The following is a 56,277-nucleotide window of genomic DNA, read 5'->3' as shown; positions in this document are numbered from 1 at the left end:
CAACACTGTCTGCAGAAGCTCTTGCCTTCTTGCTTAAACCACCTTTCTGATGCCTAACATAGATCCTCCCCCATCTGAAGTGCTGTGCCAGCCTCTGGCTCCAGGCTGGGACTTGCTGGATGGCACCTAAAAAAATATTGTTAAGATTGTTGAAAAATTGTTGATTAAGATATAAATCAAAGCATTACAAAATAAGTTGGTAAGTCAATCAGGTGTACAAACAAAAATGATAATTACCTTATGAAGGCACCCTTGCCACCATCACCATTAATGTTAATTCTTGATTTGTGACTTTATTTGTGAGGGTTTCATTTTCTGTCAATAGAAAATAAGATTTAACAAAATTATGATTATGCTCAGTTTGGCAAATGTTCAACACGTTATTTACATTACCACCAACAGAATGGTAAACATGGCTAAACTTCAAAATTCATACTATTAGGCATATTCGATCTACGTAATAATCAGATAATAACGTTTGCGGCGGCCATTTTGTTGATATAGAAAATGCATAGGTGGGTCTATTTAATGCAGCTGTCAATTGACACAATGGCGACAGCGCCAATTATGATCGCTGTAGGCTATTTATTTATTTGTACAAAATTTAATGTGATGGTAGGCCTAGGCTACAGGCCGTTCTAACAACAGCAATACAGGCCGTTCTAACAACAGCAGAGCCCTAGAGTCACCCAGTGTCAGAAACATACCTGTCAACTTTTTTCCAGCTGTCTTCCTGTTTTAATATTTTCCCGTAAAAAATCCCATATTTTTTTACTTTCATAACATTAGCCCCATCGGACTTGGCCGTCTCTGTACTGTTGTCCTGTACCCCCTGCCCTTCCAGCGAAAATATGTTTTTAAAGCATCGTTTTGCTTGCCTGAAGGCGACCTTAGATTGATCAGAACAGTGTGGGGAGAGCACAATTTGGCGTAATCTTTCAAGCAAAGTCTCATTAGACCTAGCTTCACACCTCCCTTAAAAACGAATGTTGAAATTTCCCTGTATTTTGGGTGAGTAACCCGGAAAATCTCCCTTATTTTTGTTGCTCAATGTTGACAGCTGTCAGAAAACGAGAAGAGAATGAGACTGAGAAGTAGTCAGCGCTGGAGAGACTTGTGGCTACATAGGATAAATAGCCTAGGCTAAACTTACAGCCAACTCCTCACATCCATCGCCATTATTATATTTGTATTAATACTATATTATATTGTCCTCTGTGGGCTTAAGTTAAATAAGTTTTAGACAGTGCAGACAGCTGCCCCTATGCAATGCGGAGACATCAGCAGTAGCCTGATGTAGTCGCCTAACGTAGATTACCTTTGGACATATGAAACAATATGGCCGCGGCGGTGTTTGCGAATAAGCCCTATTATAAAAAGCTACAATAATGATGATTAGTTTCTGTATTAATGCATTACATTGCACATTTGTCAAACAAATTAGAGTGTGCACAGTGACATACCCCATAGCCCTCATTGAAAACACACAAACACTTACAGCATGTTGAGGGCAGCAGCCATGGCTTCCAGACATAGTCAAGTAGCATGTTGTAGTAGCGGGAAAGACTGACTTTGCCCTGGTCTGTTGATGAAGCCCACTACAGTCATAACAACAAACAGACACATGAAAAAAGGGGATAAACTAAACACAGTAACAGACACAAATACATGCACACATATTATACTGTTATTTGCTATTCTACGTGTGTGTGTCTGTCTGTCTGTCTCTACCTGGTGAGTGAACTGTCTTGCGGGATTGGAACTTCTTTTGTATGGAAGTGGCACACATTTGGAATATTCCAGAATGCACTCAGTGTTCTCAGGGAAGCAGTCTTCACAACGCACTGCCTGCAAACAGGGAACAGAGGGAAATTAAGATTAATAAATTGCAAAATACACATAACATGAAAAGACCATCACTGAAGCACTACTGCCCTCACATGCATCTTAAATGAACGCATGCCTTGGCACAAGTCAGGTACAACCAAATAAGGGCTATGAAATGAAGAACATTTTGCCTAATGCTACCCATACATCAGAATACTTTGACAAGATTTGAGAAAGATTGGCATTTTTTAACTAATGCCCCCCATTCAAGCTTTACTCAAAAGACTACAATCTTTCAATAATCTTACCCAAATCTGGTTAAGTCTTCTGGTGTAAGGATGGCTTAATATAACACTATAGATTACCCTTCACAAACTAAAGATCCCTTGACTTGTCGGCATCATATTGAGGTAGGTCAACCTGTTCACGTTAGCCTACATTTATAGTGGCTGCTAATGACCATGCAGGCTAGGTTATAGCTAGCTGCTAGGGTTAGCTAACATACTCGTGCCTTGGTCATTTCATTCAAACAAAAACTTTACATTCATAACGAAATCTCAGACAGACTTATTGTTGGATATGATATTACTACCATTCCAGATATTCCACACAATGGTAAAGATAGTTATTGGAAAAGTTAACATTAACAGCTAACGTTAGCGATGTTAGCTCGCTAGCTAGCAAACGTTAGCTAATTCTAACATGACGGTTAACAAACGGTTTTGGTTAACATTAATGCTACAATATAAAAACAGTATTTTCCTAATTAATTCCAGTTTTGGCATACAAAAGTACTGTAGTTCTTACCTTGGATATGATGACGGCAGAGTTTGTACAGCTTGCAGTCAGATGCATGACAGAAAAGTGACGGTTGAAGTCACCACCAGTGGCAGGAGTTGGTTGAAAAAAAAAGAAAGGTCACTCTCACGAAAAACTTCGAGGCGCGGTTAGGTGTCTGCGCATGCGCCATTTACGTGACGCAGCGTGAAACGGAGGTGAACCAAAGATTGTTAAGGCGGAGCAAGATGTTTCATCAGGAGCCACTTCCGGGAACCCGGATCGCACGAGGGGGGGTCAAAATCCCCCTTTATGCAGAGCAGAGGCAGCGACTGCTCCATTGAAGTCTATGGGCATAGCTCAGAATTTCACATTTCACCACATATGCTAAGGTCTTGGTTCTATAGAGTTAGGAATGTGAATTTCGGGCACGTTTTCATGATCCTCAAACCCTTCTGAACATTTCAGGTACATTTTTAGCATTTTTGAGCATTCCAGTCTGGAGAAAATCAACCTTATATCAGGTGTGCGCCCGTTTTTTTATGCAGCTGCTGTTGGCGGTTGCGATGCGCATTCGTCAATCGTCATCGACACGCCTCTTTATGCAGACAGGATTCGATCCCCATTTCGCGCCCATAGACATGAACTACGACGAAGTATCTTGCTCCGCCTTAACAATCTTTGGGTGAACTATGATAACTAGTGGATGTGACAAGAAAAAACAAGTTGTACCAATTGTGTCATTGGTTTTCACCACTAAAACCCAAATATATAAGTTATCTGAACAACAGAGTTAAATTGAAGTCTACTTGGCTAAATATTACAAGTTAACATAACTAAAAGGGAAAATATCTAAGCTAAGCTATCCATAACCTTTTTTGCTTGCCTATTTGACAACAAATATAATGACAAACTGCGAATTTGTAGGCCTCTTGACAAAACTAATTCCAAATCCATATTTCTAGATATTTTGGTAAAAGTAACTTAAAAGTAACACAATAGTAGTGTAGCCTAATGCCTTACGATTCAGAGACAGTAATATTATAATGTAATGAATTACTTTGAAATGACAGTAATAAGTAATACATAATATATTACGATTTTGAAGTAACTTGCCCAACACTGATTAAACCACATGTCACTGCTTGACTAAAGGAAAAATATAGGCTACTGAACATGCATGGAGATCGTCATAGTTGACAGAAATTATGATTTGTGCCAACATGTTGTAGAAACACAACCACAGTTAGGCCTATTTGGTGCAAATCTTCCACATTGGTTATAGTCAGAGATTCACATTAACTGTAGGCTATCACCACAAGTGTATAGGCCTACTAAACGTTTTTGCCCAAGTTTGTGTGCCGTCATCACATTTTGCGAAATTAGGCTACCTTTGTTACTAACCTACCAGTTGATACTTTTTACATGCATCGACTCGCGAATGATTGTGCATCTAATGTAACACTCGGTGGAGAGACTTCCACTTTCCAAGTTCCACTTTCACTGTCGTTCTGAGCTAAAAGTCTACTATATGGGAAATACTTTGAAGTTCATTTTGAGTCCAAACATGATTAGGTTTTCTTTAACCTGTGCTACACTTTTGTGCGAAAATTGTAGGTAGGCCTACCCGGAGTTTTTTTATGTTGACAGACAAACCGCACTACAGTAGCCTACATGGCGCAGTAAATGGAAGCTCTTCGTAGCGCGTGCAACTTACGTCTATAAAAACAATATATTTATGGAATAAAATTAGACACCTCTGATTGCTGTTTACGGTTAAACTGCGATGATGTGAACACCAGCCAGCGGAGGGCACTTATATAGCCTAGGCTACCATGCATGGACTCGTAGGCTATATTTCCCCACAAATCAAGCGGCTGCTTGGACAAATCCACATGAGGGGTGGGGCAGGGGGGCGCGATCGTAACACACACTGAACCTGTCATGAAGAGGCCAAAATGATTGACCTGTCACCCCCAATCCAAATGGATGCAACTGCATTATAGACTAAGCCTAGGTCTACATGAATGGCCGCAAATAGGCTAAATAACTTTAAAAAAAAAAAAATCCCGGAGGTCACCGGCCATTTGCCCGGTTGTACAGATTACCAGTCCGAGCCTGGGTGCAAATAACTGACATGTCCAAATGGGCCTTGATGAAATGCGTCGCTAGACTGTTCATACACATTTTAACGGGCAAAAGTTGAAGAGCTGTTGTCCGTTATTGTTCGTGCAAATATAGGCTCATTCATGTTCCCTTGCATTGTGTAACTGAGGTCCATGGCTAGTCTGGCTTTCACCAGACCAAGCTCAATCTTTTAAGAAATCAAAAAATAAATAGCGGGCAGATCAGGCTGGGTTCACCAAAAATGCATACAAAACTGTAACTAACAAACTTACCTAATAGAAAGCTGTTAGCTTCCCTAAGCTACAGGCTTATACAGGGTTGCCAACTCTCACGCATCTGGCGTGACACTCACGCTTTCAGCACCAATCTCACGCTCTCACGCACACGCAAGAAATGTCACGCCAAATCCATTCTTATGTTTTTGCAATCCGTTCATTTTTTGTTGATTACTAGACTAGACCACAGCATTGTTTCTAAATAACAGGAGACGAGTTTAAGGCATACATACATGTCTTTAGACCAACAGCAGGTAGGTCTAATATCTGCCTACAGCGTTCGCAGCGCAGTTTTCTGTTGATTCGCTGGCTATTTTAATTCCAGTCCGCGACACCTTCACAGAACACGTTGCTATTTAGACCTATGAGGCAAACAGACGCAAAGTGTGGCCGCCCATTCTTCTCTGTTGAGCCTACTCACAAAGTAGGCTAGCCTAGTCATCACATTAAATAACTTTTTCACGTATTTTATACGGTGCTATAGCCGCTATTTTCTGTGAAAAACGGTTCGCGAGAAAATTAACTTTCAAGAAATAATCATATTACTCTACAGCTCTGCGGTCATCTCAATTAATATAGGTGGAATATCTCACAAACTTTTCGTTCAACTACATGACAAACCGTAAACCAGAATAAACAGCAGCGCTTACCGAACACAAAGGTGTGCAATCCCCTGTACAATAAGGCGTTCCAGAGTAATCCGGTTTTGAAATGGTAGCAAATTTCTATATGGTCTCCAACTTTGGGCTTTAAGTGTCTTAAAACTGAGCTGTGCTTAAATACCTGTAAATATTAAAATCAGAGGATGTCCAGCTCATGACTAAGAGTTTGTCTATGTAGCCATCATTTTTATTTTCACAAAATGCTAAGCGTGCATGTATTTAAGTGTCTTAAAAAAGTGTGCTTAAATTGGGCAATGCATGATTTCATAACAGGCCAAATAGAAAATAAATGTTAAATATAGCCTAGATATAATATTAAAATTAGATGATCTAGGCTAGTTTAGAGTTAGGTGAAATTGGATGGCTCCAGAACTCACACCAGTGGATTGTGTCTTTAAGGAGCCACACCACTTTTATGACACTAGCTGTTCTGTTGTCCTTAAGTTTTGTTGCTACTGGGCATGAAGGGCAGGCCAATTATGAGTTCTGTCCAACACTGATGGTATAGGTTTAGAAAAAAAGTCAGCACATTTTCATCATATCGCAATAATACCAATAACCGTGATCATTTTGGTCATGTTTTTTCATCAAATGTTCATGTAATTCTAGTGGCTGGTAAAAAAGTGAGTGGCTGGTAGATTTTGGAATCCACCAGCAACAATGGTAGGTGGAATTTTTTTTTTATTTCCATCCCTGATGCATACGTACACTCATACACACATTCATATTTGTAAGTCTCAATCTGTCCATTTCTTTCCACAAAACTCCCCAGAAGTCATCATTTAAGGGGTTATTTTTATTTTTTTTAAATAAAAATGTAAAAAATTGCTGAGCTACTACCTTTTTCAGGTGGGCAGATGGGCCCTTTTCATGTCTGTGCCCAGGGGCACAGTGGCTCATAATCCTTCCATGCCACGGGGTAAAAACACTGGTCTTGTTTTCAAGTGCAATCAATAAATTAATTGTACATTTTGAAGAAACTTTTCCATTCTATTAGGTTTTTTTACATAGGCCTAAATCAGGGATTATACATAGCAAAAGAGTCAGGGGACAGACATTTTTTTAATTTAGGTTTAGGAAAAAATGTAACGCACACGCACACACTATGACTTCACCAAATCTCACTCCAGCCAAACACCCAAAGTTGGCAACCCTGTAACTTATAAGGTAGGCCTATTTATTAGCTACAACATAAATTGTCAATAGGCTATGCTGGCGACACAAATAAAATCTCCTTTGGAAACCAATGGCTTACACCTTACAGTAGCCTATCAAGCGGACTTAAAGACTACAACTACCAAGCTGGAGTCAAAGCACATCGATTCCCCTCTCACACCCTGCACGCACTTAAAACAAAATAAACAGGCGTCTCAGTCTCACGCATGTATAGGCAAAACTGTATCAGACCGGTGTAACGTTGGTAAATCTTCCATTGCACAGAATGATTTTGTAGCACGTGCAACAAATGACAATCGAAAGATACAATTACAGTGCTGCTATCAATTTGCTTGGTATAACCGCATTTATAGTTTTCTACAAATGCAATCAATCAAATTAGCCTCCATCACTCAACCAACGCTAACGGTAACATTACCTAGGTCCTTATTGATATTATAAGATTAACGTACCTGCAGTAAAAACCAAGCATGTCCGATAAACATCCTCAGATTTATAAGTATATATACTTTTCTGATCCCGTGAGGGAAATTTGGTCTCTGCATTTAACCCAATTGGTGAATTAGTGAAACACAAACAGCACACAGTGAACCCACAGTGAGGTGAAGCACACACTAATCCCGGCGCAGTGAGCTGCCTGCTTCAACAGCGGCGCTCGGGGAGCAGTGAGGGGTTAGGTGCCTTGCTCAAGGGCACTTCAGCCGCGGCCCACTGGTCGGGGCTCGAACCGGCAACCCTCCGGTTACAAGTCCAGAGTGCTAACCAGTGGGCCACAGCTGCCCGTAAGTCGTTATTTCGGCTTCAAGAAGAAATGGGAATTACATTTCATGTGAACATCGTCCTATCCTTATTAGACGTTCTCTGCGGTAAACTACAGTCCTTGTAGGAAGCGTCCATTGTTTTTCCAACCCACTTTTAACTAAAGAAATTACGTCTCACTGCAACGATGCGCCATCTAGTGGACGAACGACTACTTATCGCCAATACTGGAAATGCAGCCATGATGATGATGATGATGAATATTTATTTTGGCTTTCTTTTAATCCTGAATTTGTAATTTGCCGTTCTAATACCGATATGTGGGTGCCTGTGTGTGTGTGCATGTGTATATGTGTGCACCGCCATCTACAGGCCAATGAGTGTACAGTCACTAAATGTACACATAACCTAATTTTTTTTAGACCCCCCCCCCATGGATGAAATTCTACGAAATTTGGCATACCCCCAGAGAATGCCAGGTCAATCATACACATAAAATTTGGTGCAGTTGGGGGCCCAGCAGGGGGTTGTGGCCCCCGGGGCTAAAAAACAAAATTTTTTCCGTAAAGTCTAGTGGGCCTACATACCCACCAAATTTCATTTTCATTTCCGGTGTCCCGGTATCGTTGACCAAAAATTCAGGAAGTAGATGAGGGAAAAAAAAAAAAAAAAACTTTGACAATCCCTATGACCGCTTTGCTAGCTTCGCTAGCGGCGGTCATAATAAATGGAGATGGGCGGCTGTTGGAAACGGGGGAGAACTAACAAGCCATGGTGTAAAGAAATTAAAGTGCCAGGGGTTTGCTTTTGCGCGGTTTGCTGCAAGAAAATTGTTTATGGATGCAATAGGAAAACGTTTTAGCACGCCAACAATCAGAAGACCGCCATAAGGTTAACGTACGTGCACTTCAGGACATCTTCCCTATACCTGGTGCAACTAGCCACCACGACAGAGGTAGGCTACGTTTATTTATGGCTCACCGTTTTTGCGCTCAGAAAGTAGGCTACGCATGTTCTTTCATAGCGCAACACGACCTGTCCTCACCATATCGCAACCTCTTGTCAACCTTATACAATCTGTCAGGGGCGGAGTGGGGCACTAAAATCCACCGGGGACATTCTGACGGCACCGGCCCCCCTCCCAACACCCCCAAACATGCACACACATCAATAGCACAAACAAAATATATAGTGCTAATGCAATACAACAAGCCAATCAACCACAAACCAGGTACTTTCAATAAATGTGTAAGGAACTAGATATGCAACAGTGCAGTATAAAAACAGCTTTGTGGGTGGGTGGAAATTTCAAGCATCATGCAAGGACATATCTGGGTATCATAGCACTCCAATAGTTGCCTGTATAAATTTAAAAAAGGCCTAGCCTACAGACAAAGTCAACCTAATAACACAGGTAATTAAATAATTGAAAAAAAAAAAAAAAAAAAACAGGCACTTTAAATATAGGTTTGCATACGAGAACGATTAAAGTAGGCCTCTATAGGCTTACATATAGACAGTTCCAACGAGTTCCACAAACCATTTAACAGCCTGAGTGGCCCACTAATTAGTCATTAGGCTAGGCCTAGGCTACATATCAACATAATACTAGCTTGTGCTATTTTCAATAACGTCAATGCTTTAGCTCCGCTAACCTATCTCTCTGCCTTCCATCCATATGTAAAACAGCAAGCAACCACGCAAATCCGTCGACTGTCAAAACTGTACTTTTCCTCGAACTTGATCGTTTGTAGGGTCATGCCATTAGCCGAGGGGCCACTCATTTATCCCCCTACATTTCTGTAAATAGACTTGACCTGCAATCAGGTCAATTCCCCCTGGGAATGGGGGATGTGTTTCTGGTTTATGGTTGACCTTGACCATAAACCAGAAACACATCCCCCATTCCCAGGAGGCTTTGCTCCATTCTAGCCTAGGCTTACGTTAATTTAAGTACAAACAAACAAATTAAATTGTCATTTTTTATTTGTGATGAAAGTTCTGTAACGCCTGAATAGGACAAAAAGGAATTAAGATAAAAAATTAAGGCTAGCCTACACAAAAATCAGCATGGGAGAGATGAGTGTGCAGGGTAACCATGAATGACATATAGACAGTGAGCGAGTGGTATAAATATTGGTTTATTGGTTGGACTTCCTAAACAGTAAGGTGTAGATCTCAGAGATTTTCGCGGAAAATTCTTAATACATCTATCAGGTCGAAGGCCGCGTACAACTCACGGCCGCGATTATAGCTCTGGGCCGGCACGCACCGCGCAAACTCATCGGCCGGCCCACCGGAAAAACTCCCGATTGCCACTCCGCCCCTGTAATCTGTTGCTGAAGACAAAAGCGCCCTCTCCAGATTGTCGTTATCATGTGCAGACCTCCTGCATGAGCACACACAGTATTGCTGCTCATTGGAAAACTGAGTTGTCTGTAAAACTCGAAATGGCCATGTTTTCATTAAATGCGGATGAGGCAACAAATAGAAATATGAACAATATTATTATTATTATTCTTTATTTTATTCTTATTTTTTTAACTTTATTTTATAGATTTTACTTGGTGTTGAATTGCATATTAACAAGAAAAAAAATCTCCCCTTTAAACACGTTTGGCCTGAAGTAATTAAATAAGAGTGTAAGTTAAAGCCTTTCTACAATATTTCTGCAGTAGAAAAGAACAACAATGGCTAATCAGCAATGGTCAGGGATGGTACTGAAATATTGTTTTGTTCATCGGGAAAACTCAATCTCAATCAAGAACACTCTCAATTCGCCTTATTCACATGGCCATTGGCGGCTAAAACGAGGCTACAGGGTACACAAACCATAGGATTGTTATGTGCTATGCATTCACCTGTAGGTGGCATTAATTATATAGTAAGTGTACCCTGTAGCCTCGTTTTGGTTTAAACAATGGCCGCCGTGTAAATAAGGCGAATACTCCCTTTACTTTGCTGTTTGCATCTTTTTGTACATTAAAAACCTGCTATCTCTATAGGTAGATATGAACAACGTATGACTTATGGCCTAAAAAAGTTCAGTGGGAGATATAAGAAGGAGACATTTAGGTATTGTTTTCCCGCAGGCCTAGTCCCTATAGAGCATCACAGTCCCGCCCACAGCCGAAATGCGGTTAGGTGCCGGAAATAAGATTCCCATTCATTTGTCCCATTGACGTTTTGGAAAAATCTGTATCTAAAGAGTTTTACAGCATGTCTTAGGCTAACCAGCTACGGCATAACTCATAAGCATACAACATATCATTTCGAGTGAAAAAACAAAGAGAAAATCCCAAAAAAGTACAAGACTGTGTACATATTTTCATTTCCGAGCGAAGGAACTCCTCCCATAAACCACCGCGCCTCACTGAATAACAGAGGTGGAAAAAGTACGAAAATATTGTACTCAAGTAAAAGTACCAATACTTTGCTGAAGTTAAAATACCGATCTGAAAATGTCCTCAAGTAAAAGTAAAAAGTAGTTCATTTAAAATGTTCTTTAAGTAAAAGTTACTTAGTTACTTTTGTTTTGGGGGGGGTACCAAAACATCCAGTTTTACCAGAGACTTTCTAATGAGGAGATACAGCACTCAAAAAATCCTCCATAGTAATGCATGGGGTTAGTTTGTAACGCCAATATGGCAGTTCTCTACACATATCACAACCCTTCCGCGGCAAAACATTGACATGTGAATACATTGAGCCAATCATGTGGTGTGTTGTGAAGACATCGTGCCAATCATCTGTTGTGATCTTGCCGCTGGAGCAAGATTGGTGTCATGAAGCCTTACGCACACGCATTTCTGCAGAAATAGATGCCCGATAAGTGCTCAAAAAGCGTTGCAATATGGCCGCCGAGTGGAGGTACTTGCCTAAAAGGACTTTGGTCCTAGCTCGAGTTGCTGCAGCCAGCAGCTAAGGCAGCCATGTTCATGCTCCCAGTGTGTGTAGCTGTAGCTGCAGCAATTTCGAGCTAGGTAAAACCGATTGTTTCAGTTTTGTTCATACTGACAGTACTCGGTGACGTTGAGAAATGTCAAAAATGTGAAAAATCACCGGAGTTCTCCTTTAAGAAGTTTGAGCAGTAGTTGATTTTCAAAGTTAGTTGCACTCATCCTTGGTCAATTTGCAGTGAACAGTAATCCAGCACAACTGAAAAGCCCCTCACAGGCAGCTGAGGCAGGCCTATGTTGTGTTGCAGAGTTTTTTTATATTTGGAAACAAGCAGAAGGTTCAGCTGATTAAAGGGCGTCAAACTGGGGGGTGAGTATAGGGCCCCAATGGAGGAGAGGGCCCTTGAAAAGTGGAATACGGGGGGCACAACATTTTCACCAGGCATTAGTAATAACACAGGTAATCCACACATAAAAAATCCAAACAACTCCATAAGTAGAGTAATGAAGTGGAATAACACAGGGAAAAAGTATTGAACACACTAAGAAAAAGCACTAAGGCAAGGAAAGGGAAGGAACGAGCTGGAATCTATAAGTAGTTATAGAGTAGTTTTCCTTTCTATCTTTCTGCAAATTAATATAAGCTTGGTTAGTAGCCTACATATTGATGGGCTATAAAAAGATTTTTCATTGTTTATTTAGGTGAGCATCGCTAGTAGGCCTAGTGGACCGCTAATTGAAGTGCTGCTGGTGCAGGGGGGAATGTGAGGGGGAAAAGGGGGGAATGTGAGGAGGGGGAAAAGGGGGGAATGTGAGGGGGAAAAGGGGGGAATGTGAGGGGAAAAGGGGGGGAATGTGAGGGGGGAAAAGGGGGAATGTGAGGAGGGGAAAAAGGGGGAATGTGAGGAGGGGAAAAGGGGGGGAATGTGAGGGGGAAAAGACAAAGAGGGACCTTAACCTTTGATTTGATACTTGTGTTTCTGTATGATGTCACACTTTTGAATGGACTCTCCTGTGTTTAGCCTAGCTTGTGATGTTCCTTATAATTGATCTCTAATGCAGTGTGAATTCACTCTTTCTGTTTGACACTAATCTAGTTCTTAAAGTTCTTATTATTTGACACTTCTGTTTCAATAATTAATGGTCCGATGGCAAATCATGTGTTATATTATATGGGATATAATTATATTATATCCTACTTTTAGGATCCAAGATGGCGGCGCGTACACACGCAGCGACCTCTCTCTGTCCCAACCGTACGGTGTTTTGTTCGTTTAAAAAGTGTTTGTCCGAAAGTTTTACGTGTTCGTCTTGTCTTACTACGTCGTACTACAAGTACAGCAGGCAGTTTTAATCGACATCTGCAAAACAAGTTTTGCAGCGTTCTGGACTTTGCAACAGAGACGCTAAAGGAACTCGGACTACTCCGGCCTGCAACAACACCGGACTCGCCTGCTACTCCTCCCCCGGAAAGAAAGCGTCGGAAGCGGTGTGCGAGGAAGCAGAAGAGGGGCAAGCGCGGAGGCGTCCGGGCCAGGCTAGCGGCCAGCCCAACTCGCCCAGCCATACCATCCATTCTCCTGGCAAATGTACGATCACTGGACAACAAAATGGATCACATACGACTGCTGAGATCAACGAACCGCACAGTAAGTAACTGCTGTGTGCTCGTCTTCACTGAGACTTGGTTAAATGACAACATTCCGGACTCTGCTGTACAACTGGAGCAGCTAGCATGCTATCGAGCAGACAGGGCCATTGTAAAGGGAGGTAAATCACGAGGAGGAGGAATCTGTGTTTACATCCGTGACGAATGGTGCCGGGACACTGTAGTAGTATGCAAACACTGCTCACCACTGGCAGAGTTTATGATCATAAAGTGCCGACCTTTTTACCTGCCAAGGGAAATTACTGCGATTCTGCTAGTCGCAGTATACATCCCGCCTACCAACAACAACAGTGATAAGAACGCGGCTCTTAGTGAACTGTACCAGGCTGTCAGTGAACAACAGACGGCACACCCAGACGGTTTCACCATCTTCACTGGAGATTTTAACCATGCTGATCTAAAACTGTACTTCCAAAGCTACACCAGCATGTTGATTTTCCAACAAGAGGAGATAACATCCTGGACCTGGCCTACACTACACACAAAGGAGCATACAAAGCCACCCCCCTCCCCCACATTGGACTTTCAGACCATATCACTGTTATGCTAATGCCCGCATACAGACAAAGGGTAAAAGCCAACAAAACGGGTTAAGTAAGCAGGTAAAAGTGTGGCCTGAGGGAGCCTCCGATGCTCTTCAAGACTGCTTTGACACAACAGACTGGGAAATGTTCAAAGCAGTCAGCCACTTACAACAACCGGACAGACATAGAGGAGTATACAGACACTGTAACCTCTTACATCACCAAGTGCATCGATGATGTGACCCACACAAAAGACATCATCACTCGGGCTAACTGGAAGCCATGGCTGACAGGGGATGTCCTCAGGCTGCTGAGGGCCAGAGACAAAGCCTACAGAGCTGGGGATGAAGCTGGCATGAAAACAGCAGAGAGCCAACCTGTCCCGTGGCATCAAGGAAGCAAAAAGGAATACACTCACAAGATAAACCACCCACTTCAAAGACAGCAGGAACTCACAAAGCCTATGGCAGGGCATTCAGGCCCTCACGGGACTACAAGGGCGGCCACAGAGCTGTGAGAGAGCAACATCCCTCTGCTCAACAACCTGAACCGCTTCTTTGCTCGCTTTGAAGCACAAAACAGCACCTGCCCACAGAAGACCCATCCCCCCTCTACATGAGCAGCCCCTGTGCCTCTCTGCCGACAGCGTGAAGAGGACACTTGCTGCTATCAACACCCGTAAGGCAACAGGTCCAGACAACATCCCAGGTCGCGGCGCTGAAGGACTGCTTGAGGGGAGCTTAAGGATGTCTTCACAGACATCTTTAACACTTCCCTGAAGCAAGCCATCGTCCCATCATGTTTCAAAGCTGCCACCATCATACCTGTACCCGAAGAAAACTGCTCCATCCTGCTTCAATGACTACCGCCCTGTGGCACTGACACCCCATCATCATGAAGTGCTTTGAGCGGCTTGTCATGTCACATATCAAAGCCATTCTCCCCCCACCCTGGACCCCTTCCAGTTTGCATACCGAGCCAAGCGGTCTACAGAGGATGCAATCTGCTCTGCCTCCACCCAGCCCTCACCCACCTGGAAAAAAGAGACTCATATGTGAGATTGCTGTTTATAGACTTCAGTTCTGCATTCAACACCATAATACCACAACAACTCATCTGCAAACTTGACAAACTGGGACTCAGTACCTACCTCTGCAACTGGCTACTGGACTTCCTCTGTCAGAGGCCCCAAGTAGTAATGTGTTGGCAACAATACCTCAAGCAGCATCACACTGAGCACAGGGGCCCCCCAAGGCCAAGTGCTCAGTCCGGCTGTTCTTCACCCTGCTGACGATGACTGCACTGCAACCTACAGCAACAATCACATAGTGAAATTTGCTGACGACATAATCTCTGGTGGGTCTCATCACCAAGGGCTGAATTTAGACTCAATACAGGTTGGAGGTCGACCATCTGACCGCGTGGTGCAGGGACAACAACCTCCTGCTGAACGTCAGCAAGACCAAAGAGATTGTTGTTGACTTCCGGAGAGGTCACACCCAACACCTGCCACTGACCATCGACGGTGCTGTGGTGGGAGAGAGCGAGCAGCACCAAATTCCTGGGGGTGCACATCAGTGAAGACCTCTCCTGGACCACCAACACTGCATCACTGGCGAAGAGAGCTCAGCGCCGCCTGTACTTCCTAAGTGAAAACTCAGGCGAGCAAGTGCTCCACCAGCCATCATGACCACATTCTACCGAGGCACCATTGAGAGCATCCTCTCCAGCTGTATCGCTGTGTGGGGCGGAAGCTGCACTGAATACAACAGGAAAGCCCTGCAGCGCATAGTGAACACAGCTGGAAGGATCATTGGTGCTTCCTCCCTCCCTGAAGGACATTTACACCACCCACCTCACCAAGAATAATACCAAAATTTGTGAGTGATGCAAGTCACCCGGCTCACAATCTGTTTGATCTACTGCCCTCTGGGAAGAGGTACAGAAGCCTGCGCCTCCCAAGACTACCAGACTCACTAACAGCTTCATACACCAAGCTGTAAGGATGCTGAACTCTCCCTCCTCTCCCCCTCCACCCTCAGCTACATAACATCCTGGACATTGGACCCACAATGGGCCTGCACTACTCCACCTGCACACTTGAACACTTGCACACTTGTACACTTTACAACTTGGTGTTGTTGTCCTGAAAACACAACACTTCTGCTGCTCTTACATAACTTGCACCACTATGCCACTTTTCTTTATTACTTAGGTCAAACAGTATTTTATAGTATTTTACAGTATTTGCACTAGTATTTTATTGACTGTCTATGCACAATTTCAACAAAATTTTGCTGCTCTTATTTTTTCATTATTATTATATGTGCCCTCTTATTTACTTATTTACTTACTTTTTTTGTTTACTTGAATGTTATGTTTGTCTGTGGACTTAAAATTGGTCAAATATGTCTTGTCTTCACCGTGGGATAGTGAGAAACGTAATTTCGATCTCTTTGTATGTCTGGAACATGTGAAGAAATTGACAATAAAGCTGACTTTGACTTTGACTTTGACTTTGACTTTGATGTTTGAAATGTTCTTAATGTCCTTGATTCTTAAATAACCCATTGTATTGACCAAGTCATGTGTAGGTGCAGAGAGGGTGTAATGATACAATGATACAATGAGATTATGATACTGTGCGAGGTATAAATATGTGTGTGAGAAAACATCTGATTGTCTCTTGGGTGCACAGACTTTGTCTCTGTATCCTGATTGCCTGATGCATATGAGACCTCTCTGCGCAGAGATTAATAAACTACTAAGAAAGACAAACCTTATTTCAGACTCAGTTCTTACAGACCTTTAAGCTAAAAATTCTTCCACAGTAGACAATACACAAACCCTACTATTTCACCTAAAAAATGTTCAGTAGGCTAAAGGTTTGCTGCAGTGCGCTTTCTTGCCTGGTTGGGAAATTATTAAAAGTTTGTTAGGCTTTGAAGTCCGCTTACATTACTCACATAAGACCGACTCCATTTGATTCAATTCCGTGTTGTAAAATCAATGTAAAAGAGTATATATAGTTATACTTATGTTGTTTCCACACGTATTATCAAGTCTTTTTAGGCCTAAGTGATGGAAATGAAAGAGGAAGAAAAATGGAAAGTAAAGGGATGAGGATGATTTGAAATAGAGGACGTTTGAATAAATAAATAAATAACAAATACTAGGCCTAGACATTAGGGTATAGGCTTAGGTTAAGAAGTTGTCTTTTGGATAAGCTGTCCCTGTTCGACCGAATTTGCTCAAAAAAGAAAAGTAATCCGCAATCTTTTTGGCCACAGGGGTACGCTGATGTATCACACAAGGCAGAGCTGTAGAGATTTGGCTAACTAGGGAATCGAACGGACGCCATATTTGAGACCAATATTCAAATTCAAATTCAAATTCAAATATGCTTTATTGGCACGACAAACCATATGATGCATTGCCAAAGCGTTCACAGGAATAATAATAATTAAAGAAAATACAAATACAAAATGATATAAACATGTACAAACATTGTTACACTTCGTCACACACACACACAGCACATCACAACCATGCAAGACCATTGTCTGTACACAATATTTCTCTGTAAGGGACTTTTACACATTGACAAACGTTGAACAAACATTGACAAACGTTGATAACATTTATATGCCTGTTAATTGTGAAAATAAGCGATTTATTTCAACATAACATATTCACCCCACAGGGTTACGCTGTAGAGTCATCTGACGTTGGTATCCAACATGGCGCCAGTTGGCCAAACCCCCTCTCTGCCCGTAGACGTACGTACGTACAGACGTAGAGTTGCCCCTGGCCTGGCTGCAGCGTGCCTTTGACAAGTTATTAGGAATTGCCGACTGTTTTTTAACACGTGTCAGTGTGACGGTTAACTGGCAGAGCTCCACACCACTCTATTTCATCAACGTGTCCTTGGAAGAGAGCAGCAGCCTACGTGCAGCTCCTTTCGCTATTTTAGGCTCAATTTCTTCAGGAAAATACTTGCGCTTCTATTCGATACAATATGGTTTAGAACGTCACGTCATCGACGCAGTGGCAGTGTACACTAGGAAGTATCTACTGGGATCTATCTACGTTCAACACACCCTACCAGCCATCCATCCAATTTCGTCCGCGCGTTCAGTGTAGGAAAACTGGATTGCTCAGATATTTAATGCTGTGAACCTCTTTTATTGTAATCAGTCTCAAAACGATACACTCACACATACGCCACAGATATGTTAGCATCAAGGTAAGTGCCTACACATCTAATTGTGAGCTAGTGAGTGAGTGAGTGAGAGTCGCCAGGATTGGTGGGTGGGCCTGCAAGTTTGGAAAAACTTGGCAAGCTGTGACTAATCTAACACAATAAGCTAGACTGTTTTGTAGTTGGTCTGCAGTTAAAGTGTCCATTTGGATGAGCGTGACGAACTGCTTAGTCAGACCCGCTGTATGTAGCGTTGATGACCAAATCTTATTTGGCGTACTCAGCTGTCATTTGGGGTCGGTCGACTCATGTTTCTGTTCCTTCCACAGACTAGTCTTGAGGTCAGCCGTGTCCCTGTCAAGTAGGACGTTCTGCATCAGTTCATCATGTAATCAAGGAAAGGCCCCTGACGTGAATGAGGGTATGGTAAATTGTCTCACTGGGGAAAGCAGGCTAATCCTAGAAAGAAGTCCAATGATTTAACAGGGATTCAGTTACAGTTACAGCTACAGCTAACATTGTAACATATTAGACCTTACCAGACTAATAAGGGTTTAATTAAAACATCAATTTTGTTTCTCAACAGGAAATAGAGATTGGCTTGTGTCTAATGGTGTGTTGGTAAAATAAAATCTATGATAATCTTCTAATGTCTATCTGCATGGAGCTTGTTCGTGATGGCACTCTTGCAGTCTTTCTAACACTCACTGTTACCAGGTTAAACCACCACACACTCGGGAGAAGTGGGAGACACCTTTCCTCTAGAATTTCTTTTAAACTTGCGCCCATTCTCTATTATTGAGTAACCTTGCTTTCTGTCTGTTTTGTCTGTAGATATAAGCCTACCTGTGATAGTCACGGCTTTCACTACTTTTAACAGGCTTTTATTTTACATCAGGTGTCTCTTGCTGCCTAATTTCTTTTTTCCCTCTGCTGTATAATGGTATTGTCGCATTGTGGTTTATGGCTTGTAGTCTACATTTCTTTTTATCGTGCTTGTTTTTGAGGCACACTGTTGATCAAGCTCTTTTTTCTGTCAAGAGGCCTCTATCCCCGAGACCATGTGGAATGCTTTTTTCCCCTTAACCCTTTCAGTTGGGCTATACTTTAATTCTGTTTGAATATTTCATCATAGTAATGCATTTGGCTGATTGTCATATACATGTTTTGTCTACATTTTCAGTCAGAAACAGGCTTAGGGAAATTGTGGGAGCATCCACCAACTGGAGGTAAGATATCAGTCATATCCCACATGGTATTATATAGGTGTCATCATAATTCTACAAATCGAATCCTTTGGTTTGGATGTGTGGGGGTGGGGGTGGGGGGTATTCAATGCATGGGTGGATCAAAATGGATATTTGTAGTTGCCGTCATTATGATACTGTCTCCATAGTGACCATCAGCAAGCGATGGAGGAGCGGACCTCGCTGAGCTCCCTGCTGGCGAAGAGTCAGGATGATCTGCCGGTTAAAACCGCCAAGGACAGTTACACTGAAGCCTACCTCCCTCTTGGCTCTGACCCCACCATCCGCGAGAAATACCTCAATTACCACAACAGCGTCAGGTACCGGACTCTTGAAAAGGGCAGGGCAAATAATGTAATGTCTGGTTCAGTAAAGCATGGTCTGCTTTCTCACAAGTGCAGAGTGGTGCAGTTACGCTAAGGCTAAACCTGGCGAGCAGGGTGCTGACCGTATGGCACCTGCTAAATGACCGCTAAATGGTTGTCTAGGAAACTAGGTTTTTGAGAGTCAGAGGGAACAGTTGCTATTATTAGTTTGTGTCTGTTCTCTGGAGCCACACTTGAGCTGTAGTCTACTCTGTGCAGGTTTGGTCGGATCCTGGAAGATCTGGACAGTTTAGCAGGTACAGTACAAACACAACCAATGCACAGCATTATGCTATCTGCCACGTCACACAGCAATTAACACAGTCTTCAGTTTGATCATCTAATCACCTAGTATGACATTGTTTATGAAGTGCTTGACCTCTTCCCCAGTAAGACTCACCCTATTTCCCTATCTCTGACCATGTGCCCAGTGCTTATCTGCTACTCTCACACATGGAACAAGGAACTGCAGCGGTCACCACTGTCCATCGTCACCGCCCTGGTGGACAAGATTGGTAGGTTAATAGCACACGATTGTCTTGAAAGCAAAGATTATTATGGGTACAAAAATGTCTCAAACAAAGATGCAACATGCCTGATAATGTTGAGATTGTTTATAATGCTTATTGTTAATAATATTATTTTAGTGTATTCAGATGTCTGGTACTGGTTATTTTATGTGCTGAAATTCAAAGTTTTGCTTGTTGAAGACTTGCGTATTTTCCTTGCAGATATGAGGAAAAATATCATCTACCCTGACTGCGATATCAAGTTTACCGGCAATGTCACATGGGTGGGGAAAACCTCTATAGAGGCCAAGATGCACATGTCCCAGGTACACCGTCTGCTCTTCTTCCTCCTCCTCAAGCACGAGAATATTACATGAACCTCTGCGCATCAGTTCAGCTGTGTCATTTTTGTACTGTTTCGTCAGTTCAGCTGTGTCATTTTTGTACTGTTTCGTCAGTTCAGCTGTGTCATTTTTGTACTGTTTCGTTAGTTCAGCTGTCTGTTTCGTCAGTTCAGCTGTGTCATTTTTGTACTGTTTCATCAGTTCCACGAAGGAGCTTACAGCCCAGTGCTAGACGCCACATTTGTCATGGTCGCCCGAGATCCGGAAAATAAAAGGTACATCATGATTACACAGTCTCAATTAAAAAGTACATCATGATTGCACAGTCTCAATTAAAAGGTACATCATGATCCACAGTCTCAATTAAAAGGTACATCATGATTGCATAGTCTCAATTAAAAGGTACTGTACATCATGATTGCACAGTCTCAATTAAAAGGTACATCATGATTGCACAGTCTCAATTAAAAGGTACATCATGATTACACAGTGTCAATTAAAAGGTACATCTTGATTACACAGGCAGTTTCTGTACACTGTAAATGAGATTAGCGTGTTTTTTGAAACTTGGTCCCTGTCTTCTTAGGGCAGCTTTTGTGAATCCACTAAAAGCAGAGGGGCCGAAAGAAGAGGAAGATTTTCGAAATGGAGAATGTAAGTATGTTGCATGTTAATGCGTTCTGATCATGACGTTGTCTGTGCCCTGTAAATGTGAATTATTTACCTATCCTGCACTGCACTGTTAAATCTCTAGTAAACAAGGATCGACGGAAGGAGCTGAGTAAAGCATCTCTCCTGAAGGTGGCGCCCACCGCAGATGAGAGGACTCTCATACACAGCTTGTTCCTGAACACACTGGATACTCAGTAGGATTCTTGGACACACACACATACACACATGTATACACACACACCCACTCACACTCACATACATACACACACACACACACTTACACTCACACACACACACATACACACATACATATATACACACACACACACACACACACACATATATACACATACATATATACACACTCACACACACACACACAGATAGATAGATAGATATGTTTGGAGAGAGATTGTGTATACGCTGAAATTAAAAGTGGCTGGCATCTGTTTTTCTCCGCTCCACTACAAAAGGACTGTTAGCTTCAGGAGTCGAAAGCTGCCACCGAACTCATTGTGGATGGAGGATGCCAAGATGAAGGGTCTGGAGATCTGCCATCCTCAGGTGAGCCGACACATCCACAGAGAGGTGCTGGAGGAGCTAGAGCCCCATACATCAAGGGCAAGATGAGTTGATGCTCACGATGGAGGTCAGAAGGACAGAGGAAGTGGAAGGATGTAGCACTGGGCAGTATATAACTATTGACTTTGATTCATGATGTGTCTTTTTTCTGCTTCTCTCCGTCCTCAGGAGAGGAACATATTCAACCGCATATTCGGTGGCTTCTTGATGAGGAAAGCCTATGAGCTGGGCTGGGCCAACGCCTGTGCGTTTGGGTAAGTGTGAGGACTCCTTGCACTTGGTTTATTCTAGCACTAGCCACTTGACCATACCTCCTCTAGAAGTGCCTTGGTACAAAATGTGCTATGCAAATCAAATGGCCCTGCCTTGCTTTTTTTATGACCGTTATCGCAGGGGCTGTCGACCCACCCTGGTTGCAGTGGACGATATTCTGTTCCAGAAGCCAGTTGAGATTGGCTCACTGCTGATGCTCTCCTCCCAGGTGAGCTAATAGTTAAAACCCTAACCCTTCAGATCTCAGCACAGCCTGGTCCTCAGGCCTATCAGCTGCCCCCTGGTAGGTTTTGTAGTTGGGAGATGTGTAAAGATGTAAGTGTTTTTTTTTTCCGTCAGGCTAATTATAAAAAGTTGCCTCATTCATACCACAACTCACTCAGTGCAAACACAGCACCTGGAACTCCTGAATGATTTATTATGATTGATTTATTCTGTGTATGTTTATGTGTGTTTGTCCACGTATGCATACTGGACCATGTTCTGTTCTAGCAGACTATTTAGCAGATTGACCATTGTTTGGTGTTGTTAGGTGTGTTACACACAAGACCGGTACATCCAGCTCAGAGTGCACACAGAGGTGCTTGACCCCTTGACTGGGCAACATAACACTACCAACGTGTTCCACTTCACCTTCAGAGTGGACAAGGAAGTACCTGCCGTAGTGCCCCGAAGCTATGGAGGTGAGAGCGCATATTCATGTTCTGGGGTTTTGGCTTTGGGGATGGAGGTGTCTTGGTCAGATCAAGTGGTGGAGCAGTTGAATGACCACGACCACGGGGCTCTTTCTTCTTGCAGAGTCCATGCTGTACCTGGACGGCAAGAGGCACTTTGATGAGACAATGAGGGGTCAGGCCTAAATCAGACGACGAGGGGTCAGGCCTAAATCAGACGACGAGGGGTCAGGCCTAAATCCAACGATCACAGGTCAGGCCTAAATGCAAGGAGGAATCCCTTGTCAATGCCTTACACGTTTTCGATACTTCCACCTGCCAAAACTGTATAAGCACTAGTGGCTTTGGTTTTTGTGTGTGAATGTGTGTGTGACTGATTGAGAATGAAATAATGAGAGAGAATATATATGCATGCAGTTATTGTATCATTACAGATTTTATATTTACAAAGTTGTATGTGTATACTAAAGACACATGGGGTGTACTCAAAGGGAGTGTGAGATTTTATTATGGTGAAGATCAAAAAGACTGACTTTGACTTAACGCATATTACACAGACATTTTCGGCTTTGTCTTTGTATTCTGTTTCCTGTTTGTAACGGTGTATTACAATGTAGCTGCTTTTCCACAATTTTATCATATTGCTTTGGGCATTGCTATCTAAAATGTAATGTCTCTGTTGAAGTGTGTCCTGAACAGTTACCTTGTTCTTAGATGTGCACTTACAAACTACCTTCACCCTTCATGCGTACTCTTTTTTTTTTTTTTTTTTACCAAAGAGATTATCAGATTGATTGACATTGGCAGCTGCAATCTGTGGTAGTTCCAGAATCACAGTGTTCTAAATGATGTATGAAAAAGGTTCTGCCTATTTCTTTTGTCCTTTTTGCACTACATATGTTATACAACTGTAAAAGTAACACTTCTTTGTCATCCTTGTCTTAAAATGGAAGCGAAACGCACAAGTTGTCATTATTTTGTGTTTTACTTTGTTTTTACTTTTCTATCGTTACATTTGTTATTCATTCTCATTGACTGTGTAATGTGTTTGTAAGTCAGAAAATAAACACCATTGGCTGTACCCTTTCAACTGACTGAAATGCCAATTGCTCTCTCAGTAAAACCAATTATTAGAATCCAACAGAGTCCAGAAAAGAAGGCATTATTTGTTAACTTTATATGTAATTTTTCAATGTTTAAAACGAGGAGCTGTGTCTTGCTTCCGGTTCGCCACTGTTCACAAAACATTAGCTTCCCAAAGTGATGTGTCATTTACCTGTAATGAGTATGAAACAGGAGCACTTGAGAGCACATCAACATGCAGACAACATAATCAGTTTTCACTGTAACCTCAGAGTGGTTAAAAATAGTTGATATGATAAGGTGTGAGGGGTTAAAATAGTTGATATGAAAAGGTGTGAGGGGTTAAAATAGTTAATATGATAAGGTGTGAGGGGTTAAAATAGTTAATATGATAAGGTGTGAGGGGTTAAAATAGTTGGTATGATAAGATGTGAGGGGTTAAAATAGTTAATATGATAAGGTGTGAGTGGTTACACAAATAGGGGACGCCCCATATGCCATGATAACATTGACACGGATCAAATAAATACATATAAAGGAATCGGGACAGGACAGGGTCATATGCAGCCCTCTCATCAGAAATTGAAGAAGGAAATCTCCTGACTTACAACTCCTCTCTTGGCCACCACTCTCTCCGAGCTTCCTCAGGCTTTATCTAGTTGGAACAGAATAACATGACCTAAATGGCTTACATTTATCTTAAAGAATGAACATGCATAGCACTAACTGTATCCGGAAAGGTAACTAGGAACTATAGCTTGGGCTTTGATGTGTGGAGAACTACGCAGTGTATCACCGTAGTGATGAGAGAGGTGAATAGAAATATATAACAAGGAGGGCAGTCTGAACACTTCTGGTTGGTTATTCATGATGTAAATAAATGTATCGTTATGCAGCCTAGACTGACCGGTGACATGCATGTGTCCATGCTCAGTGCACTTTTAAAGTTACCGTTTTACTGCCCGGTTTCCAGCCTGCAGGACACACTGAGAAAAAGAGAGTTTCGTTATCACTCGCTCGCATTTAGATAAGTAAAAAAGCAAGCCAGGCTGCTGAGGACACCTGCTGTCCGTATGAACCCTTGTTTTGCTCTCTGAGAGACTCTTTACCTTCCCCGTGCTCGTCCGTGTGCTGGAGGGCTTGTACCAGCCGCAGCGTCTCGTCCACAGAGCGCCCAACGGGAGGGTCATCGATAGTCAGCTGCCTCAGAACCCCTTTTCCATCGATGATGAACAGACCTCTACAGGGAGGAAGTGACAAATAGGGAATGTTGTTAAAGCTACAGGAAGGAAGTGACAAATAGGGAATGTTGTTAAAGCTGCTTCATATGTGAATAAGAGGCAGGTTTGTGTTTTTGGTTAATATACAGTAAACTTCCTCAGAGAAGACACTGGCTTTCACCCTAATAGGAAAGTAATGTATGCCTTCTGCCTTACTTCCAGAGACTACGTTTTTTGAAAAAATGAAAGAGAATTTATTTATCATTTAGCAGACGCACTACATGTCTGCATCTCTTTCTGAGTGTTGTTGTTCCTCTCCTGAAAGTATTCTGAGAATTCCTTGTTGGACATTTGAACAAAGCAAAACCTGACACTTAAACTCAGTACCAGAACATATTCTTTCTGCACCTTAGTGTGTGACCATGTTCTTCCAAATACACCCCGTAGTCCTTAGATATTTGATGCGTTACATCTGACAACAAGGGGAACGTCACAGGCCCCAGTCCCCCCTGTTTCCTGGGTGTGCTGGCCCTGTGGAGACCCAGAGAGAGAGAGTTGTGTTGTATTAATCTGAATCAGCGAAAGTGTGCCATATAGTGAGGAGAGATGATTTCTCATAAATACTCCTGTGACTATACCGTGGTAAAGTTGGTTTTATATTGGACGTTGGATATTCGACACATTCAAAAAATCTATTTAGCACCGACTACGAGGGTCGAGTTTGTGTCAAACCAACTTTAATGTGTTTAAACAAGGCCTGCCTATATTACACAAAGCTTCTTTTGTCCAAAAACCCATGTTTTGATTTTATGAATTTTTTATGCCGATAAAAGATTTCAATCTATTATGCGGCTTCACCTTTTGACTTACCCATACTAAAACACATCTCCTGAACTCGCCTTACTGCCCTTTCTAATACACAAAGCTTCTTTTTCCCTAAAACCCACTCTTTGATTTTATACAATTTTTAATGTTAAATGTTTCAAATCTATTATGCGGCTTGCCCTTTTGACCTACCCATGTCAAAACACATCTGGTGAACTCGGATTACTGCTCTATATTGTACACAAAGCTTCTTTTTCCCAAAAACCCATTCTTTGATTTTATAAATATTTTTTAATGTAAAAAAATGCTATAAATGCTTTAAATCTATTATGCGGCTTGACCTTTTGACCTACCAATGTCAAAACACATCTGTTGCACTCAGCTCACTGCCCTTCATAGTGCATAACACTTCTTTTTTCCAGAAACTCACTCTTTGATTTTATATTAATTTTTTACTTTATAAAAATGCTAGAAATCTATTATGCGAATTGCCCTTTTGACCTACCCATGTCAAAACACATCTGATGCACTCAGCTAACTGCCCTACTGTACATAATACACAAAGCTTATTTTGTCCAAAAACATACTCTTTGATTTCATATTAATTTTTTACTATTCAAAAATACTATAAATTTATTATGTGGCTTGACCTTTTGACCTACCCATGTCAAAACACATCTGCTGCACTCAGCTAACTGCCCTACATAATACACAAAGCTTATTTTGTCCAAAAACTTACTCTTTGATTTTATATTAATTTTTTACTATTCAAAAAATGCTATAAATCTATTATGCGGCTTCCCCTTTTGACCTACCCATGTCAAAACACATCTGTTGCACTCAGCTAACTGCCCTACATAGTACACAAAGCTTTTTATTTTTCAAAAACGCACTCTTTGATTTTATATTATTTTTTTACTATTCAAAAATGCTATAAATCTATTATGCGGCTTGACATTTTGACCTACCCATGTCAAAACACATCTGTTGCACTCAGCTAACTGCCCTACATAGTACACAAAGCTTCTTTTTTTCAAAAACGCACTCTTTGATTTTATATTATTTTTTTACTATTCAAAAATGCTATAAATCTATTATGCGGCTTGACCTTTTGACCTACCCATGTCAAAACACATCTGTTGCACTCAGCTAACTGCCCTACATAGTACACAAAGCTTATTTTTTTCAAAAGCGCACTCTTTGATTTTATTTTATTTTTTTTTACTATTCAAAATGCTATAAATCTATTATATGGGTTTGACCTTTTGACCTACCCATGTCAAAACACATCTGTTGCACTCAGCTAACTGCCCTACATAGTATTTTACAAAGCTTAATTTTTTCAAAATACATCGCATCTTTGATTTTTATATTATTTTTTACTATTCAAAATGCTATAAATCTATTATGCTCTTGACCTTTTGACCTACCCATGTTAAAAACACATCTATTGCACTCAAGTTAACTGCCCTACACAGTACACAAAGCTTATTTTTTTTTTCCAAAAACTCCCTCTTTGATTTTGTATAATTTTTTTTTCACTTTGATTTTGTAATTTTTTTTTTTTTTATACATCTATTATGTGCCATCCTTTTTGACCCACCCATCTCAAAACACATCTGCTGCACTCATCTAACTGCCCTACATAGTACACAAAGCTTCTTTTTTTTCTTTGATTTTATATAAACTCCTCTTTGATTTTATATAATTTTTTACTGTAAATTTGTCAAAATGTAAAATTTATAGCATTTTGAATAGTAAAAAATTATATGAAATCAAAGAGTATGTTTTTGGACAAAATAAGTGAGTTTTTGTGTAATTATTAGGTCAAAAGGGCAGTATAAGTGCATCAGATGTGTTTTGACAGTGCAAAAGGTCAAAAGATTTTATCAATTATATATCAAAATAGATTTATAGCATTTTTATAAAGTAAAAAATTAATATAAAATCAAAGAGTGAGTTTCTGGACAAAAAAGAATTATGAAGGGCAGTTAGCTGAGTGCAACAGATGTGTTTTGACATGGGTACAAAAGATAATGTTTTGACATGGGTAAAAATTAATATAAAATCAAAGAGGTGAAAAAAAAGAACCATAATAGATTTAAAAGCATTTATAGCAGCATTTATTTTTTTTACATTACAAAATATTTATAAAATCAAAGAATGGGTTTTGGGAAAAAAGAAGCTTTTGTGTCCTATATAGAGCAGTAATCCGAGTTCACCAGATGTGTTTTTGACATGGTAGGTCAAAAGGGCAAAGCGCATAATAGATTTGAAACATTTAACATTAAAAATTGTATAAAATCAAAGAGTAGGTTTTAGGGAAAAGAAGCTTTGTGTACTAGAAAGGGCAGTAAGGCGAAGTTCAGGAGATGTGTTTTAGTATGGGTAAGTCAAAAAGTGAAGCCAAGATAATAGATTGAAATCTTTTATCAGCATAAAAAATTCATAAAATCAAAACATGGGTTTTTGACAAAAGAAGCTTTGTGTAATATAGGCAGGCCTTGTTTAAACACATAAAGTTGGTTTGACACAAACTCGACCCTCGTAGTCAGTGCTAAATAGATTTTTCGAATGTATCCAACGTCCAATATAAAACCAACTTTACCACGGTTGTGACTATGGACCATTGACTGGTTATTGACTAGCATTAGCAAAGCCAAGCAAATGGTTTATTGCTGTGATTAAGTCGGTTAAATGACGACATGTAAAGGAGAAAACAAAAACAGACATGTCTGAAAATGAAACCTCTACATGAACATTAGCTAATGCACGTTGAATATCATCATTAGTTCTGAGAGCATAACGTATGGAAAGGTGAGTTGGGAGGTGTTAGGCCATGTGAGCACACTGCAAAAAATGCTTATCTAACAAAATCTAACCAAGTGTTATTAATCTTATATCAAGAAAAAAAAAACTAGTTGGTATTGTTTTCAGTATAAAGAGACTTACCTAGCGCTTTCTTGTGAAAACATTTGACTTAATTTAAAAAAAGATTGACTTATTTTAAGACATCTCATCCTGAAAACAAGCAAATTTGTCTGCCAGTGCGTTAAGCAAATTTGTCCTAAAAACAAGCAAATTTGTCTGCCAGTGCGTTGAGCAAATTTATCTTGATAAGACTCCTTAAAATAAGTCAAAGTCTTCTTAAATTAAGTCAAAATGTTCTTTTGAGAGGGCGCTAGGTAAGTCTTTTCATACTAAAAACAATACCAAATAGATTTTTTAATCTTAATATAAGATTAATAACACTTGGTTAGAATTATTTTTTTGCAGTGCATAACGTATGGAAAGGTGAGTTGGGAGGTGTTACCAGGCCATGTGAGCAACCGGTGAGTCCACAGAACAGGCCACAATCTCAGTGCTGATGGCACGGAAGTCTTCAACGCGGTCACTGAAGGCCGTGATTTCCGTGGGACAGACAAATGTGCTTTCATACATCCGCCGAGTAGAGAAAGGTAGGTGCAAATTATTATGGTCAATCTCAATGTCTTCTATTATTAGTAGTAGTAGTACTACTAGTAGTAGACTATTAGTAGTTATAGTTGTAGTGATTGTTGTGATTTGATGTTCGGTTTTAGACTTAGAAAATAATTTACTCACAAATCCAGTGGATAGAAGAGGAGAATTAAGTATTTCCCAAGATAATCCGCCAGTTTGATTGTTTTAAATTGCCCGTCAACAACAGCAGTCCCTTCCCAACCGGGTGCGGTCTTGGAGACTATGACACAGAGTTATGCACTACAACTGTGAAACCTAAAAGGTATTTTTGTATTGTATAGTCCATACTTACATCAATGTGTACACTTGTTCATGAAAGCCAGTAATACCCACATTTTTGATTAAACATGAGATAATACAACATACCACTATAAAACATCCTTCACAACACCTTAAAAATTATTAACCAGTAGAATTCATACACACCATAACTACCATTGTCAACATGGGAAAAAATGACTCACTTTTAGCCGTGCTTGGGTACCCAATCTTATCCTTAGGCTGGGCCCCTTTGCAGCGCTGTGCTTTTGAAACCTTTTTTTCACACAGAGTACATTCTAAACACATGAAGAGAGCCAAAACGAAACATTTAGTAACATTACTGTATTGGATTCGCATTGTATCTGTGGTCACTAGAGCCTGCTTTGTCTAACACGGAGAGAACTATCCAGGTAGTGGACACCTGTTACAAGCTAGCAATACAGATAAGGGCACAATCCAAATTAAAAGTCCCCTTCTTCTGTGTTTCTAAATTTTAAAATGATTCTTTCTTCCTTTACTCAATATGACTCATTATATATATTCATTGCTCACTTAAGTAGTTTTCCCTGTCAAAGGGACTAAAGAAGAGTTAGACATGTTTTCTTTGTGGGCCTCAGTAAAGCTGGAGAGGACAGATAGAAAGAAAGAAAGATTTTAGAATATTTTTTTCTTGTTTTTTAATGAATATAAACCTAATTCACTCCAGCCCAATTCAGTGGCTGTCCTTCATAAATTGGCCAGCACACAACAAGCTGGGATCTTGAAAGGTATCAGAATCAGCTTTATTGACCAGGTTCGCGTAAACAAACAAGGGATTTGACTCTGGTTAATCTTTGCTCTCAAAATACAACACTCACTTAACACTCACTTAACATATAAGAATAAAAAACATAAAAGAATACAAAGCAGAACAGTAAGAATGGAATGAGGAGCAGGAGAATATGCTTATGTATACGTATAATTACAGTATGTACTGAACATTTGCAATAAATAGAACATTGTGGGAGGGATAGGGCAGTGCAAGTTGTCCCTGTCAAGGTTGCCCATGGTCGTTGACACCTCAACAGGCCCAGGAACAATATACAACTGAGAGAGAGGATAGGAGTAGTGCAATATCAGAACAGACTGAGATTTAAAGGCACACCAGGCAAGCCTGATGCTTTTTCTCTAAAAACTCCCCGCTTGGTCTGAAGCTATTTTCCTTTTCTTTGCATCTTCCGTCAAGGGTTTTCGCTGCTTCTTTCCGGCTCTGCTATTATACACATGTTTGCAACAATCGCTAAGCGTTTTGTTAGCCTCCCTCTGTGCTGAAACTGCTTCGGTCACTGGGTACGATACACTGAACTTGTAAGCGGGATATTCTTCCTACAGGCAGTAGAGGCGGGCGAGAGAGTCTTCATTCGCCCTGTAATGAGTCATTTAACCATATACCGACTTACGAAGATGAGTAATTAACACGAAAACGTTGCCTGGTGTCCCTTTAAATATAAATATAGTGAATATAAATAGTGCAAGGCAGTTCAGTGCAATGCTAATGTATTAATAACAATGTGAGGTAGATAGCCAGAACAGATGTATGTAATTAATTTAAGCTTCCCCATTTGAGTAAGATTCCTTCAGAATATTGAGATAATTATTGTCATTTGAATCCACCATTTAAATAATGGACAGAAACTTCACACTGAGCTGACAAATCATCCTGCTTCACTACAGCTTGCACTGCTATCATAGGCTGTGATGTCTCTCTGCCATGCATGCTCCACCTTCTTCTCCACCCAAGACACCGGAAGTATTTCTCTGCCTAGTTCCGATTGTAGTTGTGGATCATTGTCGCCAACTTCCTATGCATCTAACGGGACCATAGACAGTTAGCTTGCGGGTGGTGTCACCGGTAGTATGCAGAATATGCTGACAATTATTTCAAACGTGTTTAGAGGAACCGCCAGCAAAAATGTGGGTATATTTATGTAATTCTTATATAACATGCAACTGTATGCTAACACAAATTGTTAACATAAAAATATGTTGACCTTTCATAAAAGGCCTGACCTAGTCTTCTGGTTGCCAAAGATAACGGCAAGTGCGTCCTTTTATCGCACTGGTATTTCATCAAACAAACAGATGAAAAGAAATGTATGTAGGATTCAGATTTCCGATTTATCGCATCTTTGCTCATATTTCAGTCGTGCGTAATCGTTTCATGGTGACATTGCGCGTTATTTGGTTGCGCACTGCCCTTAGCAATTACCCATACGTGTGCGTCCGGCTCTCTGCTCTATCGAGTTTTGCGTCATTATGTGTCTTATAATCACAAATAATAGTCGCTTTATGAGTTTCAGTTGCTGATGAACTTGTTGCACTCAGTAATTTGGAAATAAAGTTGAAGTTACGTTCACGCTGTTTGTTGGTAACTACCGTGTGTCTATTTCTGGGATAATCCTCTGATTGTAAGTCTGCCAACTCCCTCCTAAAGTCTGTCTGTTTCTGCCATATTACCTTGAATCATCCAATGTGACATTTCCTTTGTCAAGACAAAAAAATTAGTCACTGACTACGCCATCCCACTTATAGCAAAAGACAGCTGCTTTTCACCGTTTATTTATTTATTTTAAAAAGCCCTTTCTTTTTCTTTTCCACCTCCTGTTGTAGGGTGCCCAAACAGTGTCAGAGGTAAGATGTCCTTGCGGCTCAGTTTGTGAGGCTGTACCTTTTCATGTACAGAAGTGCGGTCTGTATCTTCAGTTTGGTGTAACCGCTCTCAAATCGATTGAGCACAGTGACACACAGCTCTGATGCTATTTGGCATGCCTGCTGGTAGACAACACCCACATCCACTCAGGTCCCTGCGACTTCTGACATTTATTAAATTACAATGGGCGCACGGCATGCTGCATGCAACTGAATGGGTCAGGCCTGTGGTAGACTAGTACAGCATAGGTTGTCAGACATTGTCTCTTCCCTGGTGGTTGTAGAGTCTGGAATTGCGGTTGTGTTTAGTAAGAAACTAGTGTGTTTGTAGGTTATTGATGTTGCTTGTAGGAGATAGGCTACCCCACAGCCTTTGTGTGTTCCCTGGTGCACTAGTGTTTGCACAGGTGCCACTTGAGCCTGATTGACTGGCCGCCTTCTCTCCCCAGTCTTCCCCGCGGATAGCTATTCATCAGCTCCTGGCTGCCCAGTCTGAGTTCGCTGACTTAACCTCGCCACCTCACCTGCCAACTTCACCCCACCAGCTCTCAGCTTCCGTTAGTACTGAAGGACTTGGCTATAAGACATTAGAGGGACTCGCTCATGAGAGAAATATCTCTCAGTGGATAGGTGGATGTACAGTAGCACACCACGAGCCACACTGTACTACAGTGAGACACTGCATGCAGATAGAAACCATGTTATTACAGTAACATTGTAATGTGTGTATAACACAATATTATGGTGTGTTATTAGGTATGAAATGTCTATTTTAGAGAGAAGTAGCGCGACTGATTTGTTGCATTGCTGGTTGATTTCATTATTGCCACAGTGAGGAGCTCAAATCACATATTATTTCCACAGTGAGGAGCTCAAATCACATCCAGTTGTCTATTACAGGCAAACTTGAGTGTACCGCACTACTGTGAAAGATTTTCACGATTGATCCTCTGTGGAATAGACTTTTGACTTAACACTTTTTTCTGATGCATGCACATCTCTGTGTTATTTATATTCAGCATCAATCCTTTGACCCAATGTCTGACCGCTTTCCTGGACCGTTTAAGTCTGTGTTGTTGTTTTCTTATTGCAGGGCGCCAGGGCGGTGGTGTCGACTCGATCCTATGCCGACTTCACACCCCAGGCCACCTTTGACATCAAGGTAATATCACATAAGTATAAGTATATATAATCTTTTGATCCCGTGAGGGAAATTTGGTCTCTGCATTTATCCCAACCCGCGAATTAGTGAAACAGACACAGCACACAGTGAACACACAGTGAGGTGAAGCACACACTAATCCCGGCGCAGTGAGCTGCCTGCAACAACAGCAGCGCTCGGGGAGCAAGGAGGGGTTAGGTGCCTTGCTCAAGGGCACTTCAGCCGTGCCTACTGGTCGGGGTTCAAACCTGCAACCCTCTGGTTACAAGTCCGAAGTGCTAACCAGTAGGCCATGACTAATGCACTGTACTAAATATCAAGGTAATATCATATGACTGATTGGCTTTTCAGAAGTGCATGGTGCTAAATGTACCCTGCAATAACAGCATTGTTCCTTCACAATGCCTGATAACAAAAAACAAAACCTTACCAAGCTGCTCCACCTACATTGTCAAGGCACTTAACCCCAAGTTGCTCTGGGGACAATGTAATCCCTTATATATTGTCATTATAGTTGACATATGTATATGACAATATACCGTATTTTCCGGACTATAAGTCGCAATTTTTTTCATAGTTTGGCTGGCCCTGCGACTTATAGTCAGGTGCGACTTATATATGAAAAAAATATATAATTGAACATGTTTTTAAATGTTAATTCATATTAACTGACATGAACCCTACATGAAACATTACTGTCTAGCTGCGAGAGAGCGCTCTCAAATGCAAGTTCTGTGCACTTTCAGTCAGAGATTAGTGGTAGCGCTATGCCTGAAGCACACGTGCATACCTAAATCCTGAAATTATGGCCGGGATTCTATTTATAGCCAGGCCTCAGATTCGGACAAATAAAGGCCAGTAATAATTTTGTTTCAATTTAATTCATAAAAGAGCTCTTCTTAATATTTCTATTGTTGGTTGGTTTAATAGTGTTGCCAATGAAAAGTCATTGTCTTACACCACGAGTCTCCAACACGTTGCTCTCAAGCTACCAGTTGCATGCCGCCCCCTTCTGAGCTTGCCAGAGGCTGAAGCAGTAACCTATTTAAACACAATTGTTGCTGCCAGGCATCAGCCTACGAATTTTATAAAAAAGTAAATCATGCAGAATTAAAAAAATAACTAAATTTAGGCTATCGTAGACCTCTTTGGCTATACGTCTTTGGCTATACGTCTTTGGCTATACGGAATAAGGTTTCCATTTCAATGTCCCATGAATAAATGAAAGCGGATGCCTTATCTTGCAATAAGCTGATGGAAATCCCGACACTTGAACCATCAAATACCCCACAGATTTCAGTGGTCATCAGTCCCGATATTTAGCAATATCAAACAGGACAAGCCATGCCCCAAATAAAGGTGCTGTGCTTTGCGCAGCCTAAATGAAAGACCCCCACCATAAGGATTTGAGGATTTACGATAGTCTGTCTCCTAAACATTCCTCACCCGTTATCTAGACATGCATGAAAACATTTGAAAACAAAACTCACTGCCATGTAGGCTAATATTTGATTACTGTTTTGCTACTAATTATATTTTACATAACGAATACACACACTAGAAAGTGAAAGTAGGCCTACTATGCGCTCTGTGTCTGTAGGCTATCTGTCTGTTCACGTCCGCAATCGATTATAACGTTCCTCAAATGGAGAACACATCCATGTTCTCTCGAGTTATAGGCTGTCATGCTTCTGTGTTTGCAAAATTCCTGACGGTTCCTGAACGCTAAACGTTTGTTTTCCTTTCCTGTCGATCTCGGTTGATGTAGAAGCACCTAGGCTATAATTTGACTTCAGCGGTGAGAGAGAGGGAGAGAGGCACCTGCAAAGTGGTCTGCTCGCACGTGTGTGTGGATGGGGTTCAATTGAAGTCAGAGTTGGTCCGTCCAGTCAATAGTCACGCTTTCAGACCGCTCCATTATTGGATTAACGTTATCAGACAGCGCTGTAACATGTGTGGGAATTTCTCTCATTATGATGGAGTTGTGGGACTTTTATTATTATGCTCAATACTTATTAACTTATGCGCAATAGGCTACCCGCAATCCCGCGTTGAAATTTAGGCCCTGGTTTTAAATGCGCATATTTTTTACACTCGCTCTGTCGGAGGTGGCCAGCCGAGTATTTCTTCTGCTGCCAGCTTGTGCCAATATATCGTCCAACATGCTTGCTAACATTGCATTCTCCACATTTTTAGCACTCGTCAGCAGCCGTCGGCTTGCCTCTTGCCGCTATTCACTCCTTCGTCTTCATTCTCAATATTTTTGGCCTCTGTGTCCAGTTACATCTGTCTGTTCTTGGTCTTGGATTTTGTGAAATAAATTTCTAAATATCACCTGCTTGCTGCAGCTTTGGTCTGCACGTCCTATTAAAACCGGTCTGTGCACGTCTTTTTAAAACCGCATCTTTTTCTCTCTCGTGGGCATTTAATCTGCTGCCGGCTTGTCACTCCACATCGCCCAAAATGCTTGATTGCATTGCATTCTCTACATTTTTTTTTTTTTTTTTTGCTAAATATTCATGTACCACATCAACATTTTTGTTCAGTGAATCTTTTGTAAATTGCTTTACAATTGCTGTCGGGCCTATAGGCCGATCACCTGGTTTGCGCTTTGGTCACGTCCTTTTAAAATCGTCTAGTCTCTCTCGTGAGCATTTAATCTGCTGCCAGCTTGTGACTCCGCATTGCCCAAAATGCTTGATTGCATTGCATTCTCCACATTTTTAGCTACATTTTCATGTACTATATCAGCATTTTTGTTCAGTGAATCTTTTGCTTTAAAATTAGACCTTCCGGCCCTTCGTCTTTATTAACATTAATATTTTTGGTAGTCCAGTTACATAGTCTCTGTTTTTGGTTTTGGATTTTGTGAAATACATTTCTAAATAAATGCGACTTATAGTCCAGTGCGACTTATATATGTTTTTTTCCTGTTCATGATGCATTTTTTGACTAATGCGACTTATACTCCAGAGCGACTTATACTTATACTTGTAAAATACGGTAATCCCTTATATATTGCCATTATAGTTGACATATGTAAGTCACTTTGGACAACAGCGTCTGCTAAATGAATAAACGTAAATGGAACTGTAACTCTGCTGGGTCTGCTAATTACTGATTACTGGCTGGTGTTTTCTATGCGCTTCTCTCTCAGAAATGCGATCTGCACCGCTTGGACCAGGGCCCGCCGCTGAAGGCAGTTCTGACCCGAGAGCAGGGCCTGAAGTACTACCGGACCATGCAGACCATGCGGCGTATGGAGCTGAAGGCCGACCAGCTCTACAAGCAGAAGATCATCCGCGGCTTTTGCCACCTGTACGATGGACAGGTGAGGTTTTTTTTTAAATTCTTTCTGTTGGAAGGTGAGGTTTACATTCCTGACGCACGTGGTCATTGTGGACGACATCTGTCCTCCTTTTGCATGCTTGTGTAGCTTTGTCTGTGAGGTTCCTTTAAGGAGAAGGACACAGGGGCTGGCTTGTTCTCATTTGGGTCACGGCAGCGTTGGTAAGACAATGCCATTGTCAGTCTTTGATCCCCTTCAGATAACACAACTGATGATAGATAGATAGATAGATAGATAGATAGATACTTTATTAATCCCCAAGGGGAAATTCAACTGTATGATGCTTTATTGTTGACCTGATGTCCATGGCCAAGAAAGGCAAGAGCCCTCTCAGGAGTAACAGGAGCAGCAGGAACACTACTTAGAGGCCGTTCACAACAACAACAATAACTCTAATGATAACGGCAAAAACGTATCGCTCCAGCTAATACGAATGGCAACGTCCTCACATATACGAACGATATCGTCAGGTATCACTTTCAGATTGATTTTTAAGAACAATAAAACGCTGACAATCAGAATCCATCAAATTTTAGACATCACATTCATCAACAAGAGGAGAGACTTTCTTTATCGTTGGTCAGGATGGACACTCATATGATTGGTCAGGGAAGACACTCATATCATTGGTCAGGGAAGACACTCATATAGTTGGTCAGGGAAGACACTCATATCATTGGTGAGGGAAGACACTCATATCGTTGGTCAGGAAGACACTCATATGGTTGGTCAGGGAAGACACTCATTTCATTGGTCAGGATGGTCAGGGTGGACACTCATATCATTGGTCAGGGTGGACACTCATATTATTATAGTTACAGTTATCCTCATAGTTATTCTTCCTGGTGTGCTCAAGTCACATTCACATTTATATTTAGTCATTCAGGTGACACTTTTATCCAAAGCGCTTTATAAACAAGGGACCAATCAAGGCACAGTGCGACTAGGACATGTTAGTGCAGCAATAAGCACTACTAGATTAGAATCCAATGACAGCAAAAGGACACGGGTGATAGTGCAAGAGTGGTAAGTGCAAGATTACGCACGATCAGTTGTTCGTAGTGCTAGGACAGGATGCACTCTAGGAATAGTTGGGTCTTCAGTTAAGCTTTTGCTGTTATTTTGTGCCACAGGAAGCCTGTGCAGTTGGCATCGAGGGTGGGATCACACCAGACGATCACCTGATCACGGCGTACCGTGCTCATGGGTACACTTTCACCAGGGGCGTGGCCGTCAAGGAGATCCTGGCAGAACTCACAGGTGTGTTTGCAACAGGAGACATGTACCCTAGCTAGGGGGTACAGGGGGGGGGGTGTGCATGACACTCTAAGAGGCAGGCTGCACCAGACATGTGACTGAAGCATTCCGTTCATAGAGCATCTGCTGCAACAATTAGCTTCCACTATAAGCAATGGAACTGGCTGCACCATGCGACATGATAGCAGTGAATAGACATGTCTATTTTCTAAATAAAACTTATTACTTATAAAAAAAAAATTCTGCCCCGAGAACGGAACATTTCAATTGTGCACCCAGTGTAGCACAGCTGTCAGTCTCATCTGCTGGAAAGTAGTCAGAAACTCCAGCTGTGAAGGTAGATGCCTGTTCCCACTAGCTTTGATGCTGGTGAGCCTTCCAGTGGATGACATGTGATATTTAAGCAACCCTTACTTTACATATTTTCTGGTCTTCCATTATATTGCATCTATTTAAAGTCAGAACATGATTACTACTCAGGGTCAGAAATTGGCGTACATTTCTTGTTCTTTTTTTGTTCCACCTCCTCTTCAGGCCGAAGAGGCGGCATTGCCAAAGGCAAGGGAGGCTCGATGCACATGTATACCAAGAACTTCTATGGAGGCAACGGGATTGTCGGAGCGCAGGTGAGCGCAGGTGTGGCATGACCCAGAAAAGGGATTTCTGGTATTCTGATACCATTGTAGTTTATTTTCATCCCTTTTTGTGCAAGGCCCAACACTTTAAAAATAATCACACCATTTTTTGTGGGAAATTTAGGTTGCACACACCCACAGCTAAACATGTCTATTCTAAACTAAAGCCAACCATGGGTTTAAATTAGCTTGAGACTTTAATAGTAGGTCTGGACAACGAGTGTGAGGTTTTGTTTTATTTGAAAAAGGTTCCGCTTGGGGCTGGGTTGGCCTTGGCGTGCCAGTACCAGGGAAACAACCAGGTGTGTGTCACGCTCTATGGTGACGGAGCCGCAAACCAGGTGAGGCCTTTTCCCGTCACATCCACTGTTACTTCCTGTGTGGTCTGACCCCTCCTCAGCGCTGTATCCTGATGTTCTAACGTCCTGCTTCTACCTTCTGTGTCTCAGGGTCAGGTCTTCGAGTCGTTCAACATGGCGGCTCTGTGGAAGTTGCCGTGCATCTTCATCTGCGAGAATAACCAGTACGGCATGGGCACGTCTGTGGAACGCGCATCGGCCAGCACGGAATACTACAAGCGAGGCGACTACATCCCTGGCATCAGGGTAACATGCAGACTGAGTCACTCTGAACACTGCTTGTTCAAGGAGTGTATTAGTGAGCTTTAATCAGATTCAGATTGACTCAAGAATACCAAGTGTGGAGTGGATTTGACTTAACCCTCGCAGTGAATTGAAGCCCACCTGATCGCTGGCATCCTCACAACAATAGACAGGGAGGATGTGTAAGAGATGGTCATCAATGAATAGTATGCAGGAATGGTCTCCTGATCTTTACATTCTTGTGTAGGTGGATGGCATGGATGTGTTGTGCGTGAGAGAAGCAACACAGTTTGCGGCCGACCACTGCAGATCTGGAAAGGTGAGGCTGGCCTTGAACATACAGACTCTTCACCTCCACAGTGCTGTGAGGGTCAAGCTTGTGTGTGGCCAGAGTGCACAGCCTTTAACCAGTTATTTCAGTACATTACATTTCCAGAACAGGAACTCTTCCCATTGACCTCCAATGGGTTGAGGGGACCTTTGTATTTTGCTCAGTAATAGTCACAATGTCAGGGATGGTCCATTTTCAATGTTACATAATTATGTTTCTGACTTGAGGTCAAATAATAATATATATATCAACAAAGCATAATATATATATTATCTTGTTCAAACATGGGCTGTTTTTGCCTTTGCAGTGTATCCCAATGTATCATAAATGTATTATTCACAATCGTTCACAATCCTCAGCATATCACAGAAGGTTTTATTGTAGCACACATATGTAATGATAATGTCACACATTCCCATACTTCCTACTTCAGGGTCCCATCCTAATGGAACTCCAGACCTATCGTTACCATGGACACAGTATGAGTGACCCAGGGGTCAGGTGAGGAGACTTTGACAGTTCCCCCTGTGGTTTGTGTCCCTTGCGCTACTAGTGTTAGGAAACAGGCCTGCCTTTTTCAAACCCCGAGGTTCACAGGGCTGCTTCTCCCTTTGTGTCTCAAACTGCTTCACAGCTTTTCTCCCCAAAAAAACACGCTTTTTGGCCCAGACTCCTTCACCGCCTTCCTCCCCAACTGAAGTTCCATCCTCTATGCTTATTTTGCTCTGTGTATGCTCCTCTTTGAAACTTCCGGCACTTTCTCCTTAGCTACCGCACACGTGATGAGATCCAGGAGGTTCGCAGTAAGAGTGACCCCATCTCGCTGCTGAAAGATCGCCTGATCAGCAACAACATGGCCAGTGTGGAGGAGCTCAAGGTTAGAACACTCCAAGGGTTCCAATAGAAAATTTCTGGGTCTGTCCGAAACGGAAGGCAACTGTCTGTTGTCTCAACTGTTGCTGCCTTCTGCTCTCTAACGAGTCACTTGCCGTAGCAGGCATCAAGGTACCAGCTATGAACTCTGTTTCGGACAGCCTAGCAAAATAGCAACACAGAACACCGTTGCCAGGATACCAGAAAGCAGAATAACATAATGTTCGACTTCAGCTATAGCCGCTCACAATTAAATAGAATTTTGGATGTTGAAGGAAGCCTGAAGGATACATCTACACTGCCTACAAAATTCGGCAAAACGAAGGTATCTTAGAAGGCAGCATTTCATAATATTTGAAATATTTGATTTGGAAATGCCTCAATGCCTCGCTCCCCTGTTAGATATCTTTAGCATTCTCCATTTGGGACACAGGACACAGCTGAAGTAACACTAGCCCCATGTGGTGTCAATAGAGTCGTCACAGAAGTTATTAAAGAACTCTGCATGCATAGTTATCAAATACCCCACTTCACAGTGTGCACAAAAAACATTGTACTTCCCAAGAGCAACAGAACAAACTATATTGTGCCTGCTGTGGAGGTCCAACCTCGCCCTTTCCAAAATAAATAGCCTGATTCCTAATCTGTGCCCTTCCTCCCTCCTCAGGTGATAGACGTGGAGATACGCAAAGAGATTGAGGACGCGGCCCAGTTTGCCACCTCCGACCCTGAGCCGCCCTTAGACGAGCTGTGCGACCACATCTTCTCCAGCGAAGCCCCCATCGAGGTGCGCGGCACCAACCCCTGGATGAAGCTCAAGTCCCGCAGCTAAGGCTAGCAGTGCGCCCGTGCTGTCCGCCACCATGTTACCTGTCTTTAACTTGGCACCTTAGACCCCATGCTTACAACCCTCTGACCTGAAACATGGGGCCGCACCTTTACCTGCCCAGCACCCTTTATACACGCACAAAAATCTTAGTGAAAAAGATGACCAATGTGAAAGTAGGACCAATGTAGAAGGTCAGTCAGGATGAATGACCTGCCTCCCAGCTTACTCCATCATGTTGTTGTGTATCTGGCCATGTGTATGCCGGTGGCACTGTAATGATTGCTCAAGATGTATTGGACATGTTTGCTATCAGTGCTCCTGATGCTATTGTAGCTTTCAGCACACACTGCACTTTCTACAGATTGATAAATGTGAGGAAAGGCTACTTGATTGCTGATGGTGTATCTCCTCCTATATTTCTAATGCCGTCTCCTTACCAGGGTGCTGTAATTGTGCTGAGCTGTGCTGAGCTGAGCCAAAATTTTCCCCCCACATGCATTTTGGAGCCAGCAAACCCATCTTGGGCTGTGAATTTCAGAGCAGGTAGCACAGAAGTGATGGCCTCCTACCAAGACTGTGATGTTTCCATTTAAATGACCATTATTGATTTGCCTTCCAAGCAACAGGATACTTAAATAGAGAAGTTGACACACTGAATTCAACAAAGCCCCAGTACATTTGTACACTGAAAAGTGATTTGATTTGTTTCAAGGATGATCTGGCAGTGAACAGTGAATTGGCAAACTATAGAGAGACTCACTGCTGTTTGGTCAGACAGCCAAATTCAGTGTCGACTCTACTTGGGATCAGGTGTGCAAAGAGAGGGGCGGTCAAATTAGAACAGAACCCGAACAATGTGAACTGCAAAACATCACAAGTACTGCATTCAAACAGTTGAAATTAGAACTGCTGAGCATAACATGGGGCCTGAGGAGGTATCTGAGACTGAAGGTATTCATCAATACCTTTCTGGTGTATAGAAACACAGGAAGGTCTGATCTTGGCTCTCCTCAATCAGCTTACAAGCTTACATTTAAAATGTCTTAAATTGCTGACATAGAGAATTTGCACATTTGACATTTGATTGGTCAAAAAGTAATAACCCCATTCTAATCACATTCCATGAGTAATGTCATTGTAAAATACTCTGGCAGCATTGTTATCTTGATACAGTTGAATTCTCTTACATCATGTTTTCCCAAGGACCACATCAAATAAAGGCAAATAAACCTGACTGTTTGCTTTGTTCTGCCATTCAGTTTTTCGAAGGATATAAATAGGCAAACAAAGTATTTGTTATGGTGCTGTCATAACGCAACAGACTCTGCTTGCTAATGCCATTTGGACAAGGCTGTGAAGTTATACAAAACAGCTCCATAGCCATAGGCGATGCATTAACACAAAATAACAATGACAAGTGATTAAGCCTGCGCCTCTCCAAATGGGACACGCAGGATTATTCCCTTGAAGTTACACAATATCCGTGTTTTTATCCAGTAGGGGTCGCCAAAGCTGAAGCTTATAGACTCATTTGTGATTGTCTGAAATAATTATTTTGCTGAATGGTCTGTGTTACACTTACATCAAATATTTTATCGCGACAAAACCTGATCTAGCAAGATATTCTCCTAACAATTGGCTATAAGACCAGCATCTCATAGCCTAGCAGGGTTTGTTTATGAGGTTTATATTTAAAGACGTAGCATGCATTATAGTGATGCGATCTGATGTCACTCGCCTAATGGTTGGAGAGAGGCGTTGGCATCAAAAGTTGTTCTTGGTGACTCAACACACACCACTGTGCCATGCAGGCTCTCTCACCTGTCTCTCCAACACACTCCATGGTGTATTTGCCCCTCCCTCCTCCGATGACGCAAACGTGACTGCACCAAGCCGCTCTATTGAGCCGTTCGTTCTGACAGACAGGTAAGCCAGTGCGCGGCGCCATATTGGGAAAAACGGAAGTGGGTGCGATTGGGTTCATGAAACAGAAAGAGCGCAGACCGTCAGTGGAAACAAGGTACAGTGACACAGGGGCAAAAGTGGAGGGGAGGGAACTTCCGAATTATTGCCTACGCTAGAGGGTGTTTTTACATTTGTTTTCCCTCGTCGAGGGACAGCCCACATCTGAAGAAACAGTGACTTTTCCGCTTTTTAAGTCATCTCGGAAGCGTCGACAAGCAGAAAGATTACATATTTCTCTACTGCTGGACTGTCCAACTTGAAGCTGTGAAGATGCCGTTGGCTCAACTAGCAGACCCTTGGCGAAAGATGGCACTGGGGAGTGCAACGAGCGAGGTGAGTTACACCCTCAGAATACTGTTACTTTGTAGCCAGCTCGCTTACTTTGATCCGAAGAGCAAGTGCCGTTGCGCAGATTGACTCTTTCCTCTGTGTGAAGTAGGGCAGTTTTCCAAAGTGCTAATGAAGTGAGTACTGTGTAGCCTAGTAATGCATAGAGTTTGAAGATGATGTGATTAGTAGACTGTAGAACGGTGGTGAAATGTGGCGATTTATTTATCGCAAACCTGTCTGATCAGTTCACTGGAGGATGTTCGAAGACTTCCACATTTAGCCGACCCAGTTGATTAACTCTTCTCGCCCTTCTAAGAATAAAGAGCCACTAACCTGGAAACAGACTATTCCATGTAGCCTATTTATAGAAGTCGAAAACCTGAGGGTGCTATTAGCGCAACTATTACACCCTTTGTCGGAAAGAAATTGTCACACTGAAAAGATGAATTGCAAACACTGGAAGAGGAAAGGGGTAAGCAGGGGGAGGTTGCGTCAGGAATTGCCCCCCCCCCCCCCCCCCCCTTCCACACAGACACACACACAGACACACACTTACGCACGCAGGGCAGGATGCGATCCTTGCTTCAAAAAGCTTGATTCTGGAAACTTGTGCTTTGTCTTGAGCATGGCAATAACAGAATTTGGAATTTGGGCTCTGCCTGGAACCCTAGGTCGCCATGTAGGCTAATGCCCCTTAAAGTTTATGCAACACGATGACTCACAGTCCAATATTAATGTAACGTAAGGCAACATCCACATAATATGGGACAGTCGACGGGTCAGCTATTAGCATGATGGCCTGTGCCTCCTGTACTAGAACTATTAACTTTTTTATATATTTAAATAGATTTTTAATATAGCGTGATAATGCAAAACAATTCCATATGAAAATTATGAAAAATTAAATGAAAAAAAAAAAAAGAAAAAAAAATGGTGTCCTTAGGGTTACCTACAAGAAACTGATTGTGCAGCCAGCCTGAGTCTTGGGCGACCTTCATCTGGACCTTTTAACTTAGCGCACGGGTTTAATCGAGTTTAATTGATTGCCTCAGCTTTAAACCCACAAGGAAATGGCAGTAATTTGCTAAGGTATTTTAGATGCTTGTAGATTACGTTATCGATGCTTCTGACAGGTGTGCATGCACAAGTTGATGTGTGGATTGAGAAAAACATTTTATGCAACATAGCCCATCGGCTAATCATTACATACTAAACATAACATTTCTGTTGGGACCACTTTCTCAGTCTTTTATCAGCTGTGGAAAGTGTAGTGGACGTCTCCCAAATGTGGTATTGTATCCTCGGGGCATGCCGACAACAAAAGAAAACATCTGATGATCATCAGATGCAGTATGCTGCTCTCGCAAAGAATGTGGATGAGCATGTTGGACATCTTCAGCAGACCCGTGGACGAAGAAAACGTGTCTCGTTTTTAAAACAAACCGTTCATCTGCCAGGGAACCATGAGGCAAGAATGAGTGATTGCTACAGACGCGATGTGAACATGACCCTGTTCTGAATCATGCAATGAGTTGTGCAGAAAGTCACCCCCAACTAACGTGGCTTTGTGGAATGGCTCACCCTCAGCGCTTATCCAGGATATGATGTCACAGTGAAGACATTATTGTAGCCTCTTGGAAATGTTTCAGTTATCTGTCAGGTTAGACAGGTAGGGTCTCGCGCCAAATACTCAAGGCCGTGCGGGTGCGTTAGTTTTAGGCAACGTAGTAGTCATGGATCATGGAAGAAAACTCGCACACCATTGTTTGCCGTTGTCAGTGCAATGATGAAGGTCTGAGGACCGAAACGTTTGTCATCTCACTTGGTAGCACATTGGTTGATGGATTAAACACTTCGTTTATTTATTGTGTGGTGTGTGGAGTTTTCTTCCATGATTGACTACTCAGTTGTCTGTCAGACACCAGCTCATGGAGGACCCAACACACTGACATTGAAGTGCTCATGTCAGCAAATTCAGTGATATCCTCCTGGGAGCTTATCTGGAGGGCTCATTGGGCATTAGTGTGTATGATTCTACTCTATGATTAAGCATAGGATATCCAGTCTCTCTGTATATACTGTAGCCAGGGGTAGGCTGCTTAGGCTACATTCTGCACCGTAAATCTTCTATACGCCGCCTTACTGACTGTGCAATAATGCAGCCAATGTTGTTAAAAAATGGGATGAGCTCGGGTAATGGCCCAAGGAAGTCAATGTGCATCCTATGTAGTTATATAGTTATCACACAATCTTAATCTAATATCACACAAGTGTATTATCTAATTTATTAATCCTATTTATTATATTCCATCTTCTATTTGTACTTATGTTCTACTTCTAGCATTGCACTAGCACTGCTTGTCATTGTATGTGTGATGGTGGACGGGACAAATGAGCTTTGAGTTTCAATTTGAATCTTCATGTTCTTCAAGATGCATTTCATGCTGTCAAAGTCTGACCGCTGCGAAGCAGACCCATACAGTCCCATACAGTCGTTGTGGTTGGCTGTGGTCGTGTTACATTCAGCAGCTTTTGAAATAGACGGTTTGCGATTGTAAAACTCCTGGTCAGAAATGATGGAGAACTTGTGAGAAGGCCCCTGATGGTTAGCAAATCTCCCATGCAAGCACAGGAAGCATTCCCCCATAATAAACCCCTTTGCTTTGTACACACCTACACATGAAGACATGTTCCACTCGTTTCATGCTTTCTCAATAGATTACCATGTAGTGGGGTACGTGCTTTTTCAGAAACAGGCCTAGTCATGCAAATGTGGTCATTTGTATGATGATTTCCATCAAGTTATTTTCTGTAATCACTTTATTTTATGCCCTGTAACATTTGCATAAAAGCAGGCAGTACAGTGTCATCACAGACATACCAAAACCTTAAAATCAAAACCAGAATGCAACACAAAAGTGTATCCCCCGTCCCGCATGTCTTCAGTGTACTGTAGGCTTCGTCTGTGTTAGGGCCTCGTCATTCTATCTGTGGAATCCTGAAGCATACCACATCTGGGGCTCCACCCTGAGCACGGAAACCAGAGCGTCATCAACCCCCCACTTTTCTCTGTCTTCTTGGAGTCGTCTCGTGCAGCCGCAGCCCCTGAGCCGTTTATAGAGTGTGTAAGTCGTGGCTGGGATGCGGTGGATGGGACGGTTCAGGACGGCTCTCGTAATTGTCGGATCAGTCCTTGACAGACACTGGAGGGAGTCACTGCGGTGCAGTGTGTGGTGGTAATCAAGAGGCCCAGCTAGGGTGTTGTTCATGGGTGTTGGGATTACCTTGGGTGTTCATGGCTCTAGAGAACAATTTGAATAAGCGTTTGGAATAAGGAGGTTTGTGGCAGTTGTCTGATTTTAGGGGGCAGATATTTTGACATTCATCTGTAAATATGTGACAAAAGTGATGTGTATTTATCTCTGTTTTCATGTCTGTATTTCATGCAGGATTCCCATCATGTCTTGGAGGATTCCATGGGGGATGATGACACTTTATCATGTAACGTAAGTTAGCTTGTTAAATCATAATTATCTCTATGCTCTGTCTACTTCTCATTCTCTCTCTCACACACGTGCACCCACACACACACACACACACACACACACACACACACACACTTTTTCTCTATTACTGTCTTTGTACTTCCATCATATGTCTCTCTCTTTCTCTGTTATTTCTCTCTCTCTTTGAGGGTTGTGCTTTAGTGCTTACAAACACACACACACACACACACACACACACACACACACACACACACACAGACAGAGCAATCTGTATATTATGGACAGTGCATATAAAAACACGCACAAATCTGAAAAGGGACTGTGGTCACACACACACACACATAGGATGAGTACATTATGTCTCTCTTTCTCTGTTATTTCTCTCTGTTTGAGGGTTGTCCTTTAGCAGGCCCGCACACTGTCCAGTTTCTCTCTCTCTCTGTTTGAGGGTTGTCCTTTAGCAGCCCCACACACTGTCCAGTTTCTCTCTCTCTCTGTTTGAGGGTTGTCCTTTAGCAGCCCCACACACTGTCCAGTTTCTCTCTCTCTGTTTGAGGGTTGTCCTTTAGCAGCCCCACACACTGTCCAGTTTCTCTCTCTCTGTTTGAGGGTTGTCCTTTAGCAGCCCCACACACTGTCCAGATCAGCAGGGTTTTCAGCCTCTTGACAAATGTCAAGTTGTTCTCTTCAGGAGATGCACTAGAGTTTCAGAGAGCTACTGCCTAGTGAGCCTGGGCATCAAGCATGCTTGTGCCCCTCTCAAGTAGTTTGAAGTGTGTGTGTGTGTGTGTGTGTGTGTGTGTGTGTGTGTGTGTGTGTGTGTGTGTGTAAGCACAGTCCCTTTTCAGATTTGTGTGTGTGGTTTTTTATATGCACTCTCCATAATATACAGATTGCTGTGTGTGTGTGTTTGTGTTTGTGCCTTGTGCGTGTGTGTGTGGTTTGTTTATATCCACACTTTAGAGACTGTGTGTGTGTGTGTGTGTGTGTGTGTGTGTGTGTGTTTTTCCTTGCTGCCTAGTCAGATGGTGATAAATGGACAGTATCGATCGTGAGATTCCTCCAGAGAAGGGCCCTGCTGTCCTGATGACTGAGCTGCTCAGACGAGGGAGCCACACATGGGCATCATTATGGAGAGAGGGCCCGTAAGCCCACATGGGCATCATTATGGAGAGAGGGCCCGTAAGCCCACATGGGCATCATTATGGAGAGAGGGAGGTGTAGGGCCCGTAAGCCCACATGGGCATCATTATGGAGAGAGGGCCCGTAAGCCCACATGGGCATCATTATGGAGAGAGGGCCCATAAGCCCACATGGGCATCATTATGGAGAGAGGGCCCATAAGCCCACATGGGCATCATTATGGAGAGAGGGAGAGGTGTAGGGCCCGTAAGCACACATGGGCATCATTATGGAGAGAGGGCCCGTAAGCCCACATGGGCATCATTATGGAGAGAGGGCCCATAAGCACACATGGGCATCATTATGGAGAGAGGGGAGAGGTGCCCATGGGTTCATAAGCCCACATGGGCATCATTATGGACTCCTCTTAGGGAGATGGCCTATGAGTTCATCTTCCCATGGACATGATGAGCATCTGTCTGTACTCAGCAAATGAGCATCTGTCTGTAATGGAGCCAGACATATGAGCATCTGTCTGTAATGTGGCCATACAAATGAGCATCTGTCTGTAATGTGGCCATGCATAAAGCATCTGTCTGTAATGTGGCCATACATATGAGCATCTGTCTGTAATGTGGCCATGCATAAAGCATCTGTCTGTAATGTGGCCATGCATAAAGAGTTTGTTCATTTATTCAGTTCAGCTTTGGAGGAAACTTTATTTCTTTCTGGCATCAAACTAAAACTTACTTCTACTATTCTCTTCCATCAAACCAAAACATACTCTCTTATTCTCTCTTTTGTCAGTAAAGAAAAATAGTTTGTGCACATCTTTGTTTACATTAGGGTGTCCCAGGAAATAGCTCATCACTGAAACCACGTTGTCTTCAAGCGATGACTGCGGGTTGAACATGATGCGTGATGCGTGCATCCCACTGACATCACAGGAGATGAGGTCACCGAGGCCGAGATGGCTACAGGAGCCGCAGTGGCGTGGGATTTCTGACCGAGCTCTTCCTTCTTTAAAGGCCATTGATTTTTAAATGCAGGAGGAGATGGCGTATGGATCGCACTTACGAGGGAAAGCGCAGCTGGCATTATGTTACATCTCCAGAGTGGTCTATTAGCTTGTGCTGAAATATATACGCAAAACAGACACACACACACACACACACACATACACACACACACATACACACACACACACACACACACACACACTGTATACATGCACATACATATTATTGAACATTTGAAGCAGTGTTGGTAGTTTCGATAAAGATGGTATTTTTAGGGCTTACGGGTGAAATTGTGTGTGTGTTTGAGCTGTCTGATTGAGAGGGAACATCCTGTAGTGGGGCCTCACACACACACACACACTCACTCACACTCACTCAGCCTCTCCGTTTCTAATTAGGAAATGCATGTTTGCGGAAGTGAGCAGGTCAGCTGGTGTGTGTGGGGCTGAAGCAGAGAGTGGTGATGACTCATGGAAAGGGGAACTAGGCAGGTTTTGATAACCGCTCGAAGACATGTCTGTTGCGGAAGTAGTAATCAGGGTGACGATATGAAAACTCAACGGCAAAATACATACAAAGAAAAGTAAACTCAATTCGACTCACAGCCTCCTATTCTGAGGACAGAAATGGACTCAAAATGACGGAAATGGACTCAAAATGACGGGAAATGATCAAATGATCAAAAATAAGCAGTGTCTTTGTGTGCCTCTCCAAAATGGATCCCCTTTCCCCCTCATTCTGTTTATATTTCTCCCACTCAACAATGTCGAGTAAAATTAGAATGCAAGCAGCTCCAGGAAAAAGTGCGTGTCTGCCTCCACTCTGGAGTCTGAGAGGTATCTCAGTCGCAGTAGTGGCTTTTCAGCCCTGGGATCCCTCGTAATTGCTTGAAGGCTTTGTGAGTGCTTTGTGAGTGCTTGCAGTGAGTGGGTGATTGAGATGGTTTTGTGGCGGTGTGGTTGATGAGTGAGAGGGTGATTGGGATGGCGTTGTGGCGGTGTGGTTAATGAGTTGGAGGGTGATAAGCCCATCTCATCTAAAAATGGCGTCTCTTCCATTTTGCGACGTTAAGACGGATCGCTACTTCCGGTCATGCAGAGCACCATTCACGGATGGCATTGTGGCGGTGTGGTTAATGAGTGAGAGGGTGATTGGGATGGGGTTATGGGCCAGGCACGTGTGCGTGATACGGGGTTTAATCAGGCACGTTCTCCAGCTCACCGATGGGAAAACAGGAAGGGGTTTGTGTAGGTGGGGACATTTACGCCTCACAAGCCTGTGTGGGCTAAGTTGTTTCTCTTGAGTGTGACGAGTCATTTGCCTCTGAAATGCCTTTTTTGTAACTTGGGTTGGAAATTGCACCACGACTGACTAGTGCACAGTAGAAGTGTTTTCTCTGATGGCTAGAGATGATTTGTCTGATGGCTTAAGGCATGAGCACAGCCTTCTGTAGGCCAGTAAATTACTACTGTGTAAACTACCACTGTGTAAACTACTATTACTCTGTAAACTACTACTACTGTGTAAACTACTACTACTCTGTAAACTACTACTACTGTGTAAACTACTACTACTGTGTAAACTACTCCCACTGTACGCCATTGTGCTGTAAAACAGGTCCCTGTGTGTGGGCCTGTAGCACAGGTAGCACAGGCAGCACAGGCAGCACAGGTAGCACAGCTGGCCAGGTGTTCTTTCAGGACGTCTAGAAAAGAAGTGCTGCGGGTACATGGTGATGTTAGTACAGCACACACACATCCTCAGGCAACACACACACGTCCTCAGGCAACACACATACGTCCTCAGGCAACACACACACACGGTTACTACAGCACACACACGTCCTCAGGCAACACACACACGTCCTCAGGCAACACACACACGTCCTCAGGCAACACACACACGTCCTCAGGCAGCACACACACCCCCTCAGGCAACACACACACGTCCTCAGGCAACACACACACGGTTTAGTACAGCACACACACGTCCTCAGGCAACACACACACGTCCTCAGGCAACACACACACGTCCTCAGGCAACACACACACGGTTACTACAGCACACACACGTCCTCAGGCAACACACACACGTCCTCAGGCAACACACACACGTCCTCAGGCAACACACACACGTCCTCAGGCAACACGTCCTCAGGCAACACACACACGGCAGCAATGCTGGTCAGGTTGGCAGGTTGGCCCTGAGTCAAGGATAAATGGAGCTGCCAGAAACATGTTAGTGAGGAGCACTGAGGGAGAAGCACAACCAAGCTCTACTCCACCTGCTGTCATCACAAGGAACGCAAGCAATCAGCTTTTCTCATAATACACCATGCACAGTGGCCCATAATTCACCACACACAGTAGCGTTTAGGCCCATAATGCACCACGCACAGGGGCCTTGAGGCCCTCCGGATCCACAAAGGGGACTTGTTGGGTTGGCTAACTTGGCTTTGTAGATTTTATTGGAGTTCTTAATAGCATCAGCCTTTGGCCTGACGTGTGTGTGTGTGTGTGTGTGTGTGTGTGTGTGTGTGCTTGTCTATCTACACTCTTGTGTCAGTGTGAGAGAGTTCTGTGTGTGTGTGTGTGTGTGTGTGTGAGTGTTTGGCCCTCTCTCTGTAGATCCCTGTGGCAGATGGTATTTAATCTTCTCTAGCCATCTGGACTGACTTTCTCTCAAATCTGTAACACCCCCTCATCTCTCTCTCTCTCTCTCTCTCTCATCCCCTCCCTCTCTCCTTCTGTCTCTCTCTCCACTGTGTCCCTGGAGTCAGGTGTCTGAGAGAGCCGTGAGGCATCACACTCTCCTGTTCGCCTTTCACTTCTGCTTCAACATAACCACCTGCCTGTTAGCTCGGCTTAGATTAGTTCTTATTTACACACAAGTCCACATGGTCTGCACACACACACATACACACACTCGGACAGAACCCGGTCAGAACCCCTTGAGGATCAATAAAGTATCTATCTATCTATCTATCTATCTATCTATCTATCTATCTATCTATCTATCTACCTATCAACCTGCGTCAGGACTCCCACAGAAACCTCAGTGGAGAGGAGACGAGCCGAGAGGCTGGGAACAAAAGAGAACGTTGAGTCATTGGTCTTATCAAAGGTCATGAGGTCAGATACTGTGAGATCATATCCACAATGTCTGTCAAACTTGCTGTCTATTTAATGGAATGGCCTTGTGGATACTCCACAGTAAGGACAGGTGTATTTGCTCATATTTACATTAAATTAGGGAGACAGGACAGGTGTGTTTGCTCATATTTACATTAAATTAGGGAGACAGGACAGGTGTGTTTGCTCATATTTACATTAAAAACAATGTAGGCTGCCAGCGGCGTATGAGTCAGGCTTGTAAAACACAAGAATAACGGATCTTGTAGTGCCCACTCTTGAGTGGGCACCATGCTGCCCGCTCCTCTCCCTCTCTCCTGTGGCATACCGCTCCTCCCCTTACCTGCCATCGGCCAGACGGGGCCGCGATCCCCCACCAGGTGCCCAGCACCCTCCCTTGAGCCAGGATCGGCCTTGTCAGTGCTGGAGCCAGGAGAGGTGTTGTCAGTGCTGGAGCCAGGATAGGCCTCGTCAGTGCTGGAGAGGCCTCGTCAGTGCTGGAGCCAGGATAGGCCTCGTCAGTGCTGGAGAGGCCTCGTCAGTGCTGGAGCCAGGATAGGCCTCGTCAGTGCTGGAGGCTGGAGAGGTGTTGTCAGTGCTGGAGAGGCCTCGTCAGTGCTGGAGCCAGGATAGGCCTCGTCAGTGCTGGAGGCTGGAGAGGTGTTGTCAGTGCTGGAGCCTGGAGAGGTCTCGTCAGTGCTGGTCAGTGCTGGAAGCTGGAGAGGTCTTGTCAGTGCTGGAGGCTGGAGAGGTCTCCCTTCTCTCCCCCGTAATGAGGCCGCAGTGCTGAGCCCCAGCAGGAGTGGCGGGGGGGGGGGAGATCCCCGGGGCGTCGTTGGGCTGAGATTGGAGTGGAATGGAGACCTAATGTTCCCTAATGGCCTGCAATCAATAAGAGTGGGGGAGGGGGGGGGGTTAATGGTAATGTGCTTTCTTCGCCTGATGAAAGAATGCTGATGAAGATTGGAAGATAATACTTTGGGTACACACACACGCACACGCACACATATAGCAGGACAGACCGAGAGAGACCTAGAGACAGACACACACACACACACACACAAACACACACAGATAGACATTTCACACAGGAAACAATGAAGTCTGACTTTCTGCGTAGCAAGATCCAGATCAGAGTATGATCCTCTTCACATGAACGAGGGCCTTGTCTCTTGTCTCATGTCTCATGTCTCTTGTCTCTTGTCTCATGTAGTCCTCCATTGTGCGTCTGCCAGAAAGCCTGAGCTCTGCGCTCCCCCATCCCACTCACACGGGGAGCAAAGGACTGAGTGAGGGAGCCCATAGTGTCATATAGCTGCCCACAGATCAGTGTGTGTGTGTGTGTGTGTGTGTATGTGTGTGTGTGTGTGTAGTGTGTGCGTTAGGGGTGGGCCATATATATTGTCTGCGATAATATCGTGATTGTTGTTTTAACGATGTGCAAATTTACATTATCAAGTATTTAAATTACACTCGAAATCACGCATTGAAACCCCATACATTCACTAAATCCAGGAGTATGCAAGAGAAGCCCCGTTGCAGCAGAGCAAGTGTCACATGATCCCTAGTGGGTCCACGTTGTCACACGCAGGTCTAATGTTTATTTTGTGTAGCGAGATCAAGACGTAGCCTACTTGGGATTTTGTGCAGCTACTTCTGTTCATGTAGCATTGATGAGACAGTCACATTTTCTTACATGGTATTATATGGAGAGAAAACATTTCCCTTTGAGTATTTTAGTAGTCAGTTGTAAACAAAGAACTCTTCTCATGTAACCCTTTTGTAAATGGACTAAAGTTAAGCTTCTAAATATCTAGGTGTATCGATTATGCTAACCGTTAGCATCTCTATGGGATTTCTCATATACATTAGCCATAAGCTAACGCATTAGTTTCTATTCTGGAACTTGGAATGCTAGCCTACATGATTTCTCTTAAATAAAACATCGAAGGGAATAACTGAGATATACCCTGTTGGTCTGCTTAGTTTTACAGTGAATCCTAAGTAAAAGTTTTTGAAAGGAACTTCAGCTTCAGACTTTCTCTTGAGAAACTGTTTGGCCTAGTCATCTTCTCTAATGTAGCTGGCTAGACCATGTCATTGCCACACACACAAGTGGGGGCAAAATTGGAAATGTGTCATAGAGTGACAATTGGTTGATTTGGTTAAAAAGTCACAGGTTAGGTTATTGGTTATTATTGTATTGATGCTATTCATAAATAATGAGCTGTAAAGTAACTCAGACTTTCACAAATTTTTTAAAGGATATCGACTAATTATCGTTATCGTCAAAATCACAAAAAATATCGAGATATTATTTTTTGTCCATATCGCCCACCCCTAGTGTGCGTCAGGACACTCCCTGTAGTCTGAGTGTGACACAACACAGGGCTGGGTGCTCGGTCGCCCCCTCAAAGGTGACTGCGCTCGAACTCAAAGTTCTTTGTTTGGTGTTGAGTAGGAGTGGCCTCTGAGGCTCCACCCCACTCGGAGCCGCACTGAATAGCCAGAGCTGTGGTGACTGCAGCCAGGCTGGTATTAGCTAGAGGGTGTGTGTGCTGGGGTAGAGAGTAGGGGAGAGGTGTGTGTGCATGTGTGTGTGCGTGTGTGTGTGAGTACATTCGTGCATGTGCATGTGTGTGTGTGTGTGTGTGCGTGCGTGTGTCCATGCATGTGTGATGGTGTGTGTTTAAGAAGTGTTTGACTGCGGCCCTTCTCTCTGGTAGTGCCCTCCCAGTCCAGTCATGGCTCAGCTATGCAGTGGGCGTCCGTCTGCAGGAGGGTGAAGTTGTGACATCCATGAATGAGAGAGAGAGAGAGAAAAGAAAAGATAGAGAAGTAGAGAAAGGGAAAAAGAAGGAGGGATAAAAGAGAAAGGAAGAAAGGAAGAAAGGGAGAGGGAACGGTGGAGAGAGATAAGGAGGGATAGACTGACAAGGGGAGATAAGAAGAACAATGAGTCGGGAAAAGAGAGATTATGGTGAAAAGGGTTGAAAGAGAAAAGAGCTCAGCTTTGTCTTTTCCTCTGTGTCTGTGTCAAAGACAGACACCTACACCTCGTAGAGAGAGAGAGAGAGAGAGAGTGAATGGAAATGGAGAGAGAGAGACAGTGGAAATGGAGAGAGAGAGAGAGCGTGAATGGGAGACTGAACAAGTGAACGAATTGAAGGAGAGTGAAGTGCACGGGCCGGACGAGGCGGCCTACAACCACTCACGCTCGTAAAGCTCTTGTGAAATATCACCGCTATCAAGGGTCGGGGGGTGTGATTCTCTCTTACCAAGGCCCTATGCAAACGACGCTCCCACTCATAATATATCTGTTTGTCCACAAAGCGCAGCGCTGGCCATCGTAAACTAAGCCCAAAGCCTCGCTACAGCAACGTCCAGGGAAGAGGACAGAATAACGGCGTGGACCTGATGTTATGGGGGAGGTGGGGTGGGGCGGACAGGCGTTTTTATTTGGGAGGGAAGCACAGAAAGGAGGATTAGATAAGAGGAGAGGAAGAGAGGAGAGGGGGATGGAGAGACAACAGAGGAGAGATAAACAACAACAAGAGAGATAGACGAGTACTGTATATGAGATAAACAACAACAAGAGAGATAGACGAGTACTGTATATGAGATAAACAACAACAAGAGAGATAGATAAGTACTGTATATGAGATAAACAACAACAACAAGAGAGATAGATAAGTACATGAGATAAACAACAACAAGAGAGATAGATGAGTACTAGACGTGAGGAGGAGAGGAGAAGATGGGGAGTGGCCAGTGTGTGTGTGGGGGTGTTATGGTGGTGGTGGTGGGGGGTTGGGCAGTGTGTGTGTGGGGGTGTTGTGGTGGTGGGGGGTTGGGCAGTGTGTGTGTGTGTGGGGGGGGTTATGGTGGTGGTGGTGGTGGGGGGTTGGGCAGTGTGTGTGTGGGGTGTGTTTGTGATGGCGGGGAGGGTCGTGGTGGTGGGGGGTTGGGCAGTGTGTGTGTGTGTGTGTGTGGGTGGGGGTTGGGCAGTGTGTGTGTGGGGTGTGT

The 56,277-nt window shown here is 42.9% G+C and overlaps 3 protein-coding genes and 2 long non-coding RNA genes across 7 annotated transcripts in view; 3 read left to right on the top strand and 2 right to left on the bottom strand.

Moving 5' to 3' along the window:
* The window catches only part of LOC125309914, a 3,156-nt gene extending 413 nt beyond the window's left edge, over positions 1 to 2,743 (bottom strand). Inside the window, exons 1-5 of the long non-coding RNA XR_007196211.1 lie at positions 2,635 to 2,743; positions 1,732 to 1,848; positions 1,499 to 1,598; positions 238 to 315; positions 1 to 126 (exon numbers count right to left, since the gene is read on the bottom strand). The exon at positions 1 to 126 is cut by the window's left edge and continues 7 nt beyond it. This is a non-coding gene — a long non-coding RNA (uncharacterized LOC125309914). The remainder of the gene's footprint in view (positions 127 to 237; positions 316 to 1,498; positions 1,599 to 1,731; positions 1,849 to 2,634) is intronic.
* A 14,692-nt stretch (positions 2,744 to 17,435) lies between these two features.
* Positions 17,436 to 23,652, top strand: acot9.1 (acyl-CoA thioesterase 9, tandem duplicate 1). Of its 2 annotated transcripts, XM_048266494.1 has the most exons (16): positions 17,436 to 17,941; positions 18,226 to 18,317; positions 18,483 to 18,509; positions 19,080 to 19,125; positions 19,293 to 19,463; positions 19,728 to 19,765; positions 19,940 to 20,023; positions 20,240 to 20,343; positions 20,563 to 20,636; positions 20,948 to 21,015; positions 21,116 to 21,227; positions 21,507 to 21,597; positions 21,784 to 21,869; positions 22,009 to 22,096; positions 22,421 to 22,571; positions 22,687 to 23,652. In XM_048266494.1, the coding sequence occupies exons 1-16, from the start codon at positions 17,928 to 17,930 to the stop codon at positions 22,746 to 22,748; spliced, it is 1,308 nt and encodes a 435-aa protein (XP_048122451.1). In that variant the 5' UTR covers positions 17,436 to 17,927; the 3' UTR covers positions 22,749 to 23,652. The 2 variants fall into 2 exon arrangements, with proteins under 2 accessions (XP_048122451.1, XP_048122452.1); XM_048266495.1 differs by lacking the exon at positions 18,483 to 18,509 and having other exon boundaries at positions 17,437 to 17,941.
* A 74-nt stretch (positions 23,653 to 23,726) lies between these two features.
* LOC125309825 (peroxiredoxin-4-like) lies at positions 23,727 to 31,150 on the bottom strand. Its single transcript, XM_048266949.1, has 9 exons — positions 31,133 to 31,150; positions 29,656 to 29,725; positions 29,294 to 29,411; positions 29,004 to 29,120; positions 25,274 to 25,396; positions 24,755 to 24,885; positions 24,597 to 24,631; positions 24,254 to 24,300; positions 23,727 to 23,838 (listed from the first exon to the last, which is right to left on the bottom strand). Exons 1-9 carry the CDS (start codon positions 31,148 to 31,150, stop codon positions 23,835 to 23,837), a joined length of 663 nt encoding a protein of 220 aa, XP_048122906.1. The 3' UTR covers positions 23,727 to 23,834.
* Positions 31,151 to 31,256: 106 nt separating this feature from the next.
* Positions 31,257 to 42,412, top strand: LOC125309809 (pyruvate dehydrogenase E1 component subunit alpha, mitochondrial-like). Of its 2 annotated transcripts, XM_048266934.1 has the most exons (12): positions 31,292 to 31,405; positions 32,102 to 32,122; positions 33,234 to 33,302; positions 36,460 to 36,633; positions 37,785 to 37,911; positions 38,443 to 38,534; positions 38,792 to 38,884; positions 38,993 to 39,148; positions 39,393 to 39,464; positions 39,910 to 39,977; positions 40,245 to 40,353; positions 41,017 to 42,412. In XM_048266934.1, exons 1-12 carry the CDS (start codon positions 31,349 to 31,351, stop codon positions 41,179 to 41,181), a joined length of 1,203 nt encoding a protein of 400 aa, XP_048122891.1. In that variant the 5' UTR covers positions 31,292 to 31,348; the 3' UTR covers positions 41,182 to 42,412. The 2 variants fall into 2 exon arrangements, with proteins under 2 accessions (XP_048122892.1, XP_048122891.1); XM_048266935.1 differs by lacking the exon at positions 32,102 to 32,122 and having other exon boundaries at positions 31,257 to 31,405.
* Positions 42,413 to 43,455: 1,043 nt separating this feature from the next.
* On the top strand, positions 43,456 to 48,462 carry LOC125309244. Its single transcript, XR_007196092.1, has 3 exons — positions 43,456 to 43,476; positions 46,923 to 46,979; positions 48,005 to 48,462. It is a non-coding gene; the product is annotated as an uncharacterized LOC125309244 (long non-coding RNA).
* Positions 48,463 to 56,277: the final 7,815 nt, after the last annotated feature.

This window comes from Alosa alosa, chromosome 16 (genome assembly GCF_017589495.1).
Source record: "Alosa alosa isolate M-15738 ecotype Scorff River chromosome 16, AALO_Geno_1.1, whole genome shotgun sequence".
NCBI lineage: Eukaryota > Metazoa > Chordata > Actinopteri > Clupeiformes > Clupeidae > Alosa > Alosa alosa.
This window is presented reverse-complemented; position numbering and strand designations above follow the sequence as displayed.

Excerpts from the sequence above, each read along its gene's own strand:
- LOC125309825 (XM_048266949.1), bottom strand. Across the intron at positions 29,121-29,293 it reads CTCTTCTATCCACTGGATTT|CACATTTGTCTGTCCCACGG; the intron begins GTGAGTAAATTA and ends GATGTATGAAAG. Across the intron at positions 24,886-25,273 it reads GAACATGGTCACACACTAAG|AGGTCTGTTCATCATCGATG; the intron begins GTGCAGAAAGAA and ends TCCTCCCTGTAG.
- acot9.1 (XM_048266494.1), top strand. Across the intron at positions 18,318-18,482 it reads GGCCCCTGACGTGAATGAGG|GAAATAGAGATTGGCTTGTG; the intron begins GTATGGTAAATT and ends GTTTCTCAACAG. Across the intron at positions 18,510-19,079 it reads AGATTGGCTTGTGTCTAATG|TCAGAAACAGGCTTAGGGAA; the intron begins GTGTGTTGGTAA and ends CTACATTTTCAG.
- LOC125309809 (XM_048266934.1), top strand. The coding sequence starts at position 31,349 with ATGCAGAATATGCTGACAATTATTTCAAACGTGTTTAGAGGAACCGCC. Across the intron at positions 31,406-32,101 it reads GAGGAACCGCCAGCAAAAAT|GGTGCCCAAACAGTGTCAGA; the intron begins GTGGGTATATTT and ends CTCCTGTTGTAG. Across the intron at positions 33,303-36,459 it reads AGGCCACCTTTGACATCAAG|AAATGCGATCTGCACCGCTT; the intron begins GTAATATCACAT and ends CTTCTCTCTCAG.